The 72,089-nt window shown below is 32.9% G+C and overlaps 4 protein-coding genes across 4 annotated transcripts; 3 read left to right on the forward strand and 1 right to left on the reverse strand.

Annotated features, from left to right (window-relative positions):
• Positions 1 to 14,132: 14,132 nt before the first annotated feature.
• LOC111420326 (TweedleE) lies at positions 14,133 to 15,188 on the forward strand. Its single transcript, XM_023053302.2, has 4 exons — positions 14,133 to 14,211; positions 14,263 to 14,541; positions 14,597 to 14,776; positions 14,837 to 15,188. Exons 1-4 carry the CDS (start codon positions 14,197 to 14,199, stop codon positions 14,918 to 14,920), a joined length of 558 nt encoding a protein of 185 aa, XP_022909070.1. The 5' UTR covers positions 14,133 to 14,196; the 3' UTR covers positions 14,921 to 15,188.
• Positions 15,189 to 33,157: 17,969 nt separating this feature from the next.
• LOC111422498 (toll-like receptor 2 type-2) lies at positions 33,158 to 36,168 on the reverse strand. The gene is made up of 2 exons (XM_023055696.2): positions 36,110 to 36,168; positions 33,158 to 35,799 (listed from the first exon to the last, which is right to left on the reverse strand). Exon 2 carries the CDS (start codon positions 35,768 to 35,770, stop codon positions 33,263 to 33,265), a length of 2,508 nt encoding a protein of 835 aa, XP_022911464.2. The 5' UTR covers positions 35,771 to 35,799; positions 36,110 to 36,168; the 3' UTR covers positions 33,158 to 33,262.
• A 26,444-nt stretch (positions 36,169 to 62,612) lies between these two features.
• On the forward strand, positions 62,613 to 64,660 carry LOC111420251 (F-box only protein 21-like). Its single transcript, XM_071200867.1, has 2 exons — positions 62,613 to 63,810; positions 63,863 to 64,660. The coding sequence occupies exons 1-2, from the start codon at positions 62,707 to 62,709 to the stop codon at positions 64,574 to 64,576; spliced, it is 1,818 nt and encodes a 605-aa protein (XP_071056968.1). The 5' UTR covers positions 62,613 to 62,706; the 3' UTR covers positions 64,577 to 64,660.
• Positions 64,661 to 70,493: 5,833 nt separating this feature from the next.
• On the forward strand, positions 70,494 to 71,389 carry LOC139432398 (F-box only protein 21-like). Its single transcript, XM_071200918.1, has 2 exons — positions 70,494 to 70,623; positions 70,676 to 71,389. Exons 1-2 carry the CDS (start codon positions 70,528 to 70,530, stop codon positions 71,387 to 71,389), a joined length of 810 nt encoding a protein of 269 aa, XP_071057019.1. The 5' UTR covers positions 70,494 to 70,527.
• The last annotated feature ends 700 nt before the right edge of the window (positions 71,390 to 72,089 follow it).

Below are 72,089 nucleotides of genomic sequence, written 5' to 3' on the forward strand. Positions count from 1 at the left end.
TATATTTCTCAAGAACAAATCGTGGCATCAAAATGCAAATTGCAGCGTTAGATTCGTCATTTAATTCTAAATAAATCCCCCAAATTCAGTTTCTCCATTTTTATTAATGAGTGAGGAATAAATTTTTGAAAACAATGTTGCAACAAACCATCAATTTAAATAGGAACTATTTTAGGTTATATTCGGGAATTTATTTCTCAAGAACTAAACGGGATGTCTAAGAGCGGTTTTCTGCGTTAGGTTTGCTAATTAATTCTGAATAAGTCTGCAAAATTTAGTTACTTCATCTTTAATAGTTAGTGAGAAATCAATTTTTTAAAACAAGCTTGTAAGGAAACGTCAACTTAAAGGGAATTTCTTAGGTTATTTTTATGAATTTATTTCTCAAGATGTCAAAGAGCGGTTTCCTGCGTTAGAGTTGTTAATTAATTCTGAATAAGTCTGCAATATTTAGTTACTTCATCTTTAATAGTTACCGAGAAATAAATTTTTTAAAACAAGCTTGCAACAAAACGTCTACTTAATCTAGAATTTTTTTAGGTTATATTTATGAATATATTTCTCAAGAACTAAACGAGATATCCAAGAGCGGTTTTCTGCGTTAGATTTGCTAATTAATTCTGACTAAGTCTGCAAAATTCAGTTACTTCATCTTTAATTGCTATTGAGAAATCAATTTTTTAAACAAGCTTGCAACTAAACGTCAACTTAATTCAGGATTTTTTAGGTTATCTTTATGAATATTTATCTGAAGAACTAAACGAGATATCAAAGAGCGGTTTTCTGCGTTAGATTTGGTAATTAATTCTGAATAAGTCTGCAAAATTTAGTTACTTCATCTTTAATAGTTAGTGACAAACCAATTTTTTAAAACAAGATTGTAAGAAAACGTCTACTTAAAGACGATTTTTTAGGTTATCTTTATGAATATTTATCTCAAGAACTAAACGAGATATCAAAGAGCGGTTTTCTGCGTTAGATTTGGTAATTAATTCTGAATAAGTCTGCAAAATTTAGTTACTTCATCTTTAATAGTTAGTGAGAAACCAATTTTTCAAAACAAGCTTGTAAGAAAACGTCAACTTAAAGACGATTTTTTAGGTTATCTTTATGAATATTTATCTCAAGAACTAAACGAGATATCAAAGAGCGGTTTTCTGCGTTAGATTTGGTAATTAATTCTGAATAAGTGTGCAAAATTTAGTTACTTCATCTTTAATTTTTAGTGAGAAATCAATTTTTTAAAAAAGCTTGCAACTAAACGTCAACTTAATCCAGGATTTTTTAGGTTATCTTTATGAATATATTTCTCAAGAACTAAACAAGATGTCAAAGAGCGGTTTTCTACGTTAGATTTGCAAATTAATTCTGAATAAGTCTGCACAATTTAGTTACTTCATCTTTAATAGTTATTGAGAAATAAATTTTTTAAAACAAGCTTGCAACAAAACGTCTACTTAATCTAGAAGTTTTTTTGGTTATCTTTATGAATATTTATCTCAAGAACTAAACGAGATATCAAAGAGCGGTTTTCTGCGTTTGATTTGCTAATTAATTCTGAATAAGTCTGTAAAATTTAGTTACTTCATCTTTTATAATTGGTGAGAAATAAATTTTTGATTAGTGATAAATCACAAATATTTTTGCTGTGTAATTACGTGAATTTCCGGTAAAGTTCGCACCAAATCGATGTAGTACATTAATGCATTATCACCGTAGAACGTAATTTCAGTGAAGAACGTGAGTGGTTTTCTAACGTAACCCATTAAAAGAATCGGTTTAGTAATCACATAGCTTAGAAAGTCGTCCAAAAAATTTCAAATAGAAAATTTCTTTTTATTTATTCGTGTAACCTTTCGTCAAATAAAAAATAACGCCTTATTACGTGTAATTAATCAGCGATGAAGATGAGTTGCTCTCTTCATCCCAATTGGAATTGTGTATTTTATAACTGTGAGACACGAAGACTTTTACTTCTGCCGAAACATAAAAAAAAAAAAATTAAAACTTTTACCATCTTCGTTGTCGTCGTCGTTGTTGTATTTTCTAATTCCTAATTAAGAACAACAACGAAATTAGCATTCTGTGTAGGCGTAACGAGCGAATACAATGAAAACGGTAGCTTTTTTCTATTCAACAATGAGATTTTGTAATTTTTTTTCGCGTTATTTAACCGAAAATAAAAAACGTTTTCTTTCCTGTGTGCAATCTTAAATTTTCTATTAACAATTTCTTTGTACCATATTTATATTTTTATTAATAGAAAGTAATGGAAAATAATAAAACTAAACGTTTGTTGAATATTAAAATAAATAAAAACTTTCACCTCTAAACATTTTTTTATTGTTACTAATTTAAAAAGAAAAAAGGGAACATTAATTTTTTTTATTACAACTTTCTGTTTTTGTTTTTTCGAAGGTGTAACTTCGATCGCAAAATAATCGATTACAAAATAACCTAATTTGTGTTACATTTCACGGCAACTTATGCAATTAAATTGGAGTTTATGAGGTAATGTCGAATTTTATTGCGTAGGAAACAAGGTTTTGTGGCGTTATACCACGTAAAATGATGGAATTTATTCCATTAAATATTTAGATCGGTCTTAATACTTATTGTCTTTAATAACCTTCTCAATCGATGTGGGAATAATAAAAAATTTATAATTTTGGAAAGGTTAAAATTAAAAATTTAATAAACCAAAGAAATTCTGCTTTAAATTAATGTTTTGTTACAAGCTTGTTTTCAAAAACTTATTCCTCACTCATTATTTGGTATGCAGCAACAAACTAAGAAATTTCTTTATTTCTTTTTATTGCCACCTTATCACAACATCCAGGAAAGTAAGAAAAGCTGTTATACACTTATTTCTAGCATAAAAATCAGCAATACATATACAAGATTTATTAAGACACACCATTAATATAATTTTCTGGATTACAAACCTTAGTTTTATATAGCAAGTTGAGGTGTGATGGCTCATCTGGACAAAGTGAAGTACTACCTGCAGAGTCTAATGTTGTATCTGATGCTAATTTGTTCATAGCTTCATTTGTACCTATTAGATTAATTGACGAAGAAACTAGTAAAGTAGTGTGGCAAAATCTTGTTCCTTTTTCTGTGCGGTTTTGTCGACCAGTTTTAATCGAGTTGCCAAATTGATACTATGAGTCCATCGGTAATTATAAACCAAGGAAAAGCAATACACATCAAACATGATAGATGGAAAAGTTGCCCATATAATAAGTACACCTTCCTATTCGACATGCACTATTTCCGGTGCTAGTCCACGGCAAATGAATAATTTAGAAATAGTGGCAGCAAGACCAGAAAATAATAATGCTTTTCGCTATGGTTTATCAACGCTACATGCCTGGATACATAGCATGGAGCTGATTTTACACATATCATATAATCTACCCTTCCGAAAATGGAAATGAAAATATTAATTCATGGTTGACGTATCATACGACATTTTGCAATTTTACCTATTGGACAGCTATCAGAAGATGTACAGGAATCTCGAAATATGTTCTAGAATATGCTACAAACGAAGATGTATTTCATACACTCCTTTATACATCAGATCCATACATAACGAATATTAGAAAGCAGTGCATTAAACTTGACTAAGAAACGCTAAGTAATTTTCAGAAACACCTGGTTTCTGAAAATTAAATTGGCCAAGTTGAACAGTATCAGACAATGATGGAATAGTGGACGAGTTAAACATTAATATATGTATATTATATACCAATTTTTATATTATTGTAATGTATTAGGTTTTTTTTGCAAATATAATATTACTCTGTAATATCGGTAATATTCATAAAAAATGAATAAAGTATACATATAATTGTGTATACTAATATAATTATTATACAGGGTGTTTTTGTGATTTTTGAAAAAAAGTTAAATGGAACGGTACTATTTACTTCACAGATCATTAATAACCATAAAATTTGCTAAATATTAGTGAAAACCGCATCTCGATATCTCCATCCATTCTCGAATTATAAAAGAAAATGTTAAAAAATCGTATATCTTAATCGGATCAAGTTACCTTAGGAAACAAATAAGAGAGAACAAAAATTTTATTATCTAGAACCTTCCTTCACACTTTATCCAAGCTTAGAACTGCTTCAAAACTACTTTTGAGGCGTGTTGAAAAGCCAACGGATCAATGAAACATCAACAATGATAATAAAACAAAATAAACCAAAACACTTAGAATAACTTAAATTTTTGGCAAAAATAACTCACTAATGTGCCAAATGCCTTCCATAAACCCCGATGCATTTATTTAATCTAGTTTCGACGAAAAAAAAAGCGCTGCTTAAGTCTCGGCCCTGAACACATTTCTACTGGTATTTAGTGTTTTGTCATATTTTCCCTGGTTATTGGTTTTTCTTGAAAAGTCAGGTCGTTTAGTCTACCCAATAGATAAAGGGGTGAAAGCAATGTGGGTTTTGCTTGAACCAAGAATGCATATTATGCAAGTTTACATCAGCTTGTGGACAGATGCTTCATGCATCCATAGCATTTGTGATAAAAGGTTTGGATTTGCCCAAATCATATTTAAAAGTCAATGGTAACAGTTCAGTCTGTTATCATAATCGGTATCTGTTAAGGCCTGATGTAAAACAACATGGTGGAGATATTATTCTCTTGAGAAATCTTGTGGACAATTGTTTTCGGAGTTCCCAGATTATATGGGATCACATTGCGCACCAATGTGATTTATGAATTCATAGAGATGTCTGAATGGGCTACACGTTGCCAGTTTTCCGTAATCGCTAAGTCAATCTTAAAAACACTTCTAGAGAAAAATGTCTTTCTTTGTCGTAATTGCATTACACATTTTTGCCATGCGGTTGCAACGTATTCAAAACATTGAAAATAAATCATCATACGCTTCTGCGTTAGTAAATGACATGTTTACGGTTACCATGGTTATGTGATTTGTTTTTCTCGATAAGGTAACTGGATCCGATTGATGGTACTCGAGTTTTTAACATTTTCTTCTATAATTCGAGAACGGGTGGCGATATCGAGATGCGGTTTTCACTAAAATTTTGCAAATTTTATGGTGACTAAGGGTCTGTGAAGTAAATAGTATCGTTCCATTTAACTTTTCTTCAAAAATCACAAAAATATGTAATCGCTGCAGATAACGCCCTCTAGCTCATTTGTTTTAAAGCAAACGGTCTTACTGAAAATATCTTTAAAAAGAGCATAAAATGCTCTTTCAAACAACACCGAAAATATTCAAATCGGTTGAATGGTCTAGGAGATATTAAAATGTAAACATATGCAAACGCATTGGCCTCCCCCTCCCTTATTATGACAAATATGAGAAATATCGCAAAACAAAATCGATGCGGTATAATCCAAGCTATTAAATGATGTTGTCAAAGTTATAGCTCATCGTCTAAGTTTCTGAGATAGCGGGAACTTTATGTTTCTCAATGGCAGTTACGCCCCCTAGCGGTCGAATTACGAACTTCAAAATAATTTCCAGCTATTCCTCTTGGTCACTTTGCTTATAAGGATTTTTTTCCCAAACCTCTAGGCCTTAACGTACTAGAGATACAGCCGCTCCGTACGCTTAATGGAACACCCTCTAACAAAGGTAATATCTTTACAAGATTTATTAAATCACACGATTGATATAATTTTCTGGATTACAAACCTTAGTTTTATATAGCAAGTTGAGGTGTGATGGCTCATCTGGACAAAGTGAAGTACTACCTAAAGAGTCTAATGTTGTATCTGATGCTAAATTGTCCATAGCTTCATTTGTACCTATTAGATTAATTGACGAAGAAACTAGTAAAGTAGTGGGGCAAAATCTTGTTTCTTTTTCTGTGCGGTTTTGTCGACCAGTTTTAATCGAGTTGCCAAATTGATAGTATGAGTAAAAAAGATAAGAAAGCTTTGGTCCAGGCACGATTCCGCAAAGAGCTTGGTTTGATTATTGCCAATGCTAATAACTGCTAATATAAACGATGGAAATACTGCTAGAAGATTCTTTTGTAATGTTTGTTCTTCGGCAGAAATTACCGGTGTCGACGAAATATTGATTAAGCGATTTTATACAGGCTGGTCCATTTAACGAAACTGATTGGATCTCACCTACTACGCTGTTTTCGAAATACTTTAGTAATTTGATATCCATCTTTAACAAATGATGTCCTAAAAGAGAAATTACATGGCAGTCTAGTATGCGTTCTAACCAATATTTACCAACAAGAATAAAGGATAGAATAAACACCATAGAAATTTTAAGTATTCTTGCGCAATGTACAAAAACAGACGACGCATACAGAATTTATAATAAATATAAAAATGAATTACGAAACGAAATAAAACGTGAAAAGCAATTGCAAATTACCAAGTACGATTCAAGTATGGCAATTAATAAATAATGAATAAAAGGTAAACAAGAAAACGAAGAGCAAAATTGATGTTACACCTGAAGAGAATACATTCAAACAATTGGAAATCAAGTAAACTCGAATTTAGCAAACAACTATATGAAGACTCTATCAATACAAAACAATGCGTCATGTTTTCTACGACCCACCGATATCAGAAAGCAGTATGGACATATATGGAATGTCTATAGCCTCCTTAAAAAAATCTATATCAAGCTTATCTGTTCATTTAGTGTAAATTTTTAACATGGGCCTCAAACATGGAATATTCCCTGAGGAATTAAAAGTCGCTAAAATATAGGGTACGGCAAAACTCCCTCCCTAATTTGAAAGTTGAATAAAAAACAGATGGTACAAATTAACGAAACTTATTATGTTTTACAAGTTTCTCTTTTTGAACAGTATATCGCTCAAGTGTTTTCCTTCGTTATTAATGCATTGCCTAATGCGAGTTCGGAAATTCACCATTACTCTAATCAACATTTCTTGAGCAATACGAGCAATCTTTTCTTGAATCGTTTGTCGTAGGGCTGGTAGAGTCCTAGGACGATGTTTGTAAACTTCAGCCTTAACAAACCCCCATACAAAAAAATTACAGAGAGTAAGGTCTGGAGATCGTACTGGCCAATGGATGCCTCCGCGCAAATACATCAAGCATTCTGGGAACAGCTGCCTCAGTTCATGAAGAGATCTCCTGCTTGAGTGAGCAGTGGCCCCGTCCTACTGAAGCTGTTGAATCTGTACCGCATTGAATCGTGGTGCCATAAAAGTTTGAAGCATTTGAATGTATCGATTCGAGTTAACGGTCACTGTCACTCCTCCTCTTCCTTCCTTTTCATGGAGTTCCAGAGGGTTTTGTGCACTTCAATTACGGTAACTTCCGAACTCGCATTCAGCAATGCATTGATAACGAAGGAAAACACTTGACCGATATACTGTTAAAAAAAAAAGAAACTTGTAAAACATAATAACTTCCCATTCTGTAGATTTTATTCGTGTTATTACAGTTTCGTTAATTTGTGCCATCTGTTTTTTATTCAACCTTCAAATTAGGGAGGGACTTTTGCCGCACCCTGTAGTTCCTGTATATAAAAAGGGAGACATAAGCAAACCAGAAAATTTCAGACCTATCTCAATATTGCCCACAATTTCAAAACTACTAGAATATTTGATTGCAGATAGAATCTCAAATTTCTTTGAGAAAAACAAATTTTTCACTAACTACCAACAGGGATACCGCAAAGGTAGATTCGTAAATACTGCATTAGATGATACAATTCAAGATATCTTGAAGGCATTTGATCAAAGGAAATTTGTGGAACTAGTGAGTGTGGATCTGTCAAGAGCATTCGATAATGTAAACCATCATCTCTTACTAAACAAGTTCGCGTTTTATGGTGTGCTCGGAATTGCATATGATATCCTAAAGTCCTATCTGCAGTATAAAAAACAAGTTGTGGTAATCGACGGGAGAATGTCACAAGAAGTCGTGCAGATGAATCAATATGTACGGTGAAACAATGGTTTCACCACAATGGATTATTACTAAACGAGGATAAGACTCAATGTATTACTTTTAGATCGGTGAAGTGTCTGAGGATTCATCTTGACGAAGAACTAAAGTGGTCAATACATATTGAACATCTGTCGAAGTAACTTAAAGGCGCGATCTTCTGCATTCGTAGAATTCATAGTATTAGTACTTTAGAAGCTGCAAAACTCGTCTATTATGCCAACTTCCATAGCTTGATCTCCTACGGTATCCTATTCTGGGGAGCTTCTTCGGCAGCCGAAAGAACATTTACACTTCAGAAACGAGCGATAAGGGCATTGTTCAACCTGGGAAGCAGAGAAAGTTGTAGAAGTTATTTTGCTCAGTACAAAATACTTACCTCACCTTAATTATATATATTCAACAGTATAAAGAACGTTCACCAGAAATTATACCTTCTGCCAAAAAACTGTGATTCCCATAACTATCACACTAGAAACAAAAAGGAACTGCGTATCCCCACACATCGTTTGTCTAAAACCCAAAACAACGCCAACTATTGGGGCATTAAATTCTTTAACCATCTACCTGCGTCGGTACGAGATCTACCCTTTGCAAGAATGAAGAATGCTCTAAAGAACCACCTTTGCCAAAACGCGTTCTATACCATTCAAGAATTTTTTGAGAAAATCTTCTGTGTGGAATAATATCTTTAATTGACATGTTGTAAAAGGTTTTTTTTGTAATAAACTTATTATTAACGTGAGATAAGCGATTATCTCGAAAACGGTTCATTTTACATAAAAATGAACCAAATGAAAGTTATTAACATTTTTTGACCTTGACCATATTTTCAAGGTTATATGAAGGTCACGGCCAATTTTTTAACTGGCACCCTATGTTTTTAATTGCAAAATCTGAATCTATGCATAAAAGTAAAATAATTAAAAAAAGTTACCGTGCAGTTTTGCCAGTACGACGGCGAAACATTTTTTGTAGACAAAATCTAAATAATTTTTTTATCCAAATGGTTTAAAGTATTGTTTATTTATAAAAAAATAATTAAACTATACTATTAATCAACAACAAGTATAAAATATATAATAAATGTTCAAATATTTCCCCACCCACTTACATCTTAAAAGATTTTCTTGGCTATTATTTTTGCATACATTTCTTATCCGCTCTTTCATGTTTTCTGGCGTAGTCGGTACTTCGCGATAACCATTATTCTTCGGGACGCCCCACAAAAAAAAATCAAGAGATGTTAAATCAGGTGATCTGGCAGGACAGGAAATTGGACCTCCCCTTCCAATCCATCGCCTAGCATAATCCCGATCTAAAGCTTCACGTGCAATATGTGAAGAATGTGCAGCCACATATTTTGTCTTTCTTCCCTGTTCAAATCTACAAGTATTGGTAAGACGTCACCTAAAAAATTTCGGTACTTCTCCCTATTCAGCATACTATCAATAAAGTATGGATCGATCAATTTATGCCACACCAAACATTAATCGACGAAGGTCGTTGACATTCTACTTCACGTAACCATCTCGGATTTTCAATGCTCCAATAGTGCATGTTATGTCTATTGACTTGTCCTTTGTTTGTAAAAGTAGACTCATACAAGAATAGCACGTTACCAAAGAAATTGACGTCCACTCGCATTCGTTCTTGTACCCATTGGCAAAATATTAATCGATTTTCAAAAACACCTCCATAAAGCTGTTGGTGCAATGAAATGTGGTATGGGTGATACTTGTGCTTTAATATTCTTAAAATGCTGGTCTTCGATATTCCGCCGTCAATTGCAAGTCGTCGAGTGCTAACTTGACGATTTACCTCAACGCTAGTTATAGTTGCTCGCCGAGTTCTTTTTCTTGATTCCACATTTCCAGTGTTAGTGAAATCATTCACAACTCTGTAAAAGGTACTTCTCGATGGCGTATTTTGATCAGGAAAACGTTCTCGATACAAAGCTAAACAATTAGCAACTGTTCTGCCACTTTCTCCATAAATAAAAATCATTTCGACTGATTTAATGACTTGGTTTAAACACTTTGCCTTAATGTAAAACGATGGAATGAATTCAGAATTTATTGCCAAGCAGTTTTTATGCAAATTTAGTTTTACGTGTTACAACCAATTAAGTCTCTGAAAGCGATATTCTGAAAATGCCGACATAAGCAGTTCTACGAACTCTTGTTTTTTATGCGTTATTCTATTACCAAATTGACAAAGGCGGAGAAATGTCGGAACCTTTTAGACCTCTTTCCAAAGGTATTTCCGACGAGCTTCAATTTTTGTCAAAAGATGTTTTGCCGTTATACTGGCAATACAGATTCAGATTTTACAATAAAATATATACAGTGTCATTTAAAAAATTGGTCGTGACCTTCATATGACCTTGGAAATAAGGTCAGGGTCAAAAAAATGTTATCGTTTATAATAAAACGATTTAACAACTTTTATTTGATTCATTTTTATGCAAAATGAACCGTTTTCGAGATAATCGCTTGTCTCACGTTAAATGGACCACCCTGTATAGATTATGGACAATTGTGGATGTTATAAATGAAAATTTTCCTATCCCTTTGGCGCACATACACCCCTAAACCATCACTCCACCACCTCCATGTTTACCTCCACGGTAGCTTTTAAGTTTTCAGGATCAAGAGCAATAAGAGAGAGCAAAATTTATTCTCATTTGTAAAAAGAACCTTCTCCCAGAACTCTATATTCTTATTTAGGTGTTCTTTAGCAAAGGCGATCCGTTTCTGTCGTTTCTTTTCGTGCAACATAACTGTGGTAGTTGGCCTTTGATAATATTCTTCTCACTGTATCTTTGCTGATAGTCTTATGAAACTGCTGTTGTACACGTTCTGCTATTTTCGTTGCTGTCAGCCTAGGTTCTTTTCATACCTGCTGCACAATCCTTCGCTCCTCTCTGTATGTAAGAAGAGATAGTCGTCCCGATCGCGGTCGTGAGACAGTGTCTTTGTAGTTATTAATGACTCTCTAAATGGAGGAAGGTGATCTGCCTACAGTAGCTCTTATTTCTCGAAGAGTTTTTCCGTCTTTCCATAGCTTTACAATAATCTTTCTTTCTCTAACTTCAATTTTTTTTCCTTTCGTCTCTATTCTAACTTTTAGCTTCCAATTTTCTACTGATGCATGAAATCTACTGTTTTGTTATTAAAACCGGAAAGCGTACATAACCTATAAACTATGTACACTAGTCACTTTGCTCTGTACGCAGATTTTTGCATAGGCATTATTTGAAGTATTTTTAGTTTAGATTTTGTATTATTAAGTAATGTTTATATTTTACTGATTTATATTTTGTTAATAAACTAGCTATTTTAAGTACAGAGCGGTTTTAGATAGAGAAAGAATCCAGCTTTCAAATGGTGCATTTAGTTTTTCGCTATCTTTAATAATAAGGAAGATATCGGCTAAGAAAGTAGATAGGAAATTACAGGAAATCCGATTTAAGTTGGTTTTGTTGAAAGCTTGTTTTCAAAAATTTATTTCTCACTAATTATTAAAGATAGAGAAACTAAATATTGTTGACTTATTCAAAATCAGATTCCAAATCTAACGCAGAAAACCGCGTTTTGATATCTCGATTTGTTAATAAGTAATAAATTCCCGAATACAACTTATGAAAGTTCCTACTTAAGTTGTCGCTTTGCTATCTATTTACCGGAGGTACGTAAAAATACTATTACCAAAAATGGTTGCAAATTCAATTGTAAACAAGTGTTATTTGAAACATTTTTTGATAAAAACGAAGAGAGATATAGAAATGATTTATTATTATTAATAATATCATTTTTGAATCTTATTCTAAATAAATATTGTAGGAAATGTTTTTCGAGAAAAGCAATAATACTCCATCAATTACAGCTATTGTGATTTTTTAATTTAATTTTTGGTGTTTTGTTATAGAGTTGTTTTCAAAAATGTATTTCTCACTAACGCTATTGTTGTGACAATAATTTCGCGATACACTTCTTCGCCGATTATAGTAATGAAGCCGAGGTCGCTTGCGGTCGAGTTCTCGATCAAGTTATATTTTTAAGGACCTTGATTATAGTGCACTTTCAATGTACTTTCAAAGCAATCCATTAATTCTTACGAAATGGGTTGACTTTACATAATGGTTTGATCCATATTTGTCTCAAAAGGTATCAATTTTTTACCAAATATTTTTATATAAACTTATTAATTGTTATACACGATTCGAAAGAACATAACTTCAGCTTTAATTTGAGATATGAATCAATTTTTTATTGTTAAAAATAAGGAAGATTAGATTCTTTGAAAATTAAGTGGTATTAATCGTATTCAAGTTGTCTAATAAACTCCGTCGTATTTATCAACATTTTTCTCAAAACTTTTTTATATAAACTTATTAATTGTTATAAACGTTTCGAAAGAGGACATTTTCAGCTTTAACTTGAGGTATGAATCAATTCTTTATTATCATAGATAAGGAAGATTAGATTTTTTTTAAATTAACTGTTTTTAATCATTTTCAAGTTGTCTAATAAACTCCGTCGCATTTATTAACATTTTTCTTAAACTTTTTTATATAAACTTATTAATTGTTATATACGCTTCGAAAGAGGACACCTTCAGCTTTAATTTGAGATATGAATCAATTCTTTATTATAACAAATAAGGAAGATTTGATTCTTTGAAAATTAACTGTTTTTAATCGTATTCAAGTTGTCTAACAAACTCCTTCGCATTTATTAACTTTTTTCTCAAAACTTTTTTATATAAATTTATTAATTGTTATACACGTTTCGAGAGAGAACATCTTCAGCTTTAATTTGAGATAAGAATCAATTCTTTATTATAACAAATAAAAAAGATTTGATTCTTTGAAAATTAACTGGTTTTAATCGTTTTTAAATTATCTAATAAACTCCGTCGCATTTATTAATGTTTTCTTCAAAATTTTTGTATATAAACTTATCAAGTCTTATACACGATTCGAAAGAGGACATCTTCAGCTATAATTTGACACTTGAGTTAATTCTTTATTGTTATAAATAAGGAAGATTTGATTCTTTAAAAATTAACTGTTTTTAATCGAATTCAAGTTGTCTAATAAACTCCGTCGCGTTTATCAACATTTTTCTCAAAACTTTTTTATATAATTTTATTAATTGTTATATACGCTTCGAAAGAGGACATCTTCAGCTTGAATTTGAGACATGAATCAATTCTTCATTATCATAAATAAGGAAGATTTTATTTTTTTTAAATTAACTGCTTTTAATCGTTTTCAAGTTGTCGAATAAACTCCGTCGCATTTATTAACTTTTTTCTCAAAACTTTTTTATATAAACTTATTAATTGTTATATACGCTTCGAAAGAGGACATCTTCAACTTTAATTTGAGACTTGAATCAATTCTTTATTATCATAGATAAGGAAATTAGATTTTTTTTTAAATTAACTGTTTTTAATCGTTTTTAAATTGTCTAATAAACTCCGTAGCATTTATTAATTTTTTTCTCAAAACTTTTTTATATAAACTTATTAATTGTTATACACGTTTCGAAAGAGAACATCTTCAGCTTTAATTTGAAACATGAATCAATCCTTTATTATCACAAAGAAGGAAGATTTGATATTTTTTAAATTAAGTCTTTATTTTTTGGTTTTTTTGTCTTATAAACTTAATTAATTTTTTCTGAATCTTACTTTCTTTGTTATCTAACGCCAATAACAATCAATAACAAACCTCAATTTAAAAATAATTAACAAATCAATAAACTTATTTCGCTACGTTTTTTATGAACGTTAATTTTGGTGAAATCACTTCTTAATTTTACCACAACATAACAATTTTTGCCGCCAAAAAAACTTAACTCCAAACGACCTTGCAACAACTCTTTTTTCCCATCAAAAACCCATTACACAACGCTTCACCTCATTTTCCTACACCTTTTACTTGAGGCCCCCATCGCAATCGCATTCTAAAGAAAGTGAACCCGACGTCTTCTTCAGTTAGTTTTTTTTTTTAATTTATGTTTCCTCTCTTTCTTCCCTTTTTCCTTATTCTTTTTAGGCGCGCCCCCCTACGATAATGAATGACCCGGTAACATCTTCTTTTCGCCCCCCTACACATTATAGAGGAAGATTAGTTTCCCCCGAAAAGTAGTGAAGGTATAAATAACTCGAGGATCGTCTTCACAACTTCAGAGTCAAGGTGTTTTGTGAGTTAATCGGGTTTTAACTTTGACGATAATGAGGATTGTGGCGGTAAATGATTTTTATTAATTTTTTTTTTTGATTTAATAAATTTTGTTGTAGGTTATTCCGATTGTTATGGTGGTTATTAGTCAGGTTAAAGCTAGACCAGAACCTCCAGGTTACAGTTATAGTGCCCCAAGTGGTCCCGTTTCCAGTTATAACCCCCCGAGTACTAATTACGGCGCCCCAGCCCCAAAATACGGACCCCCGGCTCAACCCCCAACCGTCCATAAACACGTTTACGTCCATGTCCCACCTCCAGAACCCGAATATCATGCCCCAAGAAAACCGATCGAATTCGCCCCCGCTCAAAAACATTACAAAATCATCTTTATTAAGGTAAAAATTCCCAAAACATTCTTTTTAGGCATTAAATTAATTCAATTATGTTTAGGCACCAACCGCTCCAACTCCAACAGCTCCAGTAATTCCAGTTCAACCGCAAAATGAAGAGAAGACTTTGGTTTATGTGTTGGTGAAGAAACCGGAAGAACAACCGGATATCGTAGTTCCTACTCCGGCTCCTACGCAACCAAGTAAACCGGAAGTTTACTTTATCCGTTACAAAACTCAGGTAAAGAAAGCGTTGTATAATTCAACCATTCATTAATTTATTAATTTATTTGGTGTGTAGAAAGAGGAAGGATATCCCGATAGAGTACCAAGCCCTCAATATGGAGCTCCAAATCCCCCATCATCATCTTACGGGGCTCCTTAATTCTCTTAAGGTTGTTATAGGATTACGAAAAAATTGTAAATATTTATATTAAGTATCGAAAATAATCTGAAATTTTTTATCTCATTGTGTATTAACTAAGTATTGAGAGTTAAGTATTAAGAATTAAATATTAAGAGCAAAGATATAAAAAAAACGGTGATAAATGATAGCTTTATACAAATACAAACTTAATGTTTCGTTTAGATTTAATTAGTTAAATTCGTAGCTCGTGTGGTTCTTATATTATTATAATTATTTTTTTAATAAAGTTTGTTTTTAATTTTTTACATAAAGTTTTTAAGAACTAAGGATTTCGTTAATCCCAACGAAAAAGTTATATAAGCGAATCTAATTCACACTTTTTATATTCTTGGGTATAGGAGGATCATAAAATATATAACATTTTACGTAACCGCTAGTGATTCTTTATCTGAGAATACTTCACTTTCATTTTAATAAAATAGCGCGTTAAATTGCAATAAATAAATCTTTGAGTATTGTTCCATACTAATTAAAAATCTAATCGTTTTTAGATTATATAATGTTCAAAATGACACCCTGCGACATCAGCACAGTTTCTAGTTCTGCGTTAAAAGAAAGCCCACACTATTTCAAACAATTGGCGAAAATCTTTCAGATTGTTCATAGCCCGTCGGGTAAACTAAACTTTTTAAATAGCTCCATAAACAAACGTCAACGGATTTGAAATCCCTCGCCCATTTCATCTCCTAAGGAATGTGAAATTGTTTCCAAACAGCAAGATTAAAGTGCGGCGATTTAAACGTAAATCTTCTGAAAGTCCAAGGAGAGTTTCCAGGAAATCAAAGTCTGTATGATCCTATGATAAATAACTAGATGTTTATACTAAATTGCCAACTTGTTTAATTTATAGCCACGCACAAAATAAATCTGATAAACTTAAAGGTACAGTTATTTTCGCTAAACTTGTTGAGATTACAACATACTATATTTTCGGATGAAATACCTTTGTTTTTTTTAAACTTTCTATGCATAACGACCATAGAAAAAATTATACAGTGCGCGTCATATGTACAATTTTTTATGCTAAATTATTTGGGTTAGCAAAAAATAAAAACCGACGTGTTTCGGCTCATGCCGATATATCCATTTTCAAATTAGACAGGGGGAGGGTTACATATGACGTGCACTGTATATATTATACAGAAGGTCATCTCCCCACTATTTTTTGGTACATTGAATTCAGCACTCGCAAGTGCTGGGGATTGTGAGGGAACTAATTAGCTAAAAGCGCGAAATTTAAATAATAATAAGCGTTTTATTGTTTTTAATATTTACAATTTTCCCTTTAATACATTCTACTATATACAGGGTGCCTCAGCGAGACCGGTCATTAGACGTTTCTGGAGTTCTGGCCAAAATAAAAATTTGAGAATTCTGACTTAAGTATAATCAATTACGTTCTCTTCGACTAAAATATTTTCAGATTTCTAGCACTTCCGGTTATACCGGAAGTCGCCACCTACTTTATTTTTTTAAATGGAACACCCTGTATATTTTTACATATTTGGATTTGTCTGTTTTGAAGGTTTATAAATAACTTTACTTTTTGCAATTTGATTCGGCCGTTCTCGAGTTATTCGAATTTTCCTAGAGAAAATCTGCTCCAGCGGACATTTGTTCAAAAAATCATAGAACACTCGATTTTTGAGATATCAATTTAGGATTCAGAACATGCTTAAGCAACATGATGAAGTATGTTTTGGTGCCGAGAACAGCTGTCTAGATCGTTTGGTCACTTTACTATGGCACGTTAACTTTTCGAAATTTTGAAGTACCATAACTTCATTTTTTTAAATGGCACCCCCCATATTTTATTACTTAGTCGTCTTCAGCGTCTCATTTTACATCTTTTATACTCCATATGTCCTATGCCTAACATTAATAGTTTGAGAAATAATTAGGGTTTTTTGAAAAATGCTCACATATCATATCGATATTAACCTAGTGTGCCATGGAAAATAAATGTTTAATGACTTATTGACAAACGTCAAAGTCTGATTTACGTTGTTTGATGCTTGTGAGTCTAAAACCAGTTAAAATGGATATTAATAACGTAAATAATGTTTATACAAATGAAGAAATCCATAACTTATGTTTTGTACACGAAAAGTGCGACACAGTTCTTAGTAGAACTTGCAGAATGTTTAATGAAAATTATCCACATTTACCTCCGATGACAAAAGGTAAATTTAGAAGAACAGAAGCAATTTTTTTGCATTTTGGAGGAATTAATAACATGTGAAACTGACCAAAAAATTTAGTAAATAATGCAACGGAAGAGATGAATACCTTGGCTTATTTCGAGTCCAGTCCAAACACCTCAATTCGAGCTGCCAAAGAAGATCTGGGAATCATACTACGAACTTTGTCGCGCTTTTCATGCATAAAAAATAAACTAAGAATTTCTTGATTTGTGTAAATATTATTTTCGTTATTGTTATCGATTTTAACTCTTTTCAGTACTAATATTAAGGGATCTAACAGATAATTATTAGTTCACATGCATCAAGTGACGTAAACAAGTGAGTCTTTGACAAGAACTCATTGAGAAGACTTGTTTTTCATGGCACACTAGGCTAAATATCCATATGATATGCGTGCATTTTTCGAAAAACCCTAATTATCTCCCAAACTATCAATGTTAGGCATGGGTCATATCGGATCTAAAAGATGTAGAATGAGACACCGAAGACGACTAAGTAATAAAATATGGGGGTGCCATTTAAAAAAATGAAGTTATGGTACTTCCAAATTTCGAAAAGTTAACGTGCCATAATAAAGTGACCAAACGTTCTAGACAGCCATTCTTGGCACCAAAACATACTCCATCATGTTGCTTAAGCATGTTCTAAATCCTAAATTGATATCTCAAAAATCGAGTGTTTTATGACTTTTTGAACAAATGTCTGCTGGAGCAGATTTTTCTAGAAAAATACGAATAACTCGAGAACGGCCGAATCAAATTGCAAAAAGTAAAGTTATTTATAAACCTTGAAAATAGACAAATCCAACCATGTAAAAATATACAGGGTGTTCCATTTAAAAAAATAAAGTAGGTGGCGACTTCTGGTATAACCGGAAGTGCAAGAAATCTGAAAATATTTTAGTCGAAGAGAACGTAATTGATAATACTGAAGTCTGAATTCTCAAATTTTTATTTTCTCCAGAACCCCAGAAATGTCTAATGACCGGTCTCGCTGAGACACCAGTATATATGTATACAGGTGTCCCGTTAAGCGTACGGAGCGGCTGTATCTCTAGAACGGTAAGGCCTAGAGGTTTGGGAAAAAATCCTTATAAGCAAAGTGACCAAGAGAAATAGCTGGTAATTATTTTGAAGTTCGTAATTCGACCGCTAGGGGACGTAACTGCCACAAAAATGTGCAATGCAATTACGACATAGAAAGACATTTTTCTCTAGAAGTGTTTTTAAGATTGATTTAGCGATTACGGAAAACTGGCAATGTGTAGCCTATTCAGACATCTCTATGAATTTGTAAATCACATTGGTACGCAATGTGATCACACATTATCTGGGAACTCCGAAAACAATTGTCCACAAGAGTTCTCAAGAGAATAATATCTCCACCATGTTGTTTTACATCAGGCCTTAACAGATACCGATTATGATAACAGACTGAACTGTTACCATTGACTTTTAAATATGATTTGGGCAAATCCAAACCTTTTATCACAAATGCTATGGATGCATGAAGCATCTGTCCACAAGCTGATGTAAACTTGCATAATATGCATTCTTGGTTCGAGCAAAACCCACATTGCTTTCACCCCTTTATCTATTGGGTAGACTAAACGACCTGACTTTTCAAGAAAAACCAATAACCAGGGAAAATATGACAAAACACTAAATACCAGTTGAAACGTGTCCAGGGCCGAGACTTAAGCAGCGCTTTTTTTTCGTCGAAACTAGATTAAATAAATGCATCGAGGTTTATGGAAGGCATTTCGCACATTAGTGAGTTATTTTTGCCAAAAATTTAAGTTATTCTAAGTGTTTTGGTTTATTTTGTTTTATTATCATTGTTGATGTTTCATTGGCTTTTCAACACGCCTTAAAAGTAGTTTTGAAGCAGTTCTAAGCTTGGATAAAGTGTGAAGGAAGGTTCTAGATAAAAAAATGTTTGTTCTCTCTTATTTGTTTCCTAAGGTAACTTGATCCGATTAAGATATTCGAATTTTTAACATTTTCTGGAGAATGGATGGAGATATCGAGATGCGGTTTTCACTAATATTTAGCAAATTTTATGGTGATTAATGGTCTGTGAAGTAAATAGTACCATTCCATTTAACTTTTTTTCAAAAATCACAAAAATATGTAAGCGCTGCAGATAACGCCCTCTAGCTTATTTGTTTTAAACCAAGCGGTCTTACTGAAAATATCTTTGAAAATGATGAAAAGAGCATGAAATGCTCTTTTAAACAAGACCAACAATATTCAAATCGGTTGAATGGTCCAGGAGATATTAAAATGTAAACATTTGAAAACGCATTGGCCTCCCCCTCCCTTATTATGACAGATATGAGAAATATCGCAAAACAAAAGCGATGCGGTATTATCCAAGCTACTAAATGATGTTGTCAACGTTATAGCTCATCGTCTAACTTTCTGAGATAGCGGGAATTTTATGTTTCTCTGTGGCAGTTACGCCCCCTAGCGGTCGAATTACGAACTTCAAAATAATTTTCAGCTATTTCTCTTGTCCACTTTGCTTATAAGGATTTTTTTCCCAAACATCTAGGCCTTACCGTTGTTGAGATACAGCCGCTCCGTACGCTTAACGGGACAGCCTTGGATATCAACTTTGTTATTTTACATGGAACAGCCTGTATATTATTGCATTTTTTGATTCTTTGTGAAATTTCAATGGTACTTTGTTAAGGATACCTTAGGTCTAACTGGTATCGTTTTTGAATTATATGACGATTTTCGAAAAAAAATAACATTTGCAGCGTCTTATAAATTTGGTAATATTGCCGAAACTGTGAAAGCTAGAAAGATTTGGTTTTCTGTTTTGGATTGACAATAAAAAATGTGTAATTTTGTAATCTGTAATTTTCGAACTTTTTAATCATGGATAACTTATTTTTTTTTTAATGGAACAATATACCAATTTTTGCATAACTGGATGTAAAATTTAATTTCCTTTCAGTTTTATACAGGTATCATGGTGTCTATCTTCAACGGTTTTGGGGATTTTGAAGTTTTTTACGATAGATATGTATTGCGAAGTAGGTTTAGGACTGGTAAAATGGAAGGTGGTTGACGCTTTGTAATACTATTAAAAATTGAAGTAGGCTTGGAAAACAAACTAGGTAAACTGTCATTAATGGTCCACGCATTAGAATTGGTTTTCAAAGTATTATTTGTTAACATAATAATTAAAAATGTCACTTACGTGGAAAGAATTAGTCGATATGGTTTCGTCCTCGGCGAATGTAACAAGAACGCTTTGCTAGCGTCAAGAGTTTACGCACAACAATATCCAGATAGAAGCATCCAAATAGGAGGGCATTTCTGTCCTTACTGGAAAGATTTACAAATACTGGATCCGTAAAACGTACTAAGCGCAACCGTAATAACTCCGTACTTACGGATGAAAACCAGTTGCACGTATTGTTAGCTGTGCAAGAAAATGCAGAATTTAGTGTGCGTGAAATAAGTAGGAGGACAAACATCAGTAAATCTTCGGTACACAGGATTTTAAGAAAACGTTATTATCAACCGTATCGAATCCAGTTGCACCAGGAAATTACTGATGTCGATTTCGAAAGCAAGCTGTTATTCTGTCAGTGGGCAATTGAAAGAACTAATCTTGATGCCAATTTTTGGATGAAGCTACCTTTCACAAAAATGGGTTTGTGAATCGTCACAATTGTCATTATTATGATACAACAAACCCCCATCGATTTCTTGCAACGCGTAGCTAGTACAGATGGTCAGTGAACGTGTGGGCAGGTGTCATTGGAACGCATATCATAGGCCCTTTCTTTCATAATCAACGTTTGACGGGTAGGATTTATTTAGAATTTTTAAAAAATAGTTTGGGCGTTCTGTTGGAAAATATTCCACTAGCTATTCGTCAGTGGATGTGGTTCCAACACGATGGTGCTCCACCGCATAATACCGCCCAAGTACGTCGGTATTTGGATGTGTCCTTTCCGGACCGCTGGATAGGACGAGGAGGACCTGTTAGATGGCCTCCGAGATCGCCAGATCTTACCACTTGCGATTTCTTTTTATGGGGTTTCATTAAAAGCAAGGTTTATGAGACATCACCAACTACTCCTGGCGATATGAGTCAACGCATTGTAAGAGCTTTTCAAGAAATCACACCAGAAATGCTCAGAAATGTTCAAAACTCCTTACAAAAACAATTTATATTATGTAGTGAACAAAACGGACAACATTTTGAACATTTGATGCAATAGTGTTTTTTTTATTTGTGTTCGTTTCCAGTGGTCTTGTTGTGTTTTGTTGGCCACTTTTTAAGCATGCCAGTAATATTTTTGCCAGTCCCAAGCCTGGTAAAATGCGAGGGGAAGGTGGCCGGCGCTGCGAAATAAGTATCTATCGTTAAAAACTGAAAAATCGGGAATATCTCCAAAACCATTGCAGATAGACACCATGATACCTGTATAAAATTGAAAGGAAATTAAATTTTACATCCAGCTATGCAAAAACTGGTATATTGTTCTATTTAAAAAAATTAAGTTATCCATGATTAAAAAGTTCGAAAATTACAGATCTCTACTTAAGAACCCTGTAATATAAATGCATAATTTTCTATTAGCAAACGTGTGCTCTTTTATTGTTAATCCAAAACAGAAAACCAAATCTTTCTAGCTTTCACAGTTTCGGCAATATTGCCAAATTTATAAAACGCTGCAAATGTCATTTTTGTCGAAAATCGTCATATAATTCAAAAACGATACCAGTTAGACCTAAGGTATCCTTAACAAAGTACCACTGAAATTTCACAAGGAATCCAAAAATGCAATAATATAGAGGATGTTCCATTTAAAATAACAAAGTTGATATCCATTTCCGGTAGAAGCGGAAGTCCGCCATTACTAAAACTAATTTTAAAATATGTATAATATGATTCGATTCAACTTTTATTTGAAACATTTTTTTGTAAAACTCAATCATAATTCGGCTATGGACCGAGGCAATTTAGGTGGGACATCCTGTATATAGTACAAGACTGCGTTTCAAAGAAATTCCTAACTCAACTCGTATAGGAGCTATGGATGCCTGACGCACCTTTGCAGGACCTTGTAGATTAGACCGGAGTGAAAAACAGAAAAGTTTGCGAATCGCATCGTAATAGTATGGAAAACTTACTACTCGTTAACACGAGCTCAGAGAAAAAAAAATTTTTGAAATCGGACTATATCCTCCGTTCGCGCATCGCATTCAAAGTTTAGGAATTTGAACAGATATACGAAAAATCGTAGGAGGTGTAAATGATGTCCGATCGAGCAAATTTTTTGTACATAGCATAATCTTGAAATACACTACAAGAAAAAAAATGTCAACCTCTCCTACCCCACCCCCTTTCCACACCGTGGAGGGGATTAAAAATGCCATTTTTCGTTAAAATGACCTTGGGACTTTTCCACTTAAGGTACTTCGAGCCTGGTTCCTTAATTACTGAAATGTGTTCTTCCTTTTGTACACATTGGTATCGTTTGTTTTTCAACCAAGACTAAAGTGTCATCCATTCTATCATAGAAGTACACGCACATCGGACCGTGCGGTAAGTTTTAATCTACATTTTTCTTTCTCTTCTAATTTTGCTTCTATCAACGATAAGAGATGTATTACTATCAGTAATAAGACGTCTTTGAGTACGCTAGAAGTAATAGCAGCTCTTGCGCTGTTAGACACACCAAATCGATCACTTGTCAAAGCAGTTGCTGAAAGTGACAGTCGCATCTGTGAAGTTTTTGAGACGACAAAGAGCATGCGGACTGAAAGTCGGAATCATAATTATCATTATCAACTTCAAAAGTTATCTCTGGTTCAGGATCAATACTACTACAGAGGGTCCAGGCAGGGTGGTCTGATTTAGCTGACGAGCTAAGTCTATCTGTCTCTGCAACCTTAGTGTAAGCTTTTGCGATTCTTTTGTATCCACCGTCTCAATCTTACCTTGCCTGAGGTGTCTCTGAGCGTAAAGAAATCTTATTTCTAATTGCGGTACTTTTTTTCTTTAGGGCAAGTGCAACCCCCTCCACGGTGTGGAAAGGGGGTGGGGTAGGAGGGGTTGGCATTTTTTTTCTGGTAATGTACTTCCAGGTTATGCTACGTACAAAAAATTAGCTCAATCGGATATCATTTACACCGCCTACGATTTTTCGTATATCTTAACTTTTATATACAGGTGTCTGACGTAACTGGTTCGTTAGAACTGTTTCAGGTTCCACTATTCGTAGAGATTTGAAATTTTGGTAGCATGGACTGTTCATTCGGAACTTTCGATCTAAAATATTTTCAAGATGGCCGCCACTTCCGGTCTACCGGAAGTAGACCATAACTTCGCTATGTTAAATGGAATGCTATACTTTTTATTACACCGTTTAATTGTATGTAAAAAAATAGGTTGACTTTGATAAAAGTTATTGGTACCGTAGCGGTAGCGTTTTTCGTTTTCGAGTTATTTTGGCTTTAAGCTTTTTTTGGGAAATTTCAACATGCTCCTTAAAACTCCATATCTCAGCCAACGTTCATTCAAAAAAGATCTACGTTGGCACGATTACTCTTCAGATGTTGTCAAATAGATTGTCATTTGTTGTATCGGAGTATCTTATACAGGCTGGTCAAAAATTGAATTACTCTTTCTCCATATTCAATTGTGAGGAAGTCGAAAATTTTAAATGGAACGCCCCATTTTTTTAGCCTATCAGAAAGAGAATTTAATTCTCTACAAATTATCTATGAACATTCCCATACCTATTTATTGTAGTTTGCCTCATATTGCGAAATTTATTAAAACATGCACGGAATGCAGGTTTTTTTATTAGAAAGCTATGGAATTTTGAGAGTTTTTGGTCCATGTTTGTATTATTGTTGTCATTAGTTACATTTGACGACGGGTGTAAGTCATTGAACATCATGGTAAATTATTCCAACGCCGATATTTGAAGTTTATTTTGTATTGATGGCGAATGTAATAAACTTTTGGACAGGGCGTGTCGAACACTTAATGAGAGATGCCTAACAAACCTAACGCCCATCACAAGGAAAAATTTCAAAAAATTGATAAAGAATTTCTTAGTTCTGGATATATCGAGACCAAAAGACATCGCATATTTCCGGTCACTAGTGATGAAGACAAGGAAATAAATATTTTATCTACAACTATTGAATTATCTATTCGTTATACATTTGATTTTTGACGGGTAATGACACATATTACTCATGACTGACAAAGTGTTGAATAATGAAGCCATTATTCCACAGTTCTGACACGGCCTACTAATCAAAAAATAAAATATTAACAGAAATGACAGCTTTCTTATATTGAGGTTATGTCTGAAATGTCTATCAAGTTTATTTTTTTTTTCTTTTTTTGATTTTTTTTTTTTAAATTAAAAAGTTGCAGATAAAGTATAGTATTCAACTTACGTATAATGGATGTTACCCACTCAGATTACAATTTTGAAATTTCATCTTCGTGGGTAACAGCCGCCATTATACGCTTGTTGAATAATATACTATTATTGTATTTTATTGCATTTCCAAATTCCATTTAATAACAAATTTATGTTATAAATTTATATTTTTATTTAAATCTAATTTTTGTCATTACTTTTTGTTTTAATAGTTTCATTTATTTGATCTTGTGTTTGTTATTTTTGGTAAGCAAACTAAAAGATTATCAATCGTAGTTAATAGTACAAATAGTAATAGAAATAAATTAAACAAAAAACTGTCAAAATGTCATGGCCTTCTAATAAAAATACGAACTGTTTCCTGCATTTCCTGCATGTTTTGATAAATTTACGAATATGAGAGAAACTACAATAAATAGATATAGGAATGTTTATAGATAAATTGTAGAGAATTAAATTCCCTTTCGTGTAGGCTAATAAAATATGGGGCGTTCCATTTAAAATTTTCGACTTTCTCCCCATTGAATATGGAGACACGGTAATTCAATTTTTGACCAACCTGTATAAGATACTCTGATACAATATATGACAATCTATTTGAGAGAATCTGAAGAGTAATCGTGCCAATTTAGAGCTTTTTTGAATGAACGTTGGCTGGGATATAGGGTTTTAAAGAGCATGGTGAAATTTGCCAAAAAAACCTTAAAATCAAAATAACTCGAAAACGAAAAACGCTAGGTACCAATAACTTTTATGAAAGTCAACATATTTTTTTACGTACAATTAAAAGGTGCAATAAAAACTATAGCATTCTATTTGAAATAACAAAGTTATGGTCTACTTCCGGTAGACCAGAAGTGGCAAAAATTTCAAAACTGTACGAATACTGGAACCTAAAAAAGTTCTAACGAACCAGTTACGTGAGACACTCTGTATATAAACTTTGAATGCGATGCGCGAACGGAAGATATTGTCCGATTTCGGGGGGCGGGGATGAGGTAAATTTTTCGACTTTGAGCCCCAAGGTCGTTTTGTATAAAAATTCAAATAGATAAATCAACTTTTACACTGGTTTACACCACCTGCAATTCTGGCTATTTTTAACGAAAAATTTTCAACCCCCTTCACGGTGTGGAAAGGGGGTGGGGTAGGGGGGGTTGGCTTTTTTTTTCTTGTAGCGTACTTCAAGATTATGCTATGTACAAAAAATTAGCTCGATCGCACATCATTTACACCTCCTACGATTTTTCATAACCCGATGCGCGAACGGAACATATTGTCCAATTTCAAAATTTTTTTTTCTCTGAGTTCGTATTAACAAGTAGCAAGTTTTTCGCACTATTACGATTCGATTCGGAAACTGATGTTTGATCTCCATATACAGGGTGATTCACATAAGAACCGACACAGAGCAGGGACATGTAAAGGACAATACATTAAAATGATTTAACGCAACTTATCTCTATACTAAGTTGTACCCCTGAGGAGTTATAGGCCTTCAATGTTGGGTCTTAAATTTTTAAAATATTGATTATCTTCGTAATACATTAAGCTAGAAAAACCAAATTTGGTATACGTTATGAGTGTACCGAATGTATTAATTGGTAGCAAGTTGAAACCAATTGAGGCATTTCAAATTGTTGATTAAGGGTGATGGTCCCCTCAATTTTGACAGATTTTTTTAACCTTTTGGGGGATTTAATACATTATTACCTCATTTCATGTGGAATTTAATTCTAAAACTTTTTTTACTCAGGTTATAAAACCTGGTCGTCAAATAACTTTATAACCTATTGGTCAAGTTTGACGTACAATTTCATAGCCGACTACTGAATTTTTTGATGATTTTAAGTAGCATTGAGGAAATACGTGTCTTTAGTTATTTGAGTTTTTTATGAAAACGACAAAGTTTCTTAAAAAATAGTAAGAGTAAGAAAAGTTTTAGAATTAAATTCTATATGAAATGAAGTAGTAATGTATTAAATCTGCCAAAAGGTTAAAAAATCTGTCAAAATTTAGGGTACCATCACCCATAATTAACCCTTTGAAATTACGGCTCGGAATTTTACAAATTTAAGTATTCGAATAGTCGTATAATTTTCAATTCGAATAATTGGAATAGTCGAATAATTCGAATATTTATTAATATTCGACTAGTGAAGTAGTTGTCGACTAGTCGTCGACTAGTCAAATAGTCATCGACTAGTCGAATCGTCGAATTTTTCAAATATTCGGATTATTTGATTAACAAAACGTATACTACTAATTTTTCAGAATTTCAGGAGAAACAAATAAACAAGTAAGAATATGTTTTTCCTCGTTAAGTTAAAAATTAATACAACAATAAAGAGAAAAAGAAAAATGTATTAATAATATAATAACGTAATGACTACAAATTTACACTTAAAAAACGAATTTTTTTTACATTGTCTGATTTTAGACAAGCGCGTTTCGCGTTCACACATTACCAGCTTTTGAGAAGCTACGCTCCGATGAAACTGATGTCGCAGGAATAGAGAGATAACGTTTTGCATACTTTGACAATTTCGGATACTTATTTTCATTGTTTTTCCACCACTGCAAAGGACACATATTCTTTTGTATATGGCAGTCTGAATAATACATATCAACTTCATTTAAATCAGCCGCTGCTGAATTTTCATTTGGAAACAAAATATCAAAGGCACTTTTTTTTTAGGGTTATGATTCATTTCATTTTCTGTATCTTCCAAAGTTGACTGTAAAATATTCTTGAAATGTCGTTTTGTTTGAAATAATGAACCAGTAAACCGTTCTTTATTCATAAATCGAGGATCTAAGAATGTACTTAGGTCAAAAATTCCAATTTTTCCTCCAGCGGTGACGGACATATTTTCAAATCTGGATTGAAATTCATTCTGTAATAAACGCTGCAAATTTTGTAATAATTTAGGCTCATCTTCCTTAGTTTTTGAAATAAAATTTTCCGCTACGGATTTTAAAATGGGCATTACAATTGAAATGGTTGGTTGCGACTCTGAAGATAACAGTGTAGTAACTAATTCAAATGGTTCCAACATTGCAATACAATACTCCATAGTAATCCATTCCTCCTCTTCCAGCATCAAATATCCGGCTTGTATTCTTGATATAATAGTTCTGTCTGATAGAACACTAAGTATAGCTTCACGTTGTTCAACTAATCTTTTCAACATGTAATATGTGGAGTTCCAGCGCGTTCTTACTGCTTGAATAAGTTTATGTTTTTGCAGTCCTAGTTGTTCCTGCTTAGTATTCAAGGCTGTTGATGCTATATATGAATGTTTAAAATGGGAAACAATGCTGCTGCACTTAACTATTAATGGCTTAATGTAATCAGCGTCTAATACTTTATTTAAAACTCATTGTAAGTTATGTGCATAACAAGTAATTGCATCAACGGACATTTCTTCAGTTGCAGAGACAATGTTGGCAGCGTTATCATGCACAATGGCTACACATTTATCATTAATTTCCCACTCATTTATAATATTATTTATTTTATTTTGTAAGTTTAATGCTGTGTGTCTATCTTCCATACTTTCAGTTGTGATATTACGAGACACTTCTACCCAATTTTGATTTATGTAATGACAGGTTAAGCTGATATATGATTCAGTTGCCCTTGATGTCCAACAATCCGTGGTTATGGCAATGTGTGGCACATCTTTTAATTCTTTGATTAGGCTTTGTTTTTGAATTTTATAAAGGGCATCTACACGTATTTGGATAGTCTTTGCTGTCGGTGTTTTGTAAGTGGGACAAATAAATTTTAACAAATTTTTGAATCCACGATTTTCAACAAATGACACTGGTAGTGAATCAATGCAAATCATTTTTGTTATTAGTTGAGTTATGTCCTCTTCTCTTTGTTTGGAAATTTTTTTGGAAAAAAAGATATTATCGATTTTTGTTTGAACCGATGAAGTCAAACTTATTTGGCTTGCTGAGTCTGACTAAGTTTCGGTTTCCAGTTCATCCGATACTTCGGCGCTTACTAAATCTGATGTTGTTGACGTACTACAAAACAAAAGTTGATTTAAGCAAGGTCTATAAGTAAATATTTTCTTTATAAACAGAACAAGATGAGACATTACAAAAAGGAATGGATCAATAAATTGTATCAAATAAACTACATATCGGTTGATAAATTTTAATAAATAATATAATATTTAATGAACATACCTTGTAATTTTAGAAATATGCTTATTTCTTAAATGATTCCACAAATTACTAGTTGTGCTGTTTCTAGTAGCATTATAGCTGCAAAATTTGCACTGCACTCGAGTTTCTTTTCGGTCGAAATATATCCAAATTTTGCTACGGGTAGTACTCATTTTCAACACAAAAATTATTTCACTGAATTAAATTGAAAAGTTAGTAGCACAAATCTAACCTCCGCCACACCACAAATAATATTAAACAAGTCGGCTGGGCAGCGTAGGCTTTATATCGACTTGATAAAAACAAGTTCCAACACGCACAGGGCACAGACACGATTGTCAGGGCTCACCGCACTACAACTATTGAGTGTTATTAGAATAGTCGAATATTCAAATATTCGACTATTAATAGAATAGTCGACTATTCAAATATTCGACTATTAATAGAATTATTGATATCGTATATATCCATATTCACCAGAGAGTTTAATAAAAATAGGTTGTAAATAATTAATACTGAGGTGATCATTCTTTTTTTTTATTGTCTATACCAGGTTTCGGGACCCTGCCCTTCTTTGGTAGACCCATTGAGGTCTTATATATAATCTAGAGTGCGTATGCTGTTGTCCCCACCACGCCTAAAATGAAGCCAGAAAGGTCGCCATGTTAGATGTACCAACTTAGCGGGAAATTCAAAATTCTTATATTATGCAAGAATTTACATTATTTTAAACTGGAAAGACAGAAAATAATAACCAAAATAAAACACATTAAGTTTTTATTAATAAATAATTATATAATATTTTAAAAGAACTTAATAATTTTTAACAAAACCCTTATAATTAACATAAACTAAGTGAAAATATTTAAAACAATTCTGATTGATCACGTTAACCTTTTGTTTATAAATAATTGTTAGTTTATTTTAAAAGAACTGAACATTCCTTAATAATAAACTTTACTTGAACTTCATTGTTAATTTCAAGTCAAATACCCAGAAACATTTTATGGACTGTTGTAAATAATCTTCCAACCTACCAAATTATAAACAACATATGTGAAACAAAAAGAATTCGAAAACCCTCAACAAAAATAAATTTTAATAAAAATAACAATATGTTTATGAGAATTGTGAGGTTATAATTGTAGGTACAATAGAGACTTGAAACTATAGCTAAGTTCAGGTCGGTACATCCAACATGTCTAACTTTCTGATTACCCCCACCACCACCACCACATACGCACTCTAGATTATATATAAGACCTCAATGGGTAGACCCTACAAAGTACAATAGACCTATTAGATATTATTAACAATATTAAATTAACACTGATTGATCTTGTTTAGACTTACGTCATATTCATTAGAATAATACAAACATTAAAACTTAAGATGAACTAAATAACAATTGAATTGCACGTGCGGAGAAAAGGTTTAACCGGTTTAACTGTCGGAACACATTGAATAATTTTGGAGGTTAAGATGTCGATAATACAGAAATTGACCAAATAAATTTAAATTCAAACTAGCCACGGTTATAAATAAAAGTTAAATGTAAAATAAAATAAAATGTACGTCACGGATAAAATTAGGATCATTTACATCATTAAACAGATCTTCTTGTATAATACAAGCATTCATAGGGAACAATTAACCAAGGGTTAGTATTGAAGTGACATTGGGGCATGGGTTGTAAGTGGTGCAGGTTTGAGCCGCCTCCAAACTCGAACCTCTCTTCCACTCACATTAACAAAATTAGAAAGAAAAGGGACAGTCATCATAAAAACCAATGCCAGGACCATAAAACAGAATAAATGAATCAACTACGTTACTAAATTGAAACAGGAGATCAGCCACATGAGAGATTATCAAAATTTAAAAATTAGATAAACATTATATACACTAACACTAAAATAAAATAGCATCAGTTTGGAAAAATAGAGCTAAATAAATAGGGGGGGGGGGGGAATGAGTTATGTAAATGTGACATTGGGGCATGGGGTGCAAGTGGTGCAGCATTCAAGTCGCCTCCAAACTCGAACCTCTCTTCCACTTGCACTGTAAGGTTTACTAAGTCTTGTCTTCTTTTCTTCTGGGGAAAGGGTTCCTCAGACATCCATATAGTGGTTGGTAAATTGGTGTAATTTGTTCATTTAGGCTAGTTAGATTCGTGTTGTTTTTGATGAATCTATTTATCTCATATGTCTCCATGTATTCCATAAGGTTGCTCTTTGTTAAGTGGTGTAGTAGCTTAACATGTTTCGTTTCGTCAAAGTCGTGATTGTTGAAGGTGAAATGTCTACCAAAATTCGACTTGGAGTTGGTTTTGTGTTCCTTTATCCGTGTTTGTAAATTCCTGCCAGTTTCTCCAATGTACGTTGCGGAGCAGGTCCCGCATTGAAGTTGGTAAACACCACTTTTTGCCAAAATGTCCGTTTTATCTTTATTGTTGACTAGAATATTTTTTAATGTATTTTTATTTTTAAATGAGATTGTAATGTCGTTTTCATGGAATATTTTCCTAATTCTGTGTGAGATTGTTCCCGGATATGTAATTGACCTGTAGGTAATTTCTCCATTCTTCGTTTTGTTATGCAATGTAGTTAAGCGTTCTATCTCTACCTTGTTTCGATATCTTGAGATTAGTCTCTGTATGATGTGTTGTGGAAAGGAGTTTTCACTGGCAATTTGTTGGATGATTAAGATATCTCTCTCTAAATCCTGTTGTTCTAAATTGGAGTTAAATGCTCTATGTAGGTAGGTCCTGAGGGCTGCCATCTTATGGGTGCTGTCATGGTAGGAGTCGAAAGGGATAATTGCATTGGTCTGTGTAGGTTTTCTAAATATTGTGTATTTAATTTCGTTGCCCAAACGTTGAATTGTGAAGTCAAGAAAGTTTATTCTATTTTCTATTTCCATTTCTAAAGTGAAAAGTATCTTTGGATGTAATTCGTTTATGTATTCATGGAGATTATGAATTATTTGTTCATCTTTGACGAAAACCAATATGTCGTCCACATATCTGATCCAGGTAATTATTTCATTGACATATTGGTCTCTCATGTGGCTGATCTCCTGTTTCAATTTAGTAACGTAGTTGATTCATTTATTCTGTTTTATGATCCTGTCATTGGTTTTTATGATGACTGTCCCTTTTCTTTCTAATTTTGTTAATGTGAGTGGAAGAGAGGTTCGAGTTTGGAGGCGGCTCAAACCTGCACCACTTACACCCCATGCCCCAATGTCACTTCAATACTAACCCTTGGTTAATTGTTCCGTATGAATGCTTGTATTATACAAGAAGATCTGTTTAATGATGTAAATGATCCTGATTTTATCCGTGACGTACATTTTATTTTATTTTACATTTAACTTTTATTTATAACCGTGGCTAGTTTGAATTTAAATTTATTTGGTCAATTTCTGTATTATCGACATCTTAACCTCCAAAATTATTCAACGTGTTCCGACAGTTAAACTGGTTAAACCTTTTCTCCGCACGTGCAATTCAATTGTTATTTAGTTCATCTTAAGTTTTAATGTTTGTATTATTCTAATGAATATGACGTAAGTCTAAACAAGATCAATCAGTGTTAATTTAATATTGTTAATAATATCTAATAGGTCTATTGTACTTTGTAGGGTCTACCGAAGAAGGGCAGGGTCCCGAAACCTGGTATAGACAATAAAAAAAAAGAATGATCACCTCAGTATTAATTATTTACAACCTATTTTTATATTAATAGAATAGTCGACTATTCAAATATTCTACTTTTCGGCTTATAAATTATGAAAATTACGAATATTCGACTATTCGAATACGATTCCGAGCCCTATTTGAAATACCTCAATTAGGTTCAATTTGCTACCAATTAATACCCTTGGTACACTCATAACGTATACCAAATTTGGTTTTTCTAGCTTAATTTATTATGATGATATTGAAATTATTAAAAATTTAAGAGCCAACTTTGAAGGCCTATAACAACTCAGGTGTATAACTTAGTATATAGGTAAGTTACTTTAAATCACTTTAACTTATTGTCCTCTATATGTCCCTGCTCTGTGTCGGTATTTATGTGAATCACCCTGTATATATTTTTTTATATTTTTTGTATAATTTTATATTATGAATTACTATTATTTATTTCATTTGGTTTTCGTCTCTGTATGTATTTTTTCTGGCTTATATTGCGCTAATATATCTATTTCTGTTTGATTTCTTTATGTCAATTTTGTGATGCAGTATTGGGTGGGACACCCGGTATATAATTTAATTTAAAATTTTTTAAACGTAAGCAATATAAATTACTTCATTGTTATTTAAGTTCTTATTTTTTTTATTTACAAAATTTATAAAAATAAATTTAATAATTGTTTTTATAATTTTACATTTACTTTTAATTCGATTTCATCTTTTTGAGTTTTAGTTGGTTCGATGGTGCTTTTGAGAAAATTAAATATTATTACATTTTTCTTTCATTTTACATTTAAACTTTCTTCTTCTCCGGTTAATCCCGGTCCTAAAGCATTCCTCAATTTCTCCCAAAATTGTTTTTGTTTATTTTCCGTAGAATCCCATTGCAAATAAATCCTGGTTTTCATAAGATACTTCAACATCGGACTTATATTACCACTTGAAATATTTCCTAATTTAATCATAATCAAGGAATCATTAACACATTCCCCTCGTTCGTTCTCAAAAAATAACCGATTATTTTCAGCAACCTGAGCTTCCCAAGTGCACCACTGCGATTTAATGTAAGAATTGCTGATGATCAACAAAGTTTTTCTACTTCTCGATAGGCACTCCAAAACCGATTCGGATATGATGGTCCCGAGTTCGAAATCTCTTTCGTAGACGCATAATTTAAGGAATGGCTCGTAATTCTCCAACATGCTAACTAATCTTATAACGAAATTTCTGTCTTCGGTGCTGTAAGAAACGAAAGCGTCGTATAAATAATTTGAATGCCCTTTGATGCTGTCTCGTTTTTTATTAAATTGGGTTCTTTGTGCGATGGATAATTTCGTTAAGAAGATCCAATATCGAATGTGCCATCGATAAATATAACAAAGAATTAAAGTTATTAAAAAGAAGCTTCCGCAAATTAACGAAGGTACTAAATATCTGGTAATTTGTATTTCTTTTTCTTTTTGACACGTTTTATAATTATTTTGGTAATATTCAACGATCGTTGTGTTTTCAGCTGATTCCGGTAATAAACAAAAAGTGCTCGTTTGGTTTAAAAGATTTAAAATGTGATTGATTTTCTCGCGGGATAAAGATCCAAACGGTTCGATTAATTGGTCGCAATCGCAATGAAAAGGATTATTTGAGAAATCAACGACTTTAAAATCAGAAATATCTTTTAGCATAGCCTCGGTTAAATAGGTAAGTGGGTTTCTTGAAACTGTTAAATTTTCTAATGCGGTTTTAATATATAATCGATTATGCCAAGTTTTTAATCGGTTATCATTTAAATTTAAAACTTTTAACGTTCTCAATGCAAATATAAAGTCGGGGGTTATCTCGGAAAGAAAATTTTTTCGGAGATTTAACGTTTCTAGTGACGCTAATCCTCCAAAGATGTCGATACTAGGGAAATATTCAATCTTGCAACTTTCCAACGATAAATATTTTAGATTAATTAACCCGGTGAAAATTTCTTTAACCCAAGAGTATTGTGGGAAATGATTATCCCCTAAGTTTAAATATTCCAAATTTGAGAGTTCGTTAAAAGTGTTGTCAGATATTAACATGATGTTTGAATGGAAAAGATTTAATTTTTTTAGATTTATTAGCCCATTTAAACTTCGATTATACATCCTTATTATGTTATTATAGCTTAAATCGAGCGTTTTTAATGATGTCATGTTGCTAAATTTACTCTGATTTTCTCGCAAGGTAAAATAAGATTTTCCAGGATTTGTGTTTCCCGACATATCAAGCACTTCCAACGTAGGTATTAAAACGGCTTTAGGAGCCGTAATCATTTTATTCTCTCTTAAATGTAGTTGCTTTAAATTCTTGAACTTAATAAAAGCATTTTCTTTAATACCAGTAATCATACACTCCTCTAAAATTAAACTTTCGATATTAGGCATCTCCGGAAAAGTGTTATCATCGATCGTGTGGAATTGATTTCTATTTAAAATTAGCTCCGTTATCGTTGTATTTGCAATCACATTAAAAAGTTTATTGGGAACTCGCGTTTTAAATCCCCATCCTTTTAAGTTTAGTGACATCAAAGGAATTTTGTGTTCACCAATTTTTTTTAAAACATCAATCATGTTTATTTCCTCCACTACAGTTTCGCTAACACTCAAATTCCTTAAATTTTTTAAATAAATAAACGCTTCGGGGTGAATATAATCGATTTGGCAGTCATCAAGAAAAATATTTTCCACTCCGCTTCCATTTAAATTCGCAAAATCATCCTTTTCGACCCTTCGACAATCCAATTCCGATAAAACAATCGTTGATAACTTCGGCATAAACGAAGCTTTAAACGCCATCGAAGCATCTTTGATTTCATTAAACCCATTATGAATTAATCGCAACGTCACCAAGCTATTTAATCCTTCAAAAACATCTTCATCCAAACTCATCAACGAGGGGTTAAAAGAAATCGATAAAGTTTCCAATTTATTTAAATTTTTTAAAGCTCCAATTCGAATCGATAATAATTTCATGTGATTTTCAATGTACAACCCGGTTAAATGCAATAAATTATCGAAATCACCGGGGAAAATTTCCTTAATTCCACAATCCATTATTTTGAAGCATTTAAGTGCTGTCTGGAAGTATTTGGGGAAAGTTTCGCACCTAAAATAGTAACAAATTGCGTAGGCATCAATGTATTCCCTACATTTGCATTGACCACGAAAAAAAGCCCTTTGTTTTATTGCACTATCATCTTCGGATGTGCACGATTTTCCCAATTGAAACAACAACGACACAAAAAATGTTGTTACGATCAACATAATTTTTGTATTTTAAAACTTGCCTCTATCTAAAACAACAAATTAATTTGATTAATAAAGAGCCTCTTTAAAAGAGGTTACTGTATTCGTTATTAAAATTGCATGATATGGGCCATCAACCCAGGTTTTCTCTTAATTACACCAAAAATAGCGTACATTATTTAAAATTAAATGTTAATTTTTTTTCTATTATGGTTAAATGAGGTTAAAGTTTTTTTTTTACTTGATAACAAATAAATGCGTCTACATATTCTAAATACTTACTTAGATTTCGTAGAAAAAGAAAATAAAATTCTTTTGTGGTTAAGTTATTTATATTTAAAAATTAAAATAACTTACCTAACAATTAAAACATTTCCAAATTAAAACTAAGTCTAAGCTCTTTGCCGTTCACTTACTGTTTGTGCTTACATTTTCAAAACTTGTAACTTCAACCTCAAAGCATTGTGTGTCATGCGCATTAAAACTTAGTAAAAGTTTAATATAATTTAAGTTGGTAACAATGGGGGCTAATATTTTTCATTTAATTTTATTAATTTAAAGACGATTAAAAATTTATCACAGAAGCCCACTTTTACCACCTCTTGATAAATTTTCCGATAGATAAATTGGTAATTATCCCTTATTTATTTATTTATTTATTTATTTTATTTCCGAAATTACAGGGTTGCCCCTAATTACAAATTTCAGAACTTAAGTCTACTAGTACATAATATAACCAGCCCCGGATCTAGGGGGGGGCAAGCCGGGGTAGTTGCCCCGGGCGGCATTTTATGGGGGCGCCTAATTCATATACATATATGTAGCAAAAAGAAAAATAAATTTGTTTCACTAAAAACACCTTACGTCTTACAAGGGAAGTATCAGAACTGTCCCTCACCGATTTTGTTGAAATTTGGTACAGCGATAGTATGGCCAAAAATAAGGTTTACGTATTTTTTTATACGTGCTAATAAAGATAACCCCTTTCCTTAAGAATAATGTGATAAACTGTAACACTTTTGAACAATATATTGAAGAAAACCATAAATTAGTTGTAAATTAAGATTTACGCAGTAAAATAAACCCTATACGACATTAAGGGGTGCCTGGGGTTAACTACCCTAACCACCCCAAAAAAATTTTTTTTGCGGAAATTGCTTGTCGATTTTGGTGCAATTTCCCACGTTGATTTTTTCATACGTTAGGTAGTACTATTGTAAGAACTTACACGGGTTAGAAGTTTGGGGTAGAAAATATATTTTCGCTAATAACTTTCATACTCCTTCAGAAAAATGTTTTTTATCCTTATTCTATTTAAATAACACAAAAGTTAGGATAATTTTATAAATATATATTAATAATGAGTTAAAAAGTAACTGACAAAAGAATGGTTGACTATCACAAATTGTATTCTACATTATTAATTTAATTTCCTTTTTTTATTCAATATATTGTCGGCAATAATGAAAATCATTGAAATAATGTTTTAAACACAACGATTGTTTACGCCATGCACAAGTTATAACAGCTATATCTCCACAGATATCGCACGTAGGTTTTTCATTGGAAAAGCAAACCTCCACTGGATTTTCAAACTGTTCTGGTCTCTCCTCTATATATCCAGATGCAAACTAGGCGTATTTAAAAACATTAATAAATCGTGAGGGAGACAACTGGTTATGCGTTAAGGATTGCAATTTTAAAATGTTATCTCGCTGATGCAAATTGACATCGTACTGGTAGAGAATAACTTGATCAGAAAATCTTCTAATGAAATTTTTTCATATTCTAAAATCAAATACATCCAGGGGTTGAATTTGACCTGTTGTCCCTGCAGGTATAGACAAATATTTAAACTTAACATCCGACGGAGTTACTTCACTAATAATTTCAGGGCAGTGGCCACTCCAAAAATCCAGTAATGGTGATGATTTGGGTCCGGTGTTTGTGAAATAGACATTTTGTAGCCAATTTTTCATATGAGCAGAAGTCGGTTTACTTTGATGCCAAAACGAATATGTTATCTGCTTTGAACATTGTACTTATTACCCTCGGTCCAAACGTACCAGAGGATTCTAACAATGTAGAATACAATTTTTGATACTTAACCATTTTTTTTTCATATTGTTGTAAACATTTCCTGTCCGAAAGTTTAAGCATAACACACATTACACCAAAAATAAAGACACAGATTCATTTCAATAAAAACGTTTACTAGAAAATAAAGATGTTAATTATCACGAGAGACATTTAAAATAAATTGACGAGATTCGAAGGTTCCTGAAGATGGTTTTGTAAATAAACCGAAACCGGTAGAATTTAAAACAATAAATTCATTTTTAATAAAAGTACAAACAGAAAAAAGTATTTTACTTTATTTTTTTTCAGTTGCCTTTTAACTTATTATTAATAAATATTTATATAATTATTCTAACTTTTGTGTTATTTAAATAGAATAAGGATAAAAAAGCTTTTTCTGTAGGAGTATGAAAGTTATTAGCGAAAATATATTTTCTACCCCAAACTTCTAACCCTTGTAAGTTCTTACAATAGTACTATCTAACGTATAAAAAAATCATCATGGTAAATTGCACCAAATCGACAAACAATTTTCGCAAAAAAAAAATTATGGGGTGGTTAGGGTAGTTAACCCCAGCCACCCCTTAATGTCGTATAAGGTTTATTTTACTGCGTAAATCTTAATTTACATCTAATTAAGGGTTTTCTTCAAAATATTGTTCAAAAGTGTAACAGTTTATCACATTATTCTTAAGGAAAGGGGTTATCTATCATACCCCATAACATTGCAGGGGATGGTCAGAGGCATATAAGAAAAAACACGTAATTAATATTTTTAAACGTACTATAAGGATACTTAATATCGCCAAAATCGACAGGGTAGTTTTTAAAATATTCCAAAAAACTAGGGGTAGTTTACCCCCTGAAGCCCTCAGATATATGTGTGATATATCAATGGAAAGCTCTTTGAAAATGAATATCAGTTTACATTTACCACATTTCGATAGCTATTTTCGTTTTCAGCCTATAAGCGAATATATATATTTCGCCCCGATTTCCAACCCTTATAACTCGCCCCAGGGGCTTTATTAGCACGTATAAAAAAATACGTAAACCTTATTTTTGGCCATACTATCGCTGTACCAAATTTCAACAAAATCGGTGAGGGACAGTTCTGATACTTCCCTTGTTAGTACATATATTGCGCGCGTTGTGCATATATCGATTACGCATTGTTCAAAATAAACATTTTAGATCTTGTCGTAACATGTTTTTTGAATTCTTATTACTCTACGCTTAAAAACATAATCACAGACGTATCTGATCTATGCTGCATGCGGAAAATAAGCTAAGATATCGGCTGGTCACGTGTATTACGTGTGGTAACGACTGCATTTATTTATGTAGTTGGATTAACTAGCTGGTTTGCTGTTTGTGTAAGTGGTTAGTGACTACTAGTGTTATAATTATTTGTAAAATCAAACTACTAATAGGTAAGGAAGAATTTACGAGAATTTAATTAATTCGTTATTGTTTTACTTGAAAGCCTTCTTTTTATTATTCGCACATTGTTTACGACTCTTACCTCTTAACCTCTTACTTCATATACGGTATTTCCCCGGACTGTTACAAAGACGTAAAAAAATTATTACTAATTTTTCAAACATAGCTCTGCTTAAATAATAAATAAATAATTTCTACGCTTACTATGAAAGTTAATTCATTATTCCCACTTTGTGAGCGAAGTTTCAGCAAATTGAAATTAATTAAAACCTATCTTCGTTCAACAATGAGTCAAGAACGTCTATCTGGTCTCGCAATCCTAGCTATCGAAAATAAAACGGCTTGTGAGACAAACTTTGATTCAATCATAGATTCTTTCGCGGAAAGAAAAGCCAGACGCGTAAAGTTGTAGCGTGTAAAATTAATTTAAAAAAAATTAAAATTAAAGTAAAATTAAGTATTTTATTTCTCCCAATCATAAAAAATCTTCCAATTCCAATATTCCCATACAATTTATTGCCTACACTTGAAAATATTAAGTAAACTTTACGTTAAATAATAGTATATTTCATTACAAATTATAATTGACGTTTTCGGTTTTCGGTGTCGTGTACTGTAATTTTATTTTCTGAATTTTTGTAAATAATTAGCTCAAAATGTTAGAGGGGAGGGGCGCCAAAGTCCATTATTGCCCCGGTTCAGAAAAATCGTAGATCCGGGGCTGAATATAACCAACAAAAATAACAAAACAACCAAGATCAAGCATAAATGTTAATTAACCCATCACAGAACGCGCGGAGGATATATTGAACCAAAACTTTAAAAAATGAATAGAATTACATCACAAATTACAGAATTCAATGACAAAAATCAAGTTTGGCTACTGGGTGGCTGCAGCACTTATCAAAGGTGTCAAATGTTTAAACGATCTAATACCAATGCCAAACAGAGGTATGAAGGAAGAAGCCGACAGTGTGTTGTACAGTGAAAGGATTGTAATAAGAGGAGAATTTCGTCTCACAAGGGAAGTATCAGAACTGTCCCTCACCGATTTTGTTGAAATTTGGTACAGCGATAGTATGGCCAAAAATAAGGTTTACGTATTTTTTTATACGTGCTAATAAAGCCCCTGGGGCGAGTTATAAGGGTTGGAAATCGGGGCGAAATATATATATTCGCTTATAGGCTGAAAACGAAAATACCTATCGAAATGTGGTAAATGTAAACTGATATTCATTTTCAAAGAGCTTTCCATTGATATATCACACATATATCTGAGGGCTTCAGGGGGTAAACTACCCCTAGTTTTTTGGAATATTTTAAAAACTACCCTGTCGATTTTGGCGATATTATGTGTCCTTATAGTACGTTTAAAAATATTAATGACGTGTTTTTTCTTATTTGCCTCTGACCATCCCCTGCAAAGTTACGGGGTATGATAGATAACCCCTTTCCTTAAGAATAATGTGATAAACTGTTACACTTTTGAACAATATTTTGAAGAAAACCATTAATTAGATGTAAATTAAGATTTACGCAGTAAAATAAACCCTATACGACACTAAGGGGTGGCTGGGGTTACCTACCCTAACCACCCCAAAAATTATTCTTTTTTTCGAAAATTGTTTGTCGATTTTGGTGCAATTTACCACGATGATTTTTTTATACGTTAGGTAGTACTATTGTAAGAACTTACAAGGGTTAAAAGTTTGGGGTAGAAACTATATTTTCGCTAATAACTTTCATACTCCTACAGAAAAAGCTTTTTTATCCTTATTCTATTTAAATAACACAAAAGTTAGGATAATTATACAGGTGCCCATTATGGATAGAATATAGCATATATCTTGATAAGTATCAACTTTATAAATAAAACATTTTATACAAAAGTTGTTTAATATTTTATTTGTCATAATAAGACTGCATTCAATTGTTTTCAATTCAGAAAACAAATGCGTAACGAATAATACTTACATTTTTTTAAATGGCAATGTATTCTTTCGTTAGGCTCATTTGATAGAGATTACTTTTCTCTTTACGATGGCGTAAAATTTTTGTACCCTTACATTAGAAAATTTTTGAAAAAAATATAAAAATGTTTATTAATAAAAATAAATCAATAACATTAATCTAGATACCCGAGGTCTCAAATTATAACTGTAAATTAAATGTACGTACAAAATAAAATAAATAAATGAAAAATTAGTGTACATCTCCAATAATTCGAGGTACTTCGAGGTACTTGACGATCTCGGATATCTAATGGCAAATAAAATATTAAATAACTTTTGTATAAAATGTTTTTTTATAAAGTTGATACCTATCAAGATATATACTATATTCCATAGATAATGGGCACCCTGTATATCCAGATGCAAACCAGGCGTATTTAAAAACATTAATAAATCGTGGAGGAGACAACTGGTTATGCGTTAAGGAGTGCAATTTTAAAATGTCATCTCGCTGATGCAAATTGACATCGTACTGGTAGAGAATAACTTGATCAGAAAATCTTCTAATGAAATTTTTCCATATTCTAAAACGAAATACATCCAGGGGTTGAATTTCACCTGTTGTCCCTACAGGTATAGACAAATATTTAAACTTAACATCCGATGGAGTTACTTCACTAATAATTTCAGGGCAGTGGCCACTCCACGTATCCAGTAATAGTAATGATTTGGGTCCGGTGTTTGGAAAATAGACATTTGGTAGCCAATTTTTCATATGAGCAGAAGTCGGTTTACCAGACTTTGATGCCAAAACGAATATGTTATCTGCTTTGAACATTGTACTTATTACCCTCGGTCCAAACGTACCAGAGGATTCTAACAATGTAGAATACATTTTTCGATACTTAACCATTTTTTTGCAGTTGCTTTTTAACTCATTATTAATAAATATTTATATAATTATCCTAACTTTATAGTGTTATTTAAATAGAATAAGGATAAAAAAGCTCTTTCTGTAAGAGTATGAAAGTTATTAGCGAAAATATATGTTCTATCCCAAACTTCTCACCCTTGTAAGTTCTTACAACAGTACTACCTAACGTATAAAAAAATCATGGTGGTAAATTGGACCAAAATCGACAAACAATTTTCGCAAAAAAAAATAATTTTTGGGGTGGTTAGGGTAGTTAACCCCAGCCACCCCTTAATGTCGTATAGGGTTTATTTTACTGCGTAAATCTTAATTTACATCTAATTAATGGTTTTCTTCAAAATATTGTTCAAAAGTGTAACAGTTTATCACATTATTCTTAAGAGGATAACCTATTAGCAAAAACAACGAATACCATTTTATTCAGCCATCGTTTAAAATTTTTGTATGTTTGTTACATCAAAATTTCTATTTTTTTATATAGTTTTTAGTGATGCATTTAGTTTTTTCAAAAAATGTCGCGTAACGTTTCTAAAATCACGTTTTAAAAAATTTTTAAAAACGGAATGCATCACGAGGTAGTGGAATGTAAAGTAAATCATATTTAAAGAGTTCAATTTTTTTATTCAATGCAGCAAATTTAAATAAAATGGGTTTAAAACGTGTAGTCCGTTTTGATTGCTTGTGGAGTATAAATACGGCAACATCGCAAATATTGCTCCGTCCGAAACATTGCCCGAGACATAGTGGAGCTCGGTATTCTCAGTAACCGAGACGGCCGAGACGTCGGCGTAGTGTCTCCCAAGAAAAACAAACCTGAAGCGATTAATATTTTCAGATAGATCAAAAAATTTGTATATCATTAATTTAAATTTAAACATTTAATTTACGTAGAATGCAAAACAATGTCTAAATGTGGCAATACATTTTTAATAATGAAAATATTTGCATAATTATCTGATCATCTACTATTAGATTAATTATTAAAATAAATACAAAATAAAAATATAAAGAAGCACCAAAGGTATATTTTAAAATAAATAATACAGGTAAACGTCGTTTTGCGCCGGTTCGATTTACGCCGATTCACAATTACGCCGATTGGCGCCGGCGTGGGATTCCCCAGGAGATTTTTACAGACTGGTATAAAAATTATTTTTGCCCTACTGTGCTTAAATTTTGTGACCGCAATAACCTTCCAATGAAAGCAATCCTCCTATTAGACAATGCCCCAGGACATCAGCAAAATCTTGACACCTTAGACACGGAATTGGACGTCAAGGCAATTTACATGCCTCCTAGCACAGCCTCCGTTTTATAACACATGGATCAGGGGTAATGTCTACCTTTAAAGCGTATTATTTGCACATAACATTAAAAGCAATGATTAAGGCGATAGATACTAATTCCAATGGAACCGTCAAAGATTATTGGCGATCATACAGACATTTTAAAAGGAATAAATAATCTAAAGTCTGTTTGGGACGAAGTGACAAACAATTGTTTAAACGGCGTTTGACGTAAACTTTTGCCTGGATTTATACAAGGTGCAAGTGTAGAAGTGGTAAATAACATTAACATAGACGAGGACATCAGGCTTACACGCGAATGTGGATTCGAAGACGTAACAACTGAAGATGAGACCGAACTGTTAGACGTGCATGACCAACCACTATCAAATCAAGAATTAGAAAAGTTGATCTAGGCATATGATAGCCCTCAATCAGAAAATTCCGAAGAAGAAGAGGAGGATGAGAAAGAAAATGATAGGAAAATCCTAAAAACGGATGATCTAACTCGTATCCTTTCCTCTATAGAAAGATTAACAGGTGAGCTCTCTGAGATAGATGGGGATTACACTCGAAGCGCAAATGTTAAAAGAAGTGTCACAGCTGCCGTTCGACCTTATGCAAATGAAATTGGAATATATATAGAATATGTATTAAATTAATTAAAACAAACAACATCTCTCTCTCAAATCATCTCTCTCAAAATTCTAAGAACAATCTAACATGTTTTAATGTTAGATTGTTCTTAGAATTTTGACATGGAACTTAACCTTATATCGTCCATTATATTTGTGTTCATTTTACGCCGATTTTGTTTATGCCGGTGTCTCTCGGAACGGAACCCCGGCGTAAAACGACGTTTACCTGTACAATATAAATAATAAAAAAATATATTAACTCATAAAAAACTAAAAATTTTCTTAATAACAATTTTTAAATTTTTTCAAATATTTTCTGATATAAGGGTACTAAAATGTTACATCATCGTAAAGAGAAAAACAATCTCTATCAAATGAGCTTAACGAAAGGGTACATTGCCATTTAAAAAAATTCAAGTGTTATTCATTGCTCATTTGTTTTCTGAAATATAAGCAATTGAATGATGTCTTATTATGGCAAATAAAATATTAAACAACTTTTGTATAAAATGTTTTTTTATAAAGTCAACATTTACCGAGATATATACTATATTCCATAAATAATGGGCACCCTATATAAAAATATATGGTGTTTTTGTAAGTGGTGGCATAATTTCAACCACATATACTGCTAGGAGCAAAAATTATGACAGCTAGTCTAAACATTTTTAATCTTTAAATACAGGTTGATTTATTAGCTCACCATCAAACTTTGACATATGATAGCTAATCCAATTACCAAAAAAACAATGTTAATGAACATATATCCTACTTCAATTATTTACGAAATTATAACACTTTAAAGTTTTCTGCAGCGAATTTATTAATAGTCAGTAAAATCAAATATTCAACAAAAACAAAGTTGTCATTGTAATATATCAGTTTGCTGTAAGGTTTAATTATTACATACAAGAAGAAACTCAAAATGTACGCTTATAGCACTGAAGAGTATGCTGATATAATTTTCGTGTATTTTTTTTGCAATTGAAACGGTCGACAATCAGTATCAGAATATCAAGAAAGATTTCCACAGCGTCATTTGCCATATTATTCAGTTTTTAGCGATTCTTTCAGAAGACTTTGAGAAACAGGTAATCCTATTCGACCGCATGTAGTTAATGTAGCGGACGAAGAAGCTGTAATTAATGCTGTCATTGATAATTCTTCCATCAGCACTCGAAGAATAGCACACAACATACCTGTAAGTCAACATTTTGCATGGCGCGTATTGAATCGACAAGTCCTTCATCCGTATCGTAAACAGAACGTTCAAGCTCTACAGCCAGGAGATAATCAGCAACGGTTAGCATTTTGTGAATGGTTATTGTAGTAACATGCCCAAAATAATGACTTCATTTCAAATGATCGCTGGACAGATGAATCATGTTTTACACGAGATGGTATAAATAATTACCATAATGAACATATCTGGGCATTACAAAATCTGCATGCGATTAGACCAAGGAAATTTCAACAACGTTTGGGGTGGATTATTTAACAACAATTTACTAGGTTTGCATGTACTTGATGGACGTTTGAACGCTGTAAACTACAGATTTTTTTGAACAACACACTTTTCGATTTACTTGAAGATATACCTCTTAATGTATGTAATTCAAAATATGTGGTACCAGCACGATGATGCCCCCCTCATCGCGGAAGAATAGTTGTCGAGTGGTTAAATAAATATTTTCCAAACAAGTGGATTGGTAATGGTCCATTTGCTTGGCCACCTAGATCCCCCTACCTTAATCCATTGGATTTCTACTTATTGGGTCATATGATACAAATTGTGTATCAAGTGGAAATTAACACACGAAAACAGTCATTAAACAGAATACAAATGGCTGCTACTGGAACAAGAAATCAACCAGACATTTTAATTCGGCTGAAGAACTCTTTAATTCGTCATTGTGAAGCATGTATTCCTTCTTCAGAAGGAGTCTATTTTGAACAATACATATTTGTAATATTTATGTGTTTTAAAAATAATGTAGCAGTTAATTATGATATAAAAATGAAAACTTTAAAGTGTTATAATTTCGTAATTAATTAAAATAGGACATATGTTCATTAACATTTTTTTTTTTTTTTTGGATTAGCTATCATATGTCAAAGTTTGATGGTGAGCTGATAAATCACCCTGTATAAATCAATAAATGGCTAAGGTATAGATTATCTGTAATAATTTTAATGATTTGTCATATACAGATAAAATTTGGTATACTGTGCAATTTTATAATGAGGAATCTGATAAGATCGGCATCCACCAACATTCCTTTTCGTGAAAATATGTAATTTTAACTAACAATTGATAATAATGAAATACTAGCAATAACAGCTATGTTCCAAAAAGCGGCCCCGACTCGTATTCAAATGCATTCAACTAAGAATAAAATCAACGTCGCTGATTGTCGAGAAATTACCCGACAATCGGACAGTTCTAGTCGCCATCGGCTTGGCACGCCAGCCCGATCGAGTACACATGGAGCGGTGTTGCCGCATTAAGCGTGTTCACGAGGGAATCTCGTTTCGAATTTTTCGCCAGCTAGGTAGGCCTCTTAAGGAAAGGGGTTATCTATCATACCCCGTAACTTTGCAGGGGATGGTCAGAGGCAAATAAGAAAAAATACGTCATTAATATTTTTAAACGTACTATAAGTATACTTAATATCGCCAAAATCGACAGGGTAGTTTTTAAAATATTCCAAAAAACTAGGGGTAGTTTACCCCCTGAAGCCCTCAGATATATGTGTGATATATCAATGGAAAGCTCTTTGAAAATGAATATCAGTTTACATTTACCACATTTCGATAGCTATTTTCGTTTTCAGCCTATAAGCGAATATATATATTTCGCCCCGATTTCCAACCCTTATAACTCGCCCCAGGGGCTTTATTAGCACGTATAAAAAAATACGTAAATCTTATTTTTGGCCATACTATCGCTGTACCAAATTTCAACAAAATCGGTGAGGGACAGTTCTGATACTTCCCTTGTCAGTTCAGTTGAAAACCGAGGAATATAGAAAAGATTCTTTAGAATACCACAATATGCAGGCGCATAGAAACCAATATTTTCTAATATTAATGGAGCATTTATACCATTATTCAACATTTTATACAGAAAACAGAGTGATATAATTTTTCTTCTGAGAGACAACCTGGTGATCTTAAATAATTTGCGTGCAAATTCGTACGATCTAAAACCAATGAAAACACGGAATTTTTTGTAGTAGAGATACCTAATGAAATTATTTTGAATAGTTTCTATTAAATTAGAATAAAGAATTGACCCGGGATCCCATACTATTACCGCATATTCCAGCTTAGATCGCACTAAAGAATTGAACAGTAATTGCAGCGTCTGTAAGTTTGAGAAACTGTACCCATTTCTAATGACAAATCCTAAGAGACGCAAAGCTGTGGTTGCTGTGGCTTTAATATGTTCAGTAAAGCATAAACCAGGCGAACACAACACACCCAAGTCTCTCTTTTTAACAACACACCTCAAATTCACATTATTTATTTTATATACAAATTCTATCGGCCTCTTCCTCAATGTATACGTCATTGACTCACATTTAGACACATTAAAATGGAGCTTGTTGAGCCGACACCAATTAAATACGTTATCTAAATCAGACTGTAAGGACCGGCAGTCAGTTAAGTCGTGTACAGTTGTGAATATCTTCAGATCGTCCGCAAAGAGTAAGCATCTGGTTGAGTTAATTACCAGGGGCAAATCATTTATAAATAACAAAAATAACAAAGGTACCAGATTACTACCCTGCGGAACCCCTGAATCAATCCCCAACATATCTGATACTGCGTTTTTATAAGAGACGTAATAAAATCTGTTGGACAAATATGAAACAAAAAAACTAAGAGTAGAATAAGAAAACCCGTGTTGTGCCAGCTTGTGCAGAAGCGTATCATGATCCACCCTATCGAATGCTTTTGCAAAATCCGTGTAGATAACATCCACTTGAGCTCTAGCATCCAATGCTTTGGAAACGTAATCCGTAAAGATAGTTAAGTTGGTCTCCACAGAGCGACCAGGAATAAATCCATGCAATAAAAGTTTTACTTGATTGAAAATCCTGCGATAAATCAATTGTTCGAAAAGTTTAGCAAAACAGGAGATTACCGATATAGGTCTATAATTTCCTACATCACCATCAGATAGTTTATCAGAAGGATGGTAAAAGTGGACCAGAGTGAGAGAACAATATTGCTAAAATTAATAAAATTTTTTCTGTGACGGGAAAAAGTTTGACATTTTATCTCTGTTGACATCTCTGTTGAATTACATTTTTCCCGGAGATAGTATATATGAACACACAAGTAAATTAGTTACATTAGATTTAATTAGATATAACTTTTTTTTTTAAACGACGTCGGTGAAAATCTGCTATACAGACATCTTATCTGGGATGATGAGCGGCCAGATAGTGTGGGGTTGAGGTCAAAGACTCCGACCCACTAAAAACCCCTTTCCTCGTCTTCCCCGGGAACACTCTCACGAGTTTTTTCGGAGTATTGTGTATTTATTCCCTTTCCCATCGTACCTTCTCCTCCCTTTCCTTCGTCACAACGCCCTCTCTTACAACCCCTTCCACAATTTTCTTCACTCTCTAACATGACTTTCGTGCAGCTTTCAGGGGTCAGCTTAGTATTCAGTTTTTCCCACGTTTCCTCATGTGTTTCTTTCCATCTTTGGCAAGCAAAAAACGTGTGCTCCGCGTCATCTACTTTCTCTTTGCAGTAATCACACATTACTTCCTCTCTTCTCTTGTATTTGTGGAGGTAGGCATTAAAGCAGCCATGATCACTCAAGAATTGACACATATAATAATTTATTTTTCCCCATTGCCGAGTAACCCATGTTTTAACTTTCGGAATTATTCTTTTCGTCCATTGTGCTTTTCCGGTGTTCTTGGCCCATCGGCTGTTCCATTCCTGCATTATTGAATAATAATAATAATAAATCCTTTATTTTCAACCATACAATACATTATTATCAAGAAAAAATATATATACATATTTATATCAATAAAAAGCAGAACTAAAACAAAATAAATGTATGGCAGAAAAAAGGTGCTGGGTTCAAATTGCCACAAAAGTGGTATTTGTTCTACCACCCAGCCCTATTACAAAAGAAAACAAAAACTAGAAGAAAAAACAAACAATACAAAAAATATAATAAAAAACCAACTAAATTAAATTACACTACAACAAAATTGCTAAAGTAATAACAAACCTAGCTGTCATTGAATTTAGTATCAGGCTCCTAAGCTACTCAACTGACCCGCCATGATGGAAGCCTTCAATCTTCGCTTAAAGATCTGGATAGACATATTGGTCTTGACATGAACAGGAACGCCATTGTATATGTGAGCGATTTGATAACTAAACGACTTTTTAAAAAATTCATGTTTATGTTGTGGAGGAGTCAAATTGCCCTTAAACCTTAAGTTCAATGTATGCACATCAGACCTAAATCTTATTTTATGGTAAAGATAAGCAGACGATAAAGAAAAAACGAGATGTATAGCTGCGTGTCATCAGCATTAGAGTGAGACAGAAAGTTTATGAAAGAAGACGCAAAAATAGAGTATAGAAGGGGTCCTAGAAGCAATCCCTGTGGTACCCCAGAAGCAACATCCGAAAAAGTAGATCTATCTCCATCAACCTCAACACATTGCACCCGATCACGGAGATAGCTAAGCATGAAAATCGAAGCTGAATTACTTAAACCAATGTGTTGCACAATCGCAAACATTATTGAATGATTCAGAGTATCGAAGGCCTTACTATAATCAAGCAAGCAGAGTAAGGTCATTTTACCCTCATCAGATGCCCGCAGCACATCGTCGATTATGCTGAGCAGTGCTGTCGAACATCCATGAACTTTCCTGAAACCCGATTGTACGCTGGGCAGAATATTGCAAATATTTACATATTCCTTCAGCTGCGCTTCAATCATTCTTTCTGCCAACCTTCCCAAAACAGGCAGAATACTTATTGGTCTCAAGTGACCAAACTCTGTAACATTTAACTTTTTTGGTAATGGCTTAACCAAAGATCGTTTCCAACATGCAGGGAAGACACTTTATGCAAGACAAGCATTTATTAAATGAGTAAGACATGGTACAAGATGCGGGGAGCACAATTGAACAAATGAAATGTTTAGACCATCAACGCCCGCACAGTTTTTTCGAAGAGATGAAATGAGAGATGTATTCTCGTCAGCTTTTGTTTGTGTTTTTTAATCTCAGACGCCACGCTCCAAGCTTTGTACGCGTACAGCATCTGCGAAAAAACAACCGAGCCTATCAATTTTCTTTTCTCAGCACTTGGTCGAACCCATTATTTACGGTTTTCTGCGCCTTAGTGTATATATATTCGACATGAGGGCCCCATCTCACGTCTCTACCAATTGTTACACACAGGTATTTGAGTGCGCTACAAGAATTTACAATATGTCTTGTCACATTAGTCTCAATTTCTCCTCTATTTTTCCTACTTTTCATTAACACACATTCCGTTTTCTCTGGGGACAGCTTTAAACCCATAAACTCTCATTTATCTACAATTACTTCAATAACGCGATGTGCAATGTTAGGAATATTCTCCTTATTCCAACCAGAAATTACAATGGCCAAGTCATCTGGATATGCCACTAACGCCTTCAATTTGTATATCATTTAATATTTGATCAAAAAAATTATTCCAAAGTAGTGGACCCAAAACAGAACCCTGAGGGACACCTCTTGTCATCGGGAAACTGGCATTACTACAAACAACATATCTCTCTCTAAGGTAGTCTTTAATACAGTTAATTAACTGTATAGATATTTCTTTTTCTTCCATACATCTAATTATCTGTTCCCATGGGGCAGAACCAAACGCATTTTTAACATCAAATATTATTAAACAGCATAATTTCGTTTTCCCCCTCCTGGATTTATCTGTATTTCTCGCTGCATGTAAAACTTCTTCAATTGCATGCACTGTCGATTTTCCTTTTCTAAAGCCATATTGATTATCAGATATTCTTTGTTTTTTCATCAGTTCTTCTACTATACTTTCTTTCAAGATAACTTCATATAATTTTCCAAAACAATCTAATAAACAAAGGTGTTGTGTAGGCTGTTTTTCCTTATTTTCTTGGTTTTTCAATTAATACTAATGTACTTGTTTTCCATATATCAGGAAAAATTCCCTGCTCCAACAAGATATTAAACATTTCAGCGACTTCCATTGAAATTACATATATGGTATCTTTGACTATTTCTGGCGTAATTTGATCCAGACCATGAGCTTTTTATTCTTAAGATGTTTAACCAGTTCTAATAATTCCTCTTCCGTCACCTTTCTAATGCTCTGATTCCACCTTTGTCTGCTCCACACAACCCTATTTCCCACTGGGAAAAGTTCTTTTATAACATTTTGTAATTTATCACCATTGAGCGTGACTCTCGGTGTGTTTTTTGTTCTTTTAAAAACTATTTTCTAGGCATCTTGCATACATCTTGCTCTAGTTCATTACAGAGTTTCCTTCAGGCATCGTTTTTTACTCTGCTTATTTCATTTTTGTGACAGCGCGAACTTTCATATCGCGTTTTTGCTGCTCTCTTTTCTCTTTCATTTCCATTCTGTAAATTAATTCTTGTAAATATGCACCTGTTTCCATTTGCTTTAACTCTCGCTTCTGCAACCCTATCCATCCACCAATACACTTGTTTTCCTTTGTAGCATTTTATTTTTCTTTTAACATAAATTTTATCACAGGCTGCTGCTACTACTGCAATTAACTTGGTAGGAGTAAGAACATCTACTGCTTGAATTTTTCTTTTAACTTCCTTTTGAAATTCGTTCACTAATCCTACCTTCCGAAACCACCTCTCTTCTTGAACTATTTCTTCACTCTGCTGTGCATTCCTAATTTTAACTTGATCACTAAGGTTTTCGTCTTCTAAAATTTTGCAGTTTTCAATACAATTAATTACGTCAATTTTACACATCGTTATATCTATATTCGACTCCTGATTTCCTCTTCTCCATGTAGGTTTATTACCCCTATTGGGAATTGCTATGTTTTGCACAAATATCCATTCACACAATATTTTCCCTCTTGCGTCTTCTCTTTTTGAACCCCATAAGGATAGCGTAAAAATCTCCCATAATAAAAATCTCTTTTCCCTTGTTCCCATGTACTACCACAGCAATTTTCTTTAATTTTCCCTCATACCCTACTAATGTTTCATTATAGCATCCAATCCAGAAACCTATGTTAGTCTTTATCGCTACAAACCCAGGCCCTTCTTCCTATTTAAAAACTTTTATTTCATTATTAACTAATTTTATTGCCACATCACAAACTTTGTCCGTGAACCATTATTATTATTATTATTGCTGCCGGGCTGAGGAGAGCGGCCCTCTCGTTACCGCGACCTATAAGATCTATTGTAACTTTAGCCCTCCAAAGGTTTAGGGCAAATGTAGGGCCTTAATGAACCTTAGTATTATCCTGAGGTCTTGAACCTTTATGTCGGTAGGTAACAGGGGAGTTTTACCGAAGATGTTGTGTCTTAGACGGCCTCTGGCGACGCAATTGCACAGTATATGTTCAGCAGTTTCTGACTCGTCGTTGCATAGTCGACAAGTTTGATCCTCAGCTTGTCCAATGTGGAAGAGGTGGTATTTTAGGGGCGCATGGCCGGTCAGGTAGCCTGAGAGCGTTCTTAGATACCCTTTGCTGAGGCATAAAACCTCTTTGGTTTTGTTTTGCGACGGAGTTATCATACTCTTCGCTTGTCTGTGACCTGGAAGTTCTTTCCAGCGTAAGGCTATCTTTGAAACCTCCCAGTTGTTGATTATTTGTTTTAGGTGGCTTTTTTGTAGTCCACAACCAGGTTGGGGTCCAATAAAGGGCGTGTTTGCTGCCTCTTTGGCCAGCTTGTCGGCCTTCTCATTGCCCTCAATGTTGCTGTGACCTGGAACCCACCATAGGGTAACATTATTGCCCCTAGCGAGTTCTCTCAGGTTGTTGGTACACTCTGATCAGTGCGGAGTCACAGGTGTAGGCCTGAATAGCCTTTAAGGCGGGCCTGTCTGTGAAAATGTTTATGGATGCACCTTTTTGTCCCTTTTGTAGGTTCAAAGCGGTGCAGAAGTTTATAGCAAGAACTTCTGCTTAGAAAATTGTTAAGTCCCAGCTGAGGGGCAATTTGATGTGGATATTTGGTCCATTGATGCCCATGCCTACTCCAGATCTTACTGTCTTTGAAGCATCGGTGTACCAGGCTAGGGCTCCTCCGTGAACCATCTAGTTCCCTCAATTTTTTTTTTTTAGGTTCTGACACAACAACAATATCAATCAACATTTCTTCAATACACTTATCTATTAAATTCATTGCTTCAACCCCTCTATTAACATTTACTTGTAATATATTCATTTAATTATTGTGCTGTAACTTGTCTTTGAATCAAATCGTTTTCTATAGCTCCCCTTTCTGTCTCCTTTCATCCGCATCTGCTGTCTGTTCACCTTCCTCAGTTTATTTAATTTTGTCTTAAACTCATTAAATATCCCAGTCCCAGCTTTATATCCTTCTTGTTTACAAATTGGACAAAATTCTTGATTTCCGCATTTGTCTGCCACATGTCCTTTTTTGCCACCTTTAAAACATAACGCTCTTCTATCTGGTCCAGTACGATTTTTAATTAAATCACCATATCCCCAGCATTTATAGCATTTCTGCATATCTATTCGTTTTTCTAATTCACAAATTGTAAAACCAATTCTTACTTTTTTATTTTCAAGTAAAATCTCAGCACTTTTTTTGTAAAGTTTAATTGTTAATGCTTTAGTTTCATCCCTCAAGGGTCGAAATTCTCTTATTTTTAGGTAATGTTTACCAGCTGCCAAAACAGAATCAATTGCCTCTTTTACATCCTTCTTTTTAACCAAGGCATCCATACCTCTTATATGGATAATTTCATTGTCATCCTCCCCTATTTTTTTATAAATCATATTTTCCCCATTTTTTCTTATCGTTTGGCTTACTCTATTTAGGTTACTACCTAAATTAGTAAAATTAGTAATTAAATTACGTTACTACCATCTTCTGGTTAGGCTATCTAAGGGATTATTACCACGGTTACGGCTATTTTACGCACTCTGATTGGCTAGTAGATGGGTTTATCTATAAGATAAATTTAACTAAAAGATGGTAGTAATGGACCTTAAGGTGTCACCTTCCTTTTCCATCGTAATTAGTAACTTTCCACTTTTTGTACTTTTAATAGTTTTTATTCCTTCCTTAATATTCTCTTTACCTAAGGTACCTTTAACTTCTTTCAATGTTTCCGTAAAATTTTTCCCTCCTCCTTCCACAACTAAAGCATACGTTTTCCGCTGTTGCTCTTTTAGTTTTTCTTCTTCTAATTCATCAGTATATACAACAATCTTTGAATCGGATGCGTGAAAGACACACTCCATCATTTTGGCCAGTTTTTCTGTGTCCATATTTTTAATTTTATGCTTAACAATCAATTTGTCATCTTTTGTTTCTTGTTTTAAAATTTTAATACTATCAAAAAGAGCTTTTTCCATATCATTATAGAAAAATATAATAATTTTTTTACTTTTTTTCTTCATTTGTCCCTTATTTTTGATCTTATAATCTTGTTCAATCACTCCCATATCCTCTTTTATTTCATCCAACTCTGGAAATCTCATTTTAAATTTTCTTTGTATTCCTTTCCATTGATCTATTAGTTGGATCTACAGCCACTATCATCACTGTTCCATCTTTCACATTTAATGGGTTCCCTTTTCTAATTTTTAGTTTTAGTTTTTAATAATTGCACGAAAGGCGCAATTATTAAAAACAGCTGCTGGAAAGTTGGGGCCGAGAGCGGTGTGGACATCTAACTGTAACATTTATACCAAGTGGGGTGGAAGATACTTAGAAATAAGAAGATTAGAAGATATCCCTAAAAAGGAGGATGAGACACATGCGTAATGAAGGTTTATTTTTTTTTTTTTCTAACACTTATTTTTTTTTAAACGCTTACTTTATAATACACTTCATTGTTTCATTTTGTTATTGTTGGGTTGAATTTGCTGTGTTATTCTTGGTTGGTTCACTTGTTTATGGGATCGGTGGGGTTGTCTGTTGCTCATTTAAATGTAAGATCTTTATTGCCTAAACTAAATGATATTGACTATTTGTTGCGTAATTATAATTTTGACATATTTTGTTTATCTGAGACGTGGTTGAGCGGAGCTGTTCTTGATAATGCTCTTAACATAAATGGCTATACCTTCTTTAGAAGGGATAGGGATGGTCGTGGTGGTGGGGTAGGAATTTACGTAAGAGCTGATTTGCACTGTGAGTATATTCCGTGTCAGGGCGATTATGAGCAGGTATGGGTTGCAGTTAAGGACAAAGGTAAAAAATATGCCTTTGGATGTATTTATAGACCTCCTTCTTTTACTAGTTCTATTTTTATTGTTCAATTAGAGGCTCAATTGTCTGATCTTCGTTTGAATTATGATTTTGTTGCTTGTGCTGGTGATGCCAACATTAACTTGTTGAACGAAGAAATAAGTGAGGCTATATCTTCGGGCGGTTGGTATGTTGCAGCTTATATCCGATCCTACCAGAGTCACGGAAGCTACGGCAACCCTGTTAGATATCGTTGCGGTTTCAGATGAGCTGGTGGTGACTGATTCTGGTGTGATTAATTCAGATATTTCTGACCATGATTTGGTGTTTTGTCGTCTGAAATGTGAATCTTTGAAACCCGTGCCATTTATGCATACTTATAGGGATTTCTCACAATTTAATTATGAATCATTTTTTGCTGATCTACGCGCAATTCCCCTTCATCATATGTTTCACATGGAATTGGAACAAAAATTAGAATTCTTTAATGAAACCTTATTAAATCTTATCGATTGCCATGCACCAATGCGTACTGTAAGAATCCGTAAACCAAAGATGCCCTGGTTGACTGACAATATCGTCTTATGAGAGATGAGGCTAAAACAAGGTACAAAAAATGCAGAACTGCTGGGTCTTGGGATTATTACAAGCAATTACGAAATTTCACAACTAATGCTATCCGACACGAAAAGATAGCATACTTTAATAATTTACATACACGCACGGATAAAAAAGGAATGTGGAACACTATTCGTCGATGTCATATAGGGAGTAAAAAGTCGAAAGATATACCGTCTCATCTTTCAAACGTAAATCAGATAAACAATTCATTTGTTGGTGGTACTCCTGACGTCAATATTAATAACATAAAGGATACGATACTATTTTACTCAAATAACAGCTATAGCGATACGAATACCCCCTTTGATCTTCACACGGTAGATGAAGATACTGTATTTGGCATTATCAGGTCAATCACTAGTAAGTCTGTTGGCTCTGATGGCATATCTGCGCAGATGATTGAATTAGTAGCTCCTTATGCCCTTCCATATATCACACATCTCATAAACAGCTGCATAATTGAGTCACATTTTCCCTCACAGTGGAAGTCTGCTGTGGTCATTCCAATACCGAAAATCGAAAAACCTACTGAATTTAAGCACCTGCGACCGATTTCTATTCTTCCTACCTTGAGCAAAGTACTGGAAAAAGTTATTTCCTACCAATTTAAAAACTTTATTATTTCAAATGATATATTACCAGACTGTCAATCGGGATTTGTGCCTGGACGTAGTTGCACAACTGCACTTTTAAATGTCACTGACGATATATTAAAGGCCAAAGACGGTAAAGAGTGCACCGCTTTAGTGTTATTGGATTTTAGCAAAGCGTTCGATGTTGTTGACCATGATATTGTGCTGTCGATGCTTCACTATATTGGAGGTGGGGAGGAATTTATAAGGTTGATTAAGACGTATTTAATAGACAGATGCCAATGTGTACAGGTCAATGGCTTAATTTCTGAACCATTGAAGCTGAAGCGTGGAGTACCGCAGGGGTCGGTGTTAGGTCCTTTGCTGTTTTGTTTATACACATCTATGCTTCCAAAAGCTGTCAATTATTGTAAAATTCATATGTATGCTGACGACACTCAGCTATACTACAACTTTCCGTTTCCTGAATATGAGGGGGCAGCATGGAAAATTAATAAGGACTTAGCGAATGTCAGTGAATTTGCAAAGAATCACGCCTTGATATTAAACCCTGATAAAAGTGTAGTTATTCTGTTTGGCAGAAATGTGGAAGTCGAGAAATTGAAAGCTAATCTGATTCTTAGGTTGAACGGTTTCAATATACCTATTGTTGATCAGGCAAGGAATCTTGGGCTAGTTGTTGATAATGCCTTTAGGTACAAACAGCACATTACTAAAACATTAAGTGTTTGTTTTTTGAAATTAAAATTACTCTATTCTTTCAAAGATATTTTTAATTTAAAAATGAAAAAGGTGCTTTGTGAATGTTTTGTACTGTCTTTGCTTAATTATTGTATTCCTGTCTACTATCCATGTTTGGATTCCATGGATAGATTGAGAGTGCAAAGTATCACAAGGTTGTCACAACTGGCTCGCCTAATTATTTGAGTAAAAAGATTCAGTTTAGAGGAGATCTACACAGTATAAATATTAGAAATAAAAATGTTGTTAATCCGCCTGCTCATAGTACAGCTCTGTTTTGTCGTGCGTTTAGCTACTGTGCCTATAAGCTGTATAATTCTATCCCCGTCACCATTAGGGCCAAAAGGGAGGGTGCTTTCAGAACGTTATTGTTTAGGCATTTGTTTGAGCGACAGTGACTTCTTGTTTGCTTTGTAGTGGATCAATCTAATTTTAATGCGAGTGGAATAATTTGTTTTTGTTTTATTTCATTATATTATTTTTTTATTTTATTAGCTCATATATAAGATAGATTATAAGTGAAATGAAGATTATAATGCAGAATCAATTAATAGTTTTAGTTTTTAGGAGTAGGCATGTACTACGATTGAATAAAAGTGCAATTATTTTTAAGGTTAAGTGGAAGAGCAGAAGCGGGCCATATTATGGTCGCATTCTGAACTTCGCCTTAGGATTTCCACCTGTTTTGTATTTAAGTTATTTTTCTTTTTAAATATTGTTTTTTTTTCTTTTTTGATTATCTTTATTTTGCATTATAGTAACTATAGTTACTATTATTATTGTTTGTTCTCTTTACTCTGGAAATAAAGGCAGTTTATTATTATTATTATTAATTTCTATATTTTTGTATGATTCTTTAGCCCATTTTAATTCCTCAATAATTTTCCATTCCTCAAAATTTAGAATCCCCTCTTCCAAATAAAAAAATCCTTCTGTCCTAGTCCGAATTCCAAGCTCTTTCGTTAGTTTGTACCTTTCCCTATGATTTACCAGCCAATCTTTAATAAGTTTACTATTTAAAATTCCTACTTGTTTTTGAAATTCAATCGATATTTCTTTAATTTCCCTTTTCGTATTTTGCTCAATCCTTTTTTCCAAATCTTTTTGCAATTTAATTACAGTCGTAATTGTTTCAGATAAAATAAAAACTTCTGAACTGTCTTATAGATAAATATCTTAAAGATAAATATCGAAATAAATTTTCTTCTAACACTTAATATCCTTTAATATTAGTGTTAAAAAGACTTAAAATCGATAACAACGAAAATAATATTTACACAAATCAAGAAATTCTTAATTCATTTTTTATACATGAAGAGCGCGACAAAGTTCATAGTATGATTCCCAGATCTTCTTTGACAGCTCGAATTGAGCCGTTGGGACTGGGCTCGAAATAAGCCAAGGTATTCACCTCTTCCGCTGTATTATCTACTACATTTCTCGGTCAGTTTAACACGTGATTAATTCGTCCAAAATGCAAACAGTTTGCTTCTATTCTTCTAAATTTACCTTTTGTCATCGGAGGTAAATGTGGATTGCTTTCATTAAACATTCTGCAAGTTCTACTAAGAACTTTGTCGCACTTTCCGTGCACAAAAAAATAAATTAAGGATTTCTCTTCATTTGTATAAACATTATTTACGTTATTAATATCCATTTTAACTGGTTTTAGACTCGCAAGCATCAAACAACGTAAATCACACTCTGACGTTCGTCAATAACATGGTGTGCAATCTTACTACTATAAAAATGTAGACCCAGGTTTTAGTACCCTCACAATCCACTGGATGACGTTGTAGACTGAATTTGTAGCAATCTGCATTATCTACACAAATAAGGCGCTTGTAACCATAGAAAAATTTATATGTAACGTCAAACTTAAAGGTGAAAGCAAACGTCACATTTTTGTTTTCTCGTTTGGTGTGATAACTGGTGATAACCTCGTTGTATAAGCAAATATTCTTCCTTACTTTCCTTTGGCTTAGTGTTTTATATCCTTTAGTTAACTGTTTAAATAAACTAGGGCCACTTTTACCACCTCTTCATAACTTTATCCGATAGATAAATTGGCGCTCTTAGGTCCATTACTACCATCTTTTAGATAAATTTATCTTATAGATAAACCCATCTACTAGCCAATCAGAGCGCGAAAAATAGCCGTAACCGTGGTAATAATCTCTTAGATAGCTTAACCAGAAGATGGTAGTAACGAGCCTTAGCCAATGAGAGCAATAGATATTATATTTAAAATTATGAATTTTGTCTTGGAAAAACTTTAAATTCATATTTTTTGCATTTATTTGTAAAATGTACTTGACCTCTTCAAAATAAAGTATTGGTATAAACCGGTATAGAAATACCTATATTTAAATTTCGCGCTTTAACCTAATTAGTTCCCTCACAATCCCCTTGGGAGCGCTGAATGTACCAAAAAATAGTGAGGAGATGACCTTCTATATACATAATATATATAAGTTTTTCTATGGTCAATAAATCATTAAAGATTTGTTTTCCATGGCACATTAGGTTAATATCGATATGATATATGAGCATTTTTCAAAAAACCCTAATTATTTCCCAAACTATTAATGTTAGATATAGATAAAAGATGTAAAATGAGACGCCAAAGACGACTAAGCAATAAAATTTGGGAGGTGCCATTTAAAAAAATTAAGTTATGGTACTTTAAAATTTCGAAAAATTAACTTGCCATAGTAAAGTGACCAAACGATCTAGACAGCCGTTCTCGGCACCAAAACATACTTCATCATGTTGCTTAAGCATGTTCTGAATCCTAAATTGATATCTCAAAAATCGAGTGTTCTCTGATTTTTTGAACAAATGTCTGCTGGAGCAGATTTTTCTAGAAAAATTCGAATAACTCGAGATCGGCTGAATCAAATTGCAAAAAGTAAAGTTATTCATAAGCCTTGAAGACAGACAAATCCAAATATGTTAAAATATACAGGATGTTCTATTTAAAAAAATAAAGTAGGTGGCGACTTCCGGTATAACCGGAAGTGCTAGAAATCTGAAAATATTTTAGTCGAAGAGAACGCAATTGATAATACTTAAATCTGAATTCTCAAATTTCTATTTTATCCAGAACCCCAGAAACGTCTAATGACCGGTCTCGCGTATTCTCAGCGTATTTATATCTTATCTTAAACTTCAATCTTTTGTCTTCAATTTAAGATCTATATCGTTTCATTACTCTCAAAAATAGAGTTGATATCATTCTTTAAATATTTGAAATCTTTATTTAACCTAAATTTAACAACTCCTTTTTAAATCAAGTTTCTCGCCAAATTTTTATAATCACACCTCTACGTATTTATATCTTATCTTAAACTTCAATCTCTTATCTTTAATTTAAGATATAAATCGTTTGATTACTTTCAAAAATAGAGTTGATATGGTTTTTGTAATATTTGAGATCTTTATTTAACCTGAATTTAACAACTCCTTTTTAAATCAAATTTGTCGGCAAATTTTTATTATCACACCCCTACGTATTTAGATCTTATTTTAAACTTCAATCTTTTATCTTTAATTTAAGATCTAAATTGTTTTAATACCTTCAAAAATTCAGTTGATATGGTTTTTTAAATATTTGGGATCTTTATTTAACCTACATTTAACAATTCCTTTTTAAACCAAAATTTTCGTCTAATTTTTATAATCACACCTCTACGTATTTATATCTTATCTTAAACTTCAATCATTTATCTTTAATTTAAGATCTAAATCGTTTCATTACTTTCAAAATTAGAGTTGATATAATTTTTTAAATATTTGAGATCTTTATTTAACCATTTAACAACACCTTTTTAAATCAAAATTTTCGCCTAATTTTTATAATCACACCTTAACGTATTTATATCTTATCTTAATCTTCAATCATTTATCTTCAATTTAAGATCTAAATCGTTTCATTACTATCAAAAATAGAGTTGATATAATTTTTTAAATATTTGAGATCTTTATTTAACCTAAATTTAACAACTCCTTCTTAAATCAAATTTGTCGGAAAATTTTTATTATTACACCTCAACGTATTTATATCTTATCTTAAATTTCAATCATTTATCTTCAATTTAAGGTCTAAATCGTTTCATTACTCTCAAAAATAGAGTTGATATGATTTTTTAAATATTCGAGATCTTTATTTAACCTAAATTTAACAACTCCTTTTTAAATCAAATTTGTCGGCAAATTTTTATCATCACACCTCTACGTATTTATATCTTATCTTAAACTTGAATCTTTTATCTTCAATTTAAGATATAAATTGTTTCATTACTCTCAAAAATAGAGTTGAAATGATTTTTTAAATATTCGAGATCTTTATTTAACCTAAATTTAACAACTCCTTTTTAAATCAAGTTTCTCGCTTAATTTTTATAATCACACCTCTACGTATTTATATCTTATCTTAAACTTCAATCATTTATCTTTAATTTAAGATCCTAATTGTTTCATTACTCTCAAAAATAGAGTTGATATTATTTTTTAAATATTTGAGATCTTAAATTAACCTAAATTGAACAACCCCTTTTTAAACTAAATTTTTATAATCATACCTTAACGTATTTATATGTTATCTCAAATTTCAATCATTTATCTTCAACTTAAGATATAAATCGTTTGATTACTCTCAAAAATAGAGTTGATATGATTTTTTAAATATTTGAGATCTTTATTTAACCTAAATTTACCATCTCCTTTTTAAACCAAAATTTTCGCCTAATTTTTATAATCACACCTCTACGTATTGATATCTTATCTTAAACTTCAATCATTTATCTTCAATTTAAGATATAAATTGTCTCATTACTCATAAAAATAGAATTGATATGATTTTTTTAAATGTTTGAGATGTTTATTTAACATCTCCTTTTTAAACTAAATTTTTATAATCACATCTCAACGTATTTATATCTTATCTTAAAGTTCAATGTTTTATTCTCAATTTAAGATATAAATCGTTTCATTATTCTCAGAAATAGAGTCGGTCAATTTTAAGCGACATCTTCAATCCAAGCCCCAAACTAAGCTTCTTTTACCATTTCCAATCGTATTACAGTATTCTGTTAATAACCAGCTGATGTTTACCACAACATTGTAAAATCAAGTTTTTATCTAATCATTGTGTTTGGTTTGAACTAAATCTGATTAATTGATTTTTAGAAATACTTTGAAGAAATGTTAGATAATCTCCCTTTAGAAGTCCTTCAAATCATAATAGAACAAAAATCCTTGGATATTCGGGATTTAATTAACCTCTCCTCAACCTGTTCTTATTTAAGAAGAATCATTTTAAGCAACAACATCCTTTGGAAAAATCGGTACTTAGAGAAGTGGTCAAAAATAGATAAATCAGAAGAGATTGGGAATTACTATGAGGAAATTTGCCACCTTTATGTGATACGCCAAAAAGTAGATGAAACATTAACAAGTTTCGCAACAAATTTCATGAATAAAGAACATTTATCAGACGCAGATTTCAAACCATTTCTCGAATTAATTAATTCCCGAAACACGAATAGATACTACATAGAAGATTATTTATGGATTATCCTAAATGATCACTCCAAAATCAACACTTATGATGTGGTTCCTTTAAAAACTCGGGGAAACCTGACCTTTAAATATTACAGCTTAATAAGTTTACGTTATTTAAGACATATTTATTTGGAAAAAGCTTGGAAAGCTTTTAACTTATTAAAAGAAGAGGATCAATTGTTAGAAATAGGCGCAACCATGTTAACGCAATGGTGTAGACCCGAATGTGATATTAAAATTAAAAAGATACGAAATCAATTCGATAAAATAGCCGAGGAGGTTAAAGAATATTTAAAAATTAATTCCCCGAATCATCCTTTAATTCAAACGAATCAGGAGGATTTAAATTTATGGCGGGATAAAATCATTTATAAGAATCAATTTTCCTCGGCGGATTGCAAGGTTATTTTGGATGTTATGCAAAAAGTTATTTGCCAAAGGATGGATTTTTGTGGGAATCAAGACGATTATTTCAACATTAATAATTCGTTTATAACCGAGGTGCTTGAATCAAAACGAGGGCTTCCAATTACTTTATCAATACTTTATGAAGGTGTTGCAAGGAGGTTGGGGGTTAATTTAGAACCGGTTAATACCCCCTCACACTTTTTATTGAGATTTATTCAACATGACACTTTAAATGGGGAGATGTATTACGTTGACGTTTATAATCGGGGTTTGATGAGTTTTGCTGGAAATTCTAATTATGACGTGAACCCAATAACGAGGGCTTCAACTAAAATTGTTTGTTTTAATCAATTTTATTAAGTATTTATTAAAGATTTTTTTGTTTTAGGTGATTGAACGCATGGTGAATAACCTCCAAGTCGCTTTAAGAGAGCGATTACAACCCCCAGATAATGGAGTCCAATTAATGCGTTCAATTTTGGAGTTAAACCACATCCTGCATCCTTACGATTTAGGAGTAACCCTCTCTTTAACGCATTACTACATGAAATTCGGGATTGATACAACCCCATTAAAAGAAATTTTACAAACTAGGAATTACCTCAATCGAGATTTAGCCAACGATATTTTAGATTTATTATCAATCAATGAATACGCCTCAAAAAATCGAAATTCTTTACCCCACTTTTTAAATGAGTGTAATGGACGAAATCGAATACAAAATTATCGACACCCTGATGTCAAATTTGCTATTGGGATGGTTATGAGACACAAATTGTTTAATTATACTTGCGTTATTTATGGTTGGGATCATATTTGTGCTGAAAGTGATGCGTGGAAACGGGAGATGAATGTGGATCAGTTGCAGTTTGGGGCGAGACAGCCGTTTTATCAGGTTTTGGTGGAGGATGGGACTAAAAGATACGCGGCGCAGGAGAATTTGATTTTTAGCGGGGTTAAAAATGGGTTGGATAAGAATCCGGAGGTCGGGAGGTTTTTTACTCATTTCTTTAGAGACCAATATGTGCCAAATTGCGTGAAAAATGAGGAATATCCGAATGATGTTGAAGTGAGGATGAAATTTCATTTAGAAGTTTCGTAAATGACGACTAAAAAATGTTAATGTTAATAATTGGTGAAAAGTTGGAACGTTTTTCTAAGATCAAATAAAAATATATTCTATAAATTGATATTTTTATTATTTATGAAGTTAAAGCTTTAAATCTATAACATTAAGACATGCAGAATTGGATATAAAATGTCATAACAATGATGTTTATGCAAAATAAGAAATTATTTCTCTGTAAGAAAAATTAAAATAACTCATATCTTCCTTATTTTTAAAAGATGAAACGCACACACATGCAAATATTGTACAAAATCATTGCTTGGGTCAATGTTAGGTAGTATTTTAATAAACAATTCAATAATAAAAATATTTATAATGTATTATGTACAATAAAAAACATTATGAATAGTAAAAAATAATACAAACATTGTATTAACAAAATAAACTTATAATTCCTAACAATAAAAATATGTAATAAGAGTTTTACGTTTTTAAAAAATCATCCAAGGTAATGTCTTCTGTGTCTGAATGCTTAGTAGCATCTTCAGTTACAGCAGCAAAATTTTGTAGTAAGTCAACTTACTACAGTAAAATATGTTTACCCAGTAAACAAGAAACATCTGTGAAACATTTCAATTTTAACGTACAGTGAATTAAATGAAACATTTTAAAACTACGTTTCATATACGTGACAGATACGATTTTTACGAAACGTATCAAAAGATAGGTATGAAATACATTTCAGTAGGAATATTTATGAAATATCATCAAAATATGCATCAGAAACATTTTATTTGAAACATTTCTTTACAAATGTGTCTGAAACATATCTGGAATATCTTCATCGCGGTGGCGCGGTCAGCGTCTTGTCACGTCTTGTTCATTGTCTGTTTTGTTCAGTTCGAATCGTTCGAATATTGGTTTAGAATGGCACAAGTTTTGTATAAGTTTTTTTTAAATATCACCTCTAGATTTAGTTAATGAAAATACGGCTAATAAACAAGATTTAAAGAAACAAACCTACGTAAAGAATTTTTTGTAATTCGCTACGGTAATGGAAGCTATAACAGTACTCAAACGGGTGCTGTAATGAGACTCTTTAAAGCATCCGATGTTGTAATGAGATTTTAGTAACATTTTATGGAACCAGTTCAAGTTGGTGACATTGGGTCATTAATTTTTCTAGTTGTCAATGTGACAATTTTTGTCTATGGATGTTTAAACACGTTCTTAGCATCGAATACAAGGTCCACAATGATGAGGACATTGAACACTGAGCAAGTTTCTTATTTTGGGAGGTGTACATGAAACATTTTTTTTCAGGTGAATACATTTTGTGTTTTGACAGTTTCTAATTGTCAATTCAAATTTCTATTTTCAAGTGTTACGGTGTTACCAACTGCTGCATACCTATTTCCCTACATTGTCAAAATTTATTTTATTTTTGTTAAAAAAAAGGGATAAAAACGCGAATTACAAAAAATAGCATAAAAAACACGTTTCATAAGACTTAAAGCACTCATTCATTAAAAAACTCGTGGCTTTGCCACTCGTTTTTCAATTTGAATTCGTGCACTTCAAAAGTGTCTTACGAAACTTGTTTTTTAATATACTATTTTGTAATTCGCTACGGTAATGGAAGGTATAACAGTACTCAAACGGGTGCTGTAATGAGACTCTTTACAGCATCCGATGCTGTAATGAGATTTTAGTAACATTTTATGGAACCAGTTCAAGTTGGTGACATTGGGTCATTAATTTTTCTAGTTGTCAATGTGACAATTTTTGTCTATGGATAAAATCTGGTTTAAACACGTTCTTAGCATCAAATACAAGGTCCACAATGATGAGGACATGGACTCTGAGCAATTTCTCTTATTTTGGGAGGTGTACATCAAACGTTTTTTTCAGGTGAATATATTTTGTGTTTTGACAGTTTCTAATTGTCAATTCAAAGTTTCTATTTTCAAGTGTTCCGGTGTTACCAACTGCTACATACCTGTTTCCCTACATTGCCAGAATTTACTTTATTTTTGTTAAAAAAAAAGTATAAAAACGCGAATTACAAAAAATAGCATAAAAAACACGTTTCATAAGACTTAAAGCACTCATTCATTAAAAGACTCGTGGCTTCGCCACTCGTTTTTCAACTTGAATTCGTGCATTTCAAGCGTGTCTTACGACACTTTTTTAATATACTATTACGTTTTCCGTAGGTCAAATCATAACCTATAAGGTTTGATCACGATTCCCGCTAAATTTGGTTGTTTTTCTCCTGCAATCATAGAAAATTATGTAGTTATATAGTTTTACGTTCGTGTGATGTGAGATAAGATGGAAAGAAAAGAATTAAAATTGAATATCTCTAGGAGACATTTTCGTAGATTGGTAAACGTGTTTACATTTCAGAAATAATTCAAAACCGTTAATGAAACATTTTAATAATGTACCGTAATTGTCACCTGTATGTTGCAGAAACATTAGCAGTTTCAGACACGTTTCAACTATCTTTCAGAAATATGTCGATGAAACATTTCATGTTCCAATAATGTGTATCAGAAATGTTTCTGAAACGCAAATTTGTTTACTGGGTCATCGCATGTAATTTCTTCTTCATCTTGATTTAAAATTATGTCTGCAATGTCGTTTACCTCCATCCCTTCAAAATGTACCTCTTCTGCATATTGAACCAAATCATTGACAATCCCTTCAAGATCATCAGTGCCTGCTCCTTCGGCATCTTTAGTAGATTCTGGCCACAGTTTTCTCCAAACCCCTTTTAAACAACTGTGTTTGACTTCTATCCAAGATTCTCCAACATTTTCGACTGCTTTTAAAATATTAAACTGCTTCCATATTACTTTGATTGAGATTTCATCATTGAGATGTTGAAAAAGTTGTTTGAACGTCCTACGTATAGATAATAAGCTTTAAAATTAGAAATGACACCTTGATCCATGGGCTGTATAAGAGCCGTTGTGTTAGGGGGAAGAAAAATAAATTTTATGTTTTCGCAGATTTCGTCTAGATGAGGAGGATGGCTGGGAGCGTTGTCTAGTAGAATTAAAATTTTAAAATCAAGATTTTCTTTCAAGCAATGGTTTTTAAGTTCGGGCACAGCAATATCGCTTACCCACTCTCGGAACAGAGTTGCTATCATCCATCATTTTTTGTTCCATCTCCAATGAACTGGTAATGAATTTCTTTGATGATTCTTCATTGCCTTTGGATTTTGAGTAGTATTAATTAACAAAGGCTTGAGTCGGAGATCACCTGCTGCATTAGCCCCGGGAAGAAGAGTTATTCGGTCTTTATTTGCCTTAAAGCCAGGTGCATGTTTTTCTTGTTGTGAAATGTAAGTTCTCTTTGGTAGTCTTTTCTGCATCTCCACTCCATGCTTCTCCCTTCAATGCTACATTGTGCAGTTTAGCTCTTGATTAAAATTTTTGAAACCAACCTCGACTTGCGTGAAAAGTTCGTCTTTATGAACATGTTCAGGTTTTGACTTTAATTCTTCAAATATGGATAAAGCTTTTTCTTGTATGTTGGTCCTACTTACTGGTACTTTACGTTGATTTTGTTCCTCTATCCACGTAGAGAGGAGAGATTCCATTAAGAAGAAATATTGTATTCTTAGTTTTCTTTACGATTTTTCCACTCATTTTGATCTATAAATAAGAAATACGTACACGTGAAACATAATCTATATGAACGCGAGATTACATAATTGTTCAATGTAATTCTGACTCCAATAATCATCAATAATATATTAACTTACCTCAATGTGTCTTGGCAATTTGACAGTTTCACTATCGCTAAGACCGCCGTTTCAAGAAGGACTACCGGTATCATGCATGAAAACGAATGCGCACGATTCCACGCAGTGAATGCGAGTGAATCCTCGTTTTATTTCATTTGTAGCGACGCATATCGAATCATAACAACGCAACTCTCAGATACAGTCCTATATCTATGACGCAAATTGAATCGACGCAAATCGAGACCCAAGTGTACCTACAAACTCTGCTTATATGCTGCAGTATGCAGATGATAAAGCGTTAATCACTCACGATATGACCTTAAAAAAGCATTAAATAAACTTTAAACATTGACTGTGGGTGTAGAAAAATGATTCAAAATTTGGCGAATTCACACAAACTCTCAGAAATCACAACTGCTTCTACCTTTTCAACGGACTTCTGAATATTCTCTGACCATCAGATTAGCGAACATCTTGGTCCAACTAAAGAAGACATGCAAATATTTAGGAAGAACCATGGGATAACTTGTTGGATAACGGAAATAAATTGAAAAACATTCAAGTGGCAGAGACATCAGCTATTAGAACCATCGCCATATTAAGAAATCCTAGAAATCCTCTGTGCAATCCCTCTATTAAATCCCTATATGCGAAAACACAAATTATTCCAATCATTGAACGCTTATCCGTCCTAGCACCAAAGTCATACAAGAAAATGTCCTCAAACCTTTTCCCTCTCTTCCAACGCTCTGATTTTGACACCATTTTTAAAACCATCAACGAATTTAAACAATGATCAGCGATCTTTACATGGGCAGGAGGGCCACGGTCAGCAGCCCGTTTCAGTACTATGGCTAATGAGTGTTATATAATTTATTGTATGATATGTTTCAATATTTAATTGTACATTTACTGAAATAAATATCTTCTCTCTCTCTCTTATTTTCCTTATTTTTAAAAGATGGAATGCGTTCTATATCTCATATTGAAGCTCAAACATTCTAATTTATGATAAGATTTAGAAAAGGCAAGGCTGGATTGTAAAAATTTTGCGAAATGTAATGATAAACAAGAAATTGCCAGAATTATGCAAGAACCTTTAGAAAACTTAAAAATTTTTTAAAATCGTATCTTTCAATTCGTATCTTCGACTAATTTTAAACGCATTAAAGCTACTCCAACGTTCATCATCGTAAACAATCAAAGTACCACTACGATCATGATTTTCTGCTCGCGAAACATAAGATCCGTGATCAACCCAACCCACGTTGCAGTCATTCCCGATCTGTGCTCCGATCACTTGGGTATTCTGGAACACTTGCAGTTAACGATTCCCATTTCAAGACCAAGCCAGCCCAAATAAAGTCGGAAAATACTACAATTTCCCATTTCCAAAGTTCATCGTAAGGTTAATTAAGGAAAAGAGACGAATATACCGCGTCTTTAGAATATCTGTGGCACCAGACTTAAAAAGGAAATTTAATGTACTGAACAAATATATTCAAGCCTTAATCAAACAATTCAAAACCGAAAAGTATATTGAAACCTGTGATAATATCAATAAGTCAAAAGGCAAAAGATACTGGGAAGAAGTTCGAAAATTATCCATATATCAAAAGTCTCCTGAAACCCACAAACTTATTGACCCCTCAGATTACCTTACGGGGATTACCTTCAGCGTGTGTTTTCATTCTCGGAAGATGCTTCTTTCTGCTCCGTCATCAAAGCGGGAATAGACGACTGGTATAAATCTGCTTTCACCACCCAGGCCGACACTTCCGAAGATGCTGTGATCCACGAAGACACTAAAGTAAACTAGATTCAAGAATCAAGATTCTAGCAAAGACTTTCCCGGGCAGTACGGTCGATAGCTCTTTTAGGCCAACTTTTTTTTTATATACACATATTATTTTTCATATATTATATTTATTTTTTAGGTTGTAATTATTATTTGTTAGCGTGAATAAATTTTGTTTTCTCTCTTCTCATATTTTCCTTATTTTGAAAAGATAGAACGCGTTCAATATCACAAATTGAAGCTCAAACATTGGAAATTATGATAAGATTTAGAAAAGGCAGGGTTTGATTATAAAAATTTTGAGAAATATAACTATAAATAAGAAATTGCTAAATTATGTGAGATAGGGGGTTAATTTAGAACCGGTTAATACCCTCTTTACACTCTTTATTGAAATTTGTTCAACGTGACACTTTAAATGGGGAGATGTATTACGTTGACGTTTATAATCGGGGTTTGATGAGTTTTGCTGGAAATTCTAATTACGATGTAAACCCAATAACGAGGGCTTCAACTAAAATTGTTTGTTTTAATCAATTTTATTAAGTATTTATTAAAAATTTTTTTGTTTTAGGTGATTGAACGCATGGTGAATAACCTCCAAGTCGCTTTAAGAGAGCGATTACAACCCCCAGATAATGGAGTCCAATTAATGCGTTCAATTTTGGAGTTAAACCACATCCTGCATCCTTACGATTTAGGAGTAACCCTCTCTTTAACGCATTACTACATGAAATTCGGGATTGATACAACCCCATTAAAAGAAATTTTACAAACTAGGAATTACCTCAATCGAGATTTAGCCAACGATATTTTAGATTTATTATCAATCAATGAATACGCCTCAAAAAATCGAAATTCTTTACCCCACTTTTTAAATGAGTGTAATGGACGAAATCGAATACAAAGTTATCGACACCCTGATGTCAAATTTGCTATTGGGATGGTTATGAGACACAAATTGTTTAATTATACTTGCGTTATTTATGGTTGGGATCATATTTGTGCTGAAAGTGATGCGTGGAAGCGGGAGATGAATGTGGATCAGTTGCAATTTGGGGCGAGACAGCCGTTTTATCAGGTTTTGGTGGAGGATGGGACTAAAAGATACGCGGCGCAGGAGAATTTGATTTTTAGCGGGGTTAAAAATGGGTTGGATAAGAATCCCGAGGTGGGGAGGTTTTTTACTCATTTCTTTAGAGACCAATATGCGCCAAATTGCGTGGAAGATGAGGAATTTCCGAATGATGTTGAAGTGAGAATGAAATTTCATTTAAAAGTTTCGTAAATGAAGAGTACAAAATGTTGATGTTAATTTTATTATAAAAATTGTGACATAATTCCCTCCTTTATTTCTAAAACTCCAATTATAACGACGTTTCGGGGAATGTTCCCATCATCAGGTTAATAGTACTCTTATCTAAAGAAACACGAATTACTAAATTAAAAATAACATAATTACTATTAGAAACATGAAAAACAATCTCCATACACTTAAATCACAAAAGATTTTTTTGTTTAGTTTATAGAATATGATTCTTACCTAAGACTATTAATCAATTTTTATCATTAATTGTTTCTTAAATTTATTCCGATACATCTTATCATGCTTACGAATCAAGTCTAAGAGAAATTTTCATACAAGGTCAGATAACAATTGTATTCCTTTGTCCGAAACCTGTTTTCTCTCCCATATTCTATTATATCACTAATTTATTTAAAATATCCGCATAATGTGCCCCTATTCTTTCTACATCGGTTTTAAAATTAACTGTTTTATTATTATTTTTTGTTATGAAGATTGACTCTAAATTTTTCCTTATTTGTATGTTTTTATTTGTTGTTAATATCTTAGGATTATCAAAATCAAACTTATGATTTAAAGTTACAGAATGTTGGCACAAAGCTGTTTTGTTTTGAATTTTTATTTGTTTAGTATCGTATTTGTGTTGTTGTATTCGTTTTTTAAGATGTTGTTTTGATTCCCC

The sequence above is a fragment of the Onthophagus taurus genome, unplaced genomic scaffold (assembly GCF_036711975.1).
Source record: "Onthophagus taurus isolate NC unplaced genomic scaffold, IU_Otau_3.0 ScKx7SY_15, whole genome shotgun sequence".
Taxonomy (NCBI): Eukaryota; Metazoa; Arthropoda; class Insecta; order Coleoptera; family Scarabaeidae; genus Onthophagus; species Onthophagus taurus.

Bases quoted from the DNA above. Each gene is read 5' to 3' on its own strand.
- LOC111420251 (XM_071200867.1), top strand. From the start codon at position 62,707: ATGTTAGATAATCTCCCTTTAGAAGTCCTTCAAATCATAATAGAACAA. The intron at 63,811-63,862 runs GTTTGTTTTAAT...TTTTTGTTTTAG, and splicing joins CGAGGGCTTCAACTAAAATT to GTGATTGAACGCATGGTGAA.
- LOC111420326 (XM_023053302.2), top strand. The intron at 14,542-14,596 runs GTAAAAATTCCC...AATTATGTTTAG, and splicing joins ACAAAATCATCTTTATTAAG to GCACCAACCGCTCCAACTCC. The intron at 14,777-14,836 runs GTAAAGAAAGCG...TTTGGTGTGTAG, and splicing joins TTATCCGTTACAAAACTCAG to AAAGAGGAAGGATATCCCGA.
- LOC111422498 (XM_023055696.2), bottom strand. From the start codon at position 35,770: ATGTTGATCGTAACAACATTTTTTGTGTCGTTGTTGTTTCAATTGGGA.
- LOC139432398 (XM_071200918.1), top strand. From the start codon at position 70,528: ATGTATTACGTTGACGTTTATAATCGGGGTTTGATGAGTTTTGCTGGA. The intron at 70,624-70,675 runs GTTTGTTTTAAT...TTTTTGTTTTAG, and splicing joins CGAGGGCTTCAACTAAAATT to GTGATTGAACGCATGGTGAA.